The following is a 60,948-nucleotide window of genomic DNA, read 5'->3' as shown; positions in this document are numbered from 1 at the left end:
AAAGACGGAACCTTGAGATTATGCATCGATTATTGTCAGTTAAATAAACTGACCATCAAAAATAAATATCCCTTGCCACGTATTGATGATTTATTTGATTATGTGCAAGGAGCCAAAGTATTCTCAAAAATCGATTTAAGGTCCGGCTACCACCAAATAAGGATAAAGGAGGAGGACATTTACAAGACTGCATTTCGAACTCGTTATGGTCATTATGAGTTCGTGGTGTTGCCATTTGGCCTCACAAACACCCCAACTACTTTTATGAGTTTGATGCACGGTATTTTCTAGCCTTATCTTGATAAATTCGTACTGATTTTTATTGACGACATTTTAATATACTCCAAGAATCAGGAGGAACACAAAGAGCATCTGAAAATAGTGTTACAAACTCTGCGGGAAAATCAGTTATATGGTAAATATAACAAGTGTGACTTTTTCAAAGATCAGATTCAGTACTTGGGTCACGTTATATCAACAGAGGGAATAGCAGTGGACATGAAAAGATCAAAACCATTATGAAATGGACCACTCCAAATAATGTTGCTGATATCAGGCCATTCCTGGGTTTGGTCGGGTAGTAATGTCGGTTCATCGAAGGATTTTTAAAAATCGCTTTCCCAATGAACTCTTTACCAAAAAAGGGACGCACTTTCCAATGGACAGTGGAATGTCAGCGAAGCTTTGACATACTAAAACACCTACTTACCACTGCACCCATGTTAAAGGTAGAAGATCCAAAAAAGTCTTTCGTGGTTTGCTCGGATGCTAGTAAAGAAGGTGTTAGCAGAGTGCTGACACAAGAGGGAAAAGTTATTGCTTACGAATCACATAAATTGAAGGAGTATGAGCAACGATATTCTGCTTACGACCTTAAAACAATGTAAACTTTGAAACGAGAACTCTGCCCAAAAAACCCCGAAAAAACATGAAAAACGGTGCTAAAAACGAAAAGTGTATATACTAGAATGATGGTGTTTTTTTAGGGTCAATTTTGAACATGTTTTAAAAATGGCATTGAGAACGAATTTTTTGTGCAAAAACTAGCCTGAAAATGAAAAGTGCTAATAATGGAACGATGGATTTTTTTTAGGGTTAATTTTCAACATTTTAAAAAAATGCCAGTAAAACTGAATTTTTATGTGCAAAAATTGTGCAAAATACACCCTCAAAACGAAAAGTGTTGATGCTCGAATAACACTTCTTTTTTTTTGGTAATTTTTCAACATTTTGAAATAATGGTGTAAAAGATTTTGTTATGACTCCGAAAAACATTAAAATTTCAAAAAAGTGATGAAACATAAAAAAAAAAAAAAAAAACAACGAATGTAAATAAAAATATATATTAAAAAAAAAAAATCAATCATAAAAATAATAATAACATATTTTCAAAAAAAATAACATTTTTCTTTTAATGTGGTAAACCATAAAAAATTCTGGGAAAATAAATAAAAAATTTAAGTAAAAATAGAAAATTTTAAAAAAGTATTAAAAAAGAAAAAAAAACTACAAAAATTAAGATTAAAACATTTTCAAAAAACCCTAAAAAACAAAAATATGCTGAAATTAAGAATAAAATAAAAACCCGAAAAAAAAATAAAAATAATATATATATATATATATATATATATATATTCAAATTAAACCTCATTTTCAAAAAAACATTAAAATTAAAAAAATTTAAATATATTTTTGATATTTTTTTTTAAAATAACATTTAAAATATATATATATATATATATATATATATATATATATATACACAATAAACATATTTAACAAAATTTATTTTTTATTTAAAAACAACAATTTTATCGGCCACCGCTCCCACGGGCGGCTGGGCGGTGGTTATTCGATTTCAAGAATCAAATAGCCACTTCCCGGCCACCCCCAAGGGCGGTTGAGCAGTGGCTATCCGATTCTCGGAGTCGGATAACCACCACTCAGCCGCCTGTGGGGGTGGATGGGTGATGGTTATCTGATTCTCAGAATCGAATAGCCACTGATCGCCTGCCCGATGGCTATCCGATTCTTAGAATCAGATAACCACCACCCGGCCACCCCCACAGGCGGATAGCCACCGCCCAACTTCCCGTGGGGGTGGCCGGGAAGTGGCTATTTGATTCTCGGAATCGGATAGCCACCACCCGACCGCCCCCACGGGCAGCCGAGCGGTGACTATCCAATTCTGAGAATCAGATATTCACCTCAAGGGCAGTCAGGGGGTGGTTATCCGATTCCGAGAATCGGATAACCACCACATGACCGCCGGTGGGGGTGGTTATCTGATTCTCGGAATCACAGTCATTGCTTGACCACCCTGGGGGTGGCTATCCGATTCTCGGAATCGAATAGCCATCGCATGGTTGCCCATGGGGGTGGCTATCCGATTCTCGGAATCAGATAGCCACTGTCCGGCCACCCCCACGGTTGGTTGGGCGGAATCAAATAGCCACCGCCCAACCACTCGTGGGGGTGGCCGGGTGGTGGCTATCTGATTCTGAGAATCGGATAGCCACCCCCATGGGCAGTCGGGCGATGGTTATTCGATTCCGATTACGGGAACATGCATTCAATATTTGTAATATGTGATTTTCGCATTATTATTTAAGTTAATCATTATTTTTTGAAGAAAAAAAAATAAAATAAAAAAGAAAGAAAGAAGAAGAAGAAGAAGAAGAAGGTGATTATTATTATTATTATGACATAAAATCGATTAAAAAAGCTATTATTTAACCATTTTTAGTTAAAATTTTCGTTTAAGAATTGTGATTTTGACATGTCAATTCCAGCAAAAAATTATCAAAACGTGTAGTTTTTTAATTATATTTATGTTAAAAATGGTTATTTTTATGTCCATTGTTAAAAAATATTGTTTTTTAGAAACAAGTATTTCAAGTTGATTGAAAAATTAATTAAGGATGTATAAATATGTAGAATATCGAAAATTCAAAATATCGACATTCTAATTTAAAAATGCAAAACAATAAAAACCTCACTACAAAAAAATTAAAATTAAAATAAAAACAAGAAAATATGAAGAAAACGATCACTTAAAAAATTATTAAATTTACAAAATAATTATTTACATTTCATATATTAGAAAATTTAAAGTCAAAAAATAGGTCTTTTAAAAAAAGGGTCTGATGCAGAATTACCACTTTTTTAAATCAGCATTAAAATCACTACCATTCTAAAACGCAATGTACATAAAAAAAATTAAAGTGCCAAAAACTATGCTTTAAAAAAACATGTGTGTTCTGCATCACCCCTTGTCAAAATCAGGTCACTTTTTTGTTATCTCTACGAAACGGGTAACAGTATTAGTTCATGTTTCAAATTTTACATTGTTTTGAATTAACAATAGTAGTGCATGTACTTAAAATGTGGCGACACTACCTGTTGGGGAAGAAATTTCTGCTATTAACGGATCGTAGCAGTTTTACAAATTTCTTCAACCAGTCTAACTTAAATGCTCGACAGGCCAGATGGACAACATTTTTAAGTGAGTTCGATTTCGAAATGAAACATATTAAAGGGAAGGAAAATCAAGTGGCTGATGCATTGAGCAGGAAAGTACATTGTATTTATGAGGTCCAAATCAGTCAGGTACACTCAAACATCCCTGAAATCATAAAGGAAGCCTCCCTCAAGAAGCCAGAGTACACTTTTCTTTGGTAGTAGACAAAGGAAGTTCTGTTGAAAGGGGAAATATCATATTTTGAAATAAATTTTGACAACATCCTTACCTTCAAAAACAGAATATATGTTCCTAACCAAAACTCTGTTAAACAATTGATATTGGATGAGTTTCACAAGAAACCATGTGCTGGCCACCCAGGATACCAAAGATGTTTTTAGCCATCAAGAAAGGGTATTTTTGGCCCTGGTTAAGGGAGGATGTCATTGAGTACTTGTCCAAATTTTTGGAATGTCAGTTGGTGAAGGCAGAACGTGAGCATCCTGCTGGTTTGTTGCAACCATTGCCTATCATAGAATGGAAATGGAAGACCATATCTCTAGACTTCATCACCGGCTTACCTTGCACCAGGAAGCAGAACAACTCAATTATGGTGGTGGTGGACAAATTGAGCAAAACCACTCACTTTATACCGGTGAAATCCACTTACGAAACTGTGGAAATCGCAGACATATTTATGAAGGAATTTTTTTGTCTGCACGGAATACCCAAGGTGGTAATTTATAATAGGGATGTAAAATTTACATCCACATTCTGGAAAACCCTCTTTTTAGGATTGGGTACCCAGATCCAATTTAATACAGCTTAGCGTCCTCAAACGGACAGATAAACCGAATGAGTAAATCAAGTGTTGGAAGACATGCTACACATGTTTGTGATGCAACAACCACACATGTGGGAAGAATATCACCACCTAGTGGAATTTGTGTATAATAATAGGCATCATGAATCACTATGCATGAACCCCTTTGAGGTGTTGTATGGGAGAAGGTGCAGGGTGCCCATATATTGGAATAGTCTAGTTAATAAGATAGTGTTGCGTCCTAACATGCTAGCAGAAATGGAGGAGACTGTTAAGAAGGTTTGACAAAATCTAAGCGCTGCCCAAGATAGGTAGAAAATGTACGCAGATAAAAAGAGGACATATAGATAATTTCAGCCAGGAGATCACGTATATCTAAGAGTAAAGCCCCGGAAAAGTTCCTTACAATGGAGGGGTTGTGCTAAGTTAGCACCCCGGTACTGTGGATCCTTTCAAGTCTTAGAATGAATTGGACCGGTAGCCTATACGCTTGTGTTACCAAGCCACATTCAAGTCCACAATGTTTTCCATGTTTATTTGCTAAAAAAATGTGTACAACCCACATAATATAATTAGTTGGGAAAATATTCAGGTAATCAGTTATGGAGAATACATAACTTTTGGATAAATTGTTTTGAGAAAATTATGACTGTGAATTGTGTATGTGTAGATCGAATCGGAAGGAGAGTTTCTAGCAGAACCTCTTCGTATTCTCGATCAGAGAGAAACCACCTTGCGGAAGCGAGCCATCGCCCAGCTTAAAATGTAGTGGAAGCACTTTAGCTCGGATGAGGCCACCTGGGAAGAGGAGGAATTTATGCGGGAAGCTTATCCAACACTATTTTCTTAAATCAGAATAACACCAGGGACGATGTTCCTCATATGGTGGGGGGGAGATGTAACACCCTAGGCTACATAAAAGAATTATTATAGTTACTAAGTTTCATTTTTATGTCTTACTGCATTAATTTCTTACTTTACAATAATGACTGAGGGTGGAAGGCCAAGATACATTTGGTTACCTAATTAATGGGTAATTAGTAGTTCAAATATGTTAATAAAAATAAAAATTGTTTTCAATAGTTAAAAGAAACAATTACCAAGAAATAGTTACCCATCTGCCCTGGAAAGGGAGATATAGATGGAGAAATAGTCCAGTGAGAGATCATGGTGCTGGGTGGAATAAACCAGTGGGAACTTACTCAAAGACAGTCTGAAAAGTACAGGACTTGAGGCTGGACAGTGAGTCCTGAGGCCCAAGGTACCCGACTGTAGCTGGATCTAATCTAACTGTGAAGAAAAGAAAGTGCTCGGGGGAGAGTTTGGACGTGATTGCCACACTCGCAGCTGGGAGGAGAGACTTTCCAGACAGAATTGGAGTTATATGCTTACAAGTATTAAGCAGATAAGTAACATAGATTTCATTTAAGAAATGATATTGGATTATAGAAATTACTCATTTAAAATGATAGAATAAATTAAATATTTCTTGAAAGAATATTAGAACAGAGTTGAATTTGCAATTAAAGGAGCAAACAATAAATGTTATAGTAATGCATAAAAGATAGTAATTATACAAGCAATGCATAAAGAGTATTTCCCTATATTACATAGCTACATCACACACTCTTAAACTGGAGAAGTAATTCTTTTCGATTAACTATAAGAATAATCCTTTTGGTAAACTGTAACAGAGAAAAGAATGAACTTTATGACGTAATTCCTTCCAATTAACTGTAATAGAGAAAAGAATGAACTTTATGACGTAATTCCTTCCGATTAACTGTAAGAATAATCTTTTGGTAAACTGTAGCCGGGAATTTCAAACAGAAAGAAAAAGAAGGAGAAAACTAAGTCTAACCTATAGAAAATCTCTATATGTTAGCAAGTTGTTACATTAAAACATAAATTGAAATACACCTATCGAACATTCAAGAAAAGACAGTAATAAAGCAAACCATATATTCATTCTTTTAATAAAAGATGGATCATGTATATCCAACTGTAAAGATAAGCATAACTTAAGTTATCCACAACAAAACAACTTAGTGGCCTGAATGTGTCCAACCATTAAATAGACCCAAAACCCTCGAGTTCATAACCATATCGAGATTTATGTATTACAAGAAATCCTTGTTAAACATGGTCTTTCAGAGAACAGATAGTCCTGTAAACTCGAAAACCGAAACATATCAACAGTTCAAACCCTTATGCACACCGGGCGCAAAATTTAACATTTATACACAGTCTTCTAAACGAAAAAGGAGCTCGGCAAGTTTCGGCATAAAACCTCTGCCGACAAATAGTTCTTTCGCAAAGCATTTAACTCATAACAATTAAACATTGTGAACCAAAGGTAAGTGTTTCCCAACCTATAAACAACCACGGAGATTATAAGTTTGTAAAACCTCAAGGGACGCTGGTATGACCACGAAAATATCCTAGCGGCTACAACAAATTACTTGCAAACATATGCTATCGATCTCATAATCATTAGGAAGAAAACCTGCTAAGTAAACTAGCAACAACGATGACCCAGAGGGCGACAAATTTACCTGAGCCTGGAGGGTTCCAACAGTTGGCAGTGCACCTTCATTACATCAAGAATTATCAATTAGTCAGGTTTAGATCTAGAAAAATGTGAATAACTGTAAGGAGAAACCATGGAAGTCATGGACCTGAAGAAATTACATGCTTACCTTCTGGAAACCAGTGTCAGAACTAGCTACCTCCTGCAGAAAGGGAGAACCCTCGAACCATCCCTCGACGGTGAAAGCCATCCATTAACCACCAAACTAGATGAAAGATTGAGGCAAAAACTAAACTCAAATGGCATAGAAAACCTTAATGGTGCAAGGGTAAGTGTTTTTGGATACCTTCCTACAAAAGGTGGACAAATATCGCCATAGCACACAATAGAATAGTTTATGGGCCAACCGGGAACCCGAAGGCCAACCTCGTTGTAAAGTGACAAAGACCTCAACCATCCAACAACAATGACCTCCCATCCGACTGGACGTAGTGAGGTGGTTAGTTGGAAAAACCCTAAACCCTCCTCACTGTCGAATCGCCCACCACAAATAAACGGATGAGGGTTAGGCCATCTGTCGCAGACAGACTTAACTCACAGACGAATATATGCAGTAGAACAGACCAAGATTATGCCGCGTGTATCGACGTACCAAGGATATTTACTCAGTGGTCTAGTTACGGGCCTAACACCCCATGTCAAACCATATTACAATTTAATGCAAGGAAGATCCAACACTATGAATTGTGCAACATTTATTCAAACGTTCAAATTAGAGTATGTTGCCATTAAAGTCCACATCTGCCACCTTATATATAATAAATAATAATCTTAGTTTTAAATTTGAAATTTATGCTGCATATTCCGTATAATAGGTGTGTATGGTGTTACAGTTCTAGTCATATAATCATTAAATGTAAAGTGTTCCAAAAAATTTCAAGTTCTGAATTTTAATTTTACTTATTAAAAGACATATTTACATTTAGCTTTATTCATGAAATCTTTTTTTGAGTTTCATTTAATTAAAAACATTATTATTAATTAAAAACGTTCACGACCCCTTGTAAGGAATTAAAAATATTTCGACAATAATCATTTAACATGTAAATTTTCAGATTATTTTTAAAATTAGAGAAAATGGATGAAAAAATGATATCACTACTATATATTACATATGAATAAATCAAAGTGTCATAACTTTTTGGAAATGCCCTGAAACCTAAAGTAAAAAATGCAAAGGTTTTAAATGTTAAAAGTTATTTAAAGTTTTAAATGTTATTTATTTATTCAAAGGCTAGATTTTAAAAAATATTTCGACAATAATCATTTAACATAATTTAAATGTAAAATTAAAATTGGAGAAAATGGTAGAAAAAATGATATCACTTCTATATATTACATATGAATAAATCAAACTCTCATAACTTTTTGGAAATGACCTAAACCTAAAGTAAAAAATGCAAAGGTTTAAATGTTAAAACTTATTTAAAATTTTAATTGTTATTTAATTATTTAAAGGTTGTTAATCCATTCTCTTTTAGTCCTCAATGCCAGGCATAGTTCACTTCATAAAATTGACGCAGTGAAATTCATGGAAAAATGGGATAGGGCGTGAATGTAAAGACCGAACCAAGTCATGAAAGAGAATGGCTTAACAACCTTTGAATAATTAAAAGAAAGTTACAACATGCATGAAAAACTTAAAATGCCATTACAAACTCTAAATATTAGGGTTGATACAATTCACTAACCAAACATTGATACAAGTATTCAATAACATTATCCAAAACACAATACACAGGAAATAATTTTTTCTTTGTAAATGTAATTATCATCTTTAATTAAAATTCCAGATGGAACCCTTTGGGGAAGGGAATTTAAATTTCGTGGCAAGGTCGGTGAAGGGATAAATCCCATTAAGACCGAAAACATGATAAAATCAACGAGTGAACACTGACGTAGTTATAGAAATAAATCGTCTATAGTTGAGGGTGCCAAGTACAAGAGGCACATGTTGTTCACGTGGACAAGGGCCGTGAGGCATGTGCGTGCAATGACAGGTGTATATTGTGGGCCAACAGTTCGAATTACCATTTCAGATATCTCACATGAATGTTATGGAGGAACAATTTATTTACTAGTATGTAACACAATTTATTTGCTAGTACGTAACAAAATTTTGAATGTACAATGTAATCGTTGCACAATAAGAGTGCAACTAATCACATTGAAAATAAATAGATTAAAACATTATTAAAAATTAATAAAATTAAATTTCTAATTTTAAACTTTGGAAAAGGATGCAAATTTTTTTAGTCAAAACAAACTAATAAACGGTCAACTGAAAAATTGAATACAATATATCTTGCCCGTGGCAGGTATAATAAAGATTTGTTATGAGTATTTGCTTTTTGCAAGTAGAGTTTTTGTTTAGTTTTTTTTTTTGTAATGTTTATCAATGACTGTAGTGTATTACAAAGTTTGTTAGATTGCATTGACTTTTAATAAATTTAAAAAATTATAATCATGCCACCTCGCTCTCCACCCACCAATTTTCTAAAGATTCGAGATTATTCCAATTTTAGATCTTAGGCTTTTGTGATCCATAATTTAATAAGCATGTCTTTTGAATTAATCACATCAGTATTATTTTGTCGACGTTGCGAACCAACTAATGTGGTTCATCCCTAGGAAAACGGTGAAAAAATCTATAGATCCTAATGAATAAATAACAAGGAAGCATCAGAGTCTAAAATTAACCATTAGTGATTGATACGAGCGAAAACTGGAATCACTTATGAAACCCTACAACGTTTAAGAAATGTAAGATCAAATTTTTTCTTTGTAATTTGAAGTCGAGTTCGTTCAAATTAACGATATTTATCAGCTCCCTTCCGTGTAGGGTTATAATGTTAGATCTTAGGCTTTTATGATCCATAATTTAGTAACCATGTCTTTCGGATTAATCACATCAATATTATTTGGTCGACGTTTCGAACCAACTAATGTGGTTCATCCAGGACAAAGGTGAAAAAATCTATGGATCCTAATGAATAAATAGGAAGGAAGCATCAGAGTCCAGAGTTAGCCGCTAGTGATTAATACGAGCGAAAACTAGAATCACTGATGCATCCCTGCAATGTTTAAGAAACGTAAGATCGGATTTTTTCTTTGCAATTTGAAGTCTAGCTCGTTCAAATTGACAAGCTTTATCAGCGATTTCCCTTCCGAAAGACATGCTTACTAAATTATGGATCACAAAAGCCTAAGATCTAACATTTTAACCCTACACAAAAGGGATATGGCTGATAAAACTCGTCAATTTGAACGAGCTAGACTTCAAATTGCAAAGAAAAAAATATGATCTTACGTTTCTTAAATGTTGCAAGTATGCATCAGTGATTCCAGTTTTTGCTAGTATTAATCACTAACTGCTAATTCTAGACTCTGATGCTTCCTTGCTATTTATTCATTATAATCTATAGATTTTTTCACCTTTGTCCTGAGGATGAACCACATTAATTGGTTTGAAATGTAGATCAAATAATACTAACGTGATTAATCTGAAAGACATGCTGACTAAATTATTCCAATTCTAATAAGTTCCTCATTATGATTTATAACATTTATTTATATATAAGCAAATTTTATTTAGCCAAAATGGTCCATTACTTTTAATAAATTTAAAAAATTAGATTGGTGCCACATGGCTCCCCACCCAAGGGATTTGAGATTATTTCAATTCTAATAAATTCCTCCATGTTGAGATTATTTCAATTCTAATAAGTTCCTCATTATTATTTATAAAATTCGTTTATACATAAGCAAATGTAATTTAGCAAAATAGTCCATTACTTTTAATAAATTTTAAAAATTAGATTTGTGCCAGGTGGCTCCTCACCCACCAATTTCGTAGGAATTTGATATTATTCCAATTCTAATAAGCTCCACCATGTTGAAATTATTTCAATTCTAATAAGTTCCTCATTATTATTTATAACATTCATTTACCTATAAGCAAATTTTATTTAGCAAAATGGTCCATTACTTTTAATAGATTTAAAAAATTATATTTGTGTGCCACGTGGCTCTCACCCACCAATTTCATAGGGATTTGAGATTATTCCAATTCTAATAAGTTCCTCCTTGTTGAGATGATTTCAATTCTAATAAGTTCATCAATATTATTTATAACATTCATTTATATATAAGTAAATTTTATTCAACGAACTGGTTTAATAAATTTAAAAAATTAGATTTGTGTCATGTGGCGCACCACCCACCAATTTCTTAGGGATTTGAAATTACTCCAATTCTAATAAGTTCCTCCATATTGAGATTATTCAAATTCTAATAATTTCTTCATTATTATTTATAACATTTATTTATATATAAGCAAATTTTATTTAGCAAAATGGTCCATTACCTTTAATAAATTTAAAAAATTAGATTTGAGCCACATTGCTCCCCACCTACCAATTTCTTGGGGATTTGAGATTATTCCAATTCTAATAAGTTCCTCCATGATAAGTTCCTTATTATTATTTATAACATTAATTTATATATAAGCAAATATATAACAATGTATTTAGTGTGGTTTAGATGTTAATGATTTGAAGGAGTGTTCTATAGAATATTGCTTTACTTTTCAAATACAAATATATAAAAGTAGACCAGCTATGAATTTGGTTTGTCCTAGGTTTTCAATGTATGATTAGTGTAGAATTAGGTAAAGTAGCATGAACATTAAAATTAATTAGCAATCACTCAATAACAAATTTTCAAATTGCAAGCTAATCTTATTAGTTTTTTTTTTAAAGATAAGTATTGATCTATTTTAATCACAAACCTAAGAAGTGTTTAGAGCGATATGATTTCTTCTTGTGTAATTTTTTTTAAATGCAAAAATTTGAAAAAAAATGTTTTCCTTTGTTGACGGTGTTGGATCCGCCAACATGTCAGGGGATCTCCCCGGTAAGAAGTCCCAACTAAACCTTAGACCGTTTGGTGTAGGAGTTCTAGTAGTGGGGTAATGTGGTATTGCCTTGAACACAGTTGCACGCAGAGGTGAGTAAGATGTCCTTGTTAGTAGCAAGGGTGTGACATGTGCAACAAGACAAGGAAGGTGCATGAATGGCTCTAACAAATGGAATGGGGGAATGAGTGCGCCCCTTGGAAACCTGTGGTAACACGCAGCTTGAAAGAGAGCACACGAACAACAAAACATCACAAGCTAGAAAACATGTTAGCCAATGATCCAAAGCGATGGTTATACCAACAACACATTTTGATAAGATTCATACAAACATATATAGAAAAGTTCATACATACATGTGTAAACAACAACTACATATATCATTAGAGTAACCAATATAGTTGAATTACAATGACAACATATGCATGAAATGTGTTGGCTTTGTTATATTAAGAAAGTGAAAGTTCCAATCATACATAAAACTATGACCAACCACTAGTCCCGATAGCGGAACGTTACAATCATTGCCGCTTTCTCCTCCAAAGAGATATACTAGCCTTGCACTGTGGAAAAGCCAAGGCTTGTTACAATATACTCCAAGCTTTCTCTAAAATACACCTATAGGAAGCTTGGCTCCCAAAATCCTAGCCATTGAGTTAAGAGGTTCTATAAATAGCAAAGGGTGGGATGACCCTTAACATTCCCCTTTGTGACTCTTCACCTACCCTTATGACTCTTCAACTACTACATGACTGTTACACTTTACTATTGACACTTGGTCTTTCACTTTTAAAAGATGTTACATTACAATCTGCACATGTACCCATGTGAGACAAAATAACATTGAGTAAGCCATGCAAGACATTTCTGAGAATCAGACAGTTGTGGGAAGACCAACTCTTCGACATCCTCGTGGTGATCGACGATGGCGAACTGATGCCAAACTTTGTAGCCCATTATGGTGCCAGCGTGGTCAATGGTGACATCTTATTGAAAACACACTCTTGCCTCCGTTGCATCCAGGTACATTGATTTGGAATCTTTATCCAACTCGTCTGATAACATGCGCATCATAGTCTTGAGTGCAGTCAAACCAACAATATACTGATGCATAGTGCCTACGTTGGTGGCTACACGCATCAAATCATCAAAGTACATGTCTAGCCCAAGTTGGACTTGGTTCTTTGACTTCGCCTCGGTGACTGTGCCAATGGATGGAATCGCATGTGTGTGCACAATGACATCCATGCTTCTAAACACCTGTGCATGTGGAGCCTGCAAACTGGTGATGAGCTGCGGAAGTTCCTCATAGTTCTGGATCTGACTCCGGATGCATGCCTTCAACTCTACCGCCTTTAGCTTCATCATCCTTGGCAAGTTCAATGGGACCCCTTTATACCTCATTGTCCATGTTTGCATGTGATCGACAACAGTGTGCAGATTTGGAAATATGTGTGCTCTCCTAGCACAACGATGTTTCCAACCGTTGAGATGGACAACTGACTTATGCACAATCACGAATATGGAATACAACGTCTACATGACTTTCTCGAGGGACAATACTTCATCCAGTATTGCTCTCTTTAAATTTGCTATGGCGGCTGATGTAACTTGTTCTCCTACATGCTTGGCTGCTTGTAACTCCTTAGCCATATGCTCATTCTCAGCTATCAAGAATCTAACACTCGAGCTGGTGGTTTCAGCATATGCTTTGGTAGCATCGGCCAATGTTGTTGGATGCTTGCACACATCGGATACGATCACTCATTCTTCAAACTGTGCAAGAGATATGTGGACATCTGGAGTAGGAACTTTGCGTGACTACACAACTCTATGTTGTGACTCGTTAAAATATATGTTGTACATCTCTGCCTCCGGATTGTATTCAAGGATTTTTATGTCTCCTTGATCGCTTAGGACTTGCTCTACTTCCGGATCTGGTGAAGTTGGCGGGGTGACCTCTTGGTTCTGAGGCATGAGGTCAATATCCTGATATGACTCTTGCTAAACAGTATCCATGACCATATTCTCTAGCATCTGTTCAATCTCTTGAGCTAAGTCATGCTCCTACGACTGCTCACCATGTCTTCTTTGTGTCAGTTGCTCGGATGAATCTACAACCTGTATGGCTGCAGTTTCATTAGTGTGTGCATGTTGCGCCTCTTGTTGTACCTATGCCTGTTGTGCTTCCTTCTTCTTTGCTAACCACTCTACAACTATGTTGACCGGTTCATTGAGCCTAGATAAGTGATAACAATATCTCCATGGGTCTTCGTCAGGCCAATGACACGCCCGTGGATCCAAGGATGTTGCACCCTCGTACAGTGGTCCTTCACTAAGAAATGCGGGTCATACAGATTGAAAATTCTGGTGTTGAAGGTGAATCTTTTGAATTCCTTCGTCTCGGCCTCAACATGCTTGAGATTCCATATCTCATACAACCCAATCTGCAAAGAAAGAGCGGGCCAAGGTGTCTTCTTCTTCTTGTGTAGTCTCACTAACAACCCTGTCGAGATGTGATATGGCACCTCTCACATGACGAGCTTGTCCATGGAAAACTTCGGTAAAACATGCGGAGCTTTCTCGACGATGTACATCTGTATGAAGGTGCCAAGGGGTGAAGCATACCAATCTACTATGTTGATCAATGCCTCCATCGCTGCCTGCAACATGCAAGGTGGTTCCTGCTCAAATATCATTTTGTACACCGAGGTGAAAATGTGGTCTGACCATTGTATGATAACTCCACGGAATCTGCATTCGAAGAATAATCTGCAATAAGTGTGCACAAAGGTTTCTGAAGGTGTCCATGCCCAACCTAAGCCTGGGAACTGCTGACGGGAAGAGACTGTATCTAGAATGTAAGGGGACATGTATATCTCTGCTTGTTGACCCTTGGGTGGATGTCGAGCTTCTGTTACCTATTTCTTCAACCTGAGAGCCAGCATGTCAGACCAGTTGCAAGGTCTTCCTTCACTGACTAGTTGGTCCAACACAATCACCCAACTCTACGGGAAGGTCTTTGTGCTCTCTTGGCCGTATAAGTGGCATGAAAAGATGACCAAGTATTGATATGCCTTCTGAGGTATTTTCGTCTTGAAAACCTGGCTGGGTGTTCTCCTGCACTTGGCTGGCTCTTTCACTCGGCTCTTTAAGATATCTCTTGATTTTTCACTGCTCCTGGGTCTACTAAAGGGTTTCTCCATTGTGATCATCAACTGTGGCAAGTGATACATCTCCTGAAAGTCCTTTGCCCTGAAGGTATCAAGTTGTGTTCCATTAGCACTGCTCAACACCATTGTCTCGGGATCAGTATGCGAGACAATCTAGTGGATCATGTTTGCGCATGGAAACGCGGGATACCTGCATGCAATCCGGTACAAGCCAGACTTGTGAATGTTGACATAGACCCTGCAGTCTTCCAGATTTTCCTCAAATGTACCTGAGAATGTATCATTGATGCCCTACCATTTCATCTTTATATATTTGTCTATGGACATCTTGGTGTCTTCGTAGATAGGAAAGCTCATAGACACTTGTTCAACTATATCTCCAGTTGCACTTTCAACGGTGTCCTTTGACTCTGCTCTCTTGGAGGCCATTGAACCTATACTGCTGAGAGACGGATGAACACATGTGATACCTGGAGACATAGAAACACTCATGGAAATAAATTTTTCGGTTGAAAGCCAAAAGCAACTTGAGGACTAACATGCAACATACCTCGGTGACCGATTGGGAAGATTGCGCAATTTTCACCAGGAGGCAGGGAGACTGACTGCCAAAACTACGCAAGGCATAGCTCGGGCTGTCAGGAGACTGTCTGATTGCTAGAATTGCATAATGCATAGTCCAGCATGTCCTGATGAGGATTGAAATTGCGCAATACACAGTTTCAGTCAACAATGAATTGCAAACCCAACAACTGCATTGCACAATTTATGGGGCCAGCAAAGCACTGCCTCCCAGAATTGCGCAAAGAAAGCCTAGAGGCTAGTGATAGGCTAGATTTGCGCAGTTTCTGGAGGGAAGGTAGAGCCTTCACTCTCAAAAATGTGCATTGTTAGCCGAGCAAGGTAAGGTCTAGGTCAAGGTAGCCCAGACCTGCCAACGAGCGACTGGAAACATGAAAAGTAATGAATGCATGGCGAAGTTAAGTGCAAACAAGAGTGAATGATCATGCATGCAAACAGTGAGTACAGGACTTAGAAAATGGAAAACAAGCATGTGTGTGAAGCGATTCGCCGCAACAGTGACCGTTAGTGCAGAAACAATGTCATGCATGTGACAGTAGTGAGATGCAATGAAAAACTTGAAACGGTGCTTCTACAAGCTAACATGCATTAAAATGACAACAGGTGTTCAAAAAAACCGAGCAAACAACATTCACACAAAGGGAAATACAAAAAGCGACAAAAAAGTAGCTAAAGACATGAAAAGCAAACTTACTCGGAAAAAGTTGAGTTGAATGTGTCAAATGCTCCTAGATACGATGTGGGATGTCAAAGCTCCAAGATCGATGTGAGGAATTATCTATGAAGCATCGAATAAATAAGTTTGATAAGATCGAGGCTTATAACGCGCATGCCACAAATCTAGGAAAAAGAGACACTTAGCGGGAGGTTTCTAAGACGACTTTTGCATGTAACCTCCAACTGCTAAATGGATCCCTAAAATTTAGGGATGCTTTTTGTTTTTTTGTTTTTTTTCTTTTTAAAAAAAAAACAGCCCATGCATGCAAACCAAGATTGCTTAGTCTTAGAGGGGATCGGTCAACCTCGGAGCACATGCAACAATCTGTAAGATTGGGTGACGCAAGAGGCCAATTAAACAACAACTGAACAACAATTGAACAACAACTGAACAACAATTGAACAAAAACTGAACAACAATTGAATAGCAATTGAACAGCAATTGAATAACAACTGGACAACAATTGAACAACAACTGAACAACAGCCGGTTCTGCGTTGACTTCCCGCATTGAGTTTCCCTTTAGAAGACAACACTTCACTCTACGTCGTTGATCTCTTCTCTCCAGATCTAACGGTCAGCAGTGACATTGCAAATTGAAATTTCGTTAGCCAAGGTTCATTCATTCCTGAATGATGCGATGTGCTATAATCCAATGGTCAACAATCAACAGTCATCCAACGGTTAACAATGATATTGCACAGGGAACTTGCGTGACACTTACCCGCCTCACGGAGCCGATATGGTTCATAAACCTTGGTCTATAAAAATTTGGGTTCGGGTTTAGACTTAAACTCTGATCACTTTAAACCCCGATATCCATTGGATAACGGAATCCATCAGATCCTACGGCTCGCAGGACTTCAACTAACACACAGGTTAAACACAGGCCTAACCCCGCTGTTGACTATGACGTAAGCAGTTGAAACTTAGATCGATGGTTAGGATGGAGTACGAGCCTTCAACCACGATCAACCTTTCTGTGCTCTTCTACCCCCATTATTAATATTAATGACCGCGATTAACACATAAACACTGAGATTATAATTAAAATACGAAAAATAAAGAAAATACCCGGATGCGCTTCAGAATACAGATTCACGAAAGTAAATGAGAGTCTTCACCAGAATTGACATGCAATCACACACTAAATCAATTTCTTCAATATAATGATAATTACAGAGTCTTGGCCCTCTCACTCAATTACAACAATTTTACAGACCTTTGTTCCAACCTCAAAACCTATCTATCACTCAACTCTCGCCTCTCACTCAATCCTCAATCATCTCAACTAATCCTTCTTCATTACATTTTTTTCTTTTTATGAATCAAATCCTATTCTAACTATACGAACAACTCGATCTCTATTTTTAATCAATCTAACAATCAAATCTTTATTTTCAAGCTCTATTACACACCTATGCTAACAACTTTATCCCTTAGTCTAAAATAAGACAATTTCCTAATTATTACAATAATGAAGTACATATCATTTTTGAGAGATTCAACCCTCTCGACTAAAACTGACTTTTGACCACTCAGGTCAGTGAAATTCACTCATTTAGCCACAACATGTGAACAAACCTTCACATTGCTGGCTAAGTCCAGATGCTCCTGCATTAGACTCCCAGGGAAAAAAAGAATCATCCCTCAGACTTTAAAGGTTTACTCCATACTTATGCAACTCTACTGTTGTCAACCAACTAGCATTCTCCACTGGCTGTCCTTTCCATTTGACTAGATATTGATAATAAACTTGTCCTCTGGTTCTTTTGGATATTTTTTTCTCCAAAACAGCTTCCACCTCTCTCATAACTGTCTTTGGCATTTGTTCTTCCTAGTTCAAAGTTTGAACTTCATCTTCTGTAGTTTCCTCCTGTAACTCTGTCTTTGTCTCTTTGTATGGATACAAATCTGTAACATTGAAGATAGGTGATATTCCAATCCTTCTGGCAATTCAATTTCATAAGCATTAGTTGAAAACTTTCTTACAATTCTACATGGTCCTATCTTTTTCATTTTTAGTTTATTGTAAGTCTTAGAAGAAAATCTTTCTTTCTCAAATACACCATCACTAAATCTCCCACTTGAAATTATTTTTCTCTTCTCTTCATATCTATTCTCTATTTGTGTTTGATACTGCTTTCCTGCAATCTACCTTTGACATCTTCTTGTAGTCTCTGCATTTGCTCTGCAAACTCTTCAGCTTTTGCACTTCTTGTCTCTTGTTTACCCAAATTTCTGAGCTCATACACACCTCTTGGATTCATTCCAAAAACAATCTAAAATGGACTCATTCCAGTACTTCGGTTTGGAGTGTCATTATAAGCAAACTCAGCCTGAGCTAGTGCTAAATCCCACTGCTTAGGATTTTGATACACTAAACTTCTCAATATGTTTCCCAAGCTTCTGTTTACTACTTCAGTCTGTCCATCTGTTTGAGGATGGTATGCTGAATTGAAACTGAGGTTAGTTCCTAGTTTCTTCCAAAGAATTCTCCAGAAATTCCCTACAAACTTTGTATCTCTATCAGACACAATACTTACAGGCAATCTATGTAATCTTACAATTTCTGAAAAAAATAGATTAGCAATATGTGTTGCATCACTAGTATTTTTACATGCAATGAAATGTGCCATCTTGGAAAATCTATCGACCACAACATAAACGGAAGCATTCCCCTTTTGTGTTTTAGGTAATCCCAAAAAAAATCCATGCTAACTACATCCCATGGTCGGTCTGGTATTGGCAATGGCTAGTACAATCCTGTATTCTGGCTTCTCCCTTTAGCATGTTGACATATCCTGCACTTCTCAACAAATCTCTTAACATCAATCTGCGTCTTTGGTCAATAATAAAAAGTATTTACCTGAGCAAAGGTTTTGTCTTGTCCAAAGTGACCAGATAATCCTCCACTGTGTTTCTCCTTTATTATGTTTTCCCTCATAGAACATTTGGGAATGCACAACTTGTTGCCTTTAAACAATAAGCCTCTTTGGATAAGATAATCTAACCACTGACTTCTATTATGAACTATTGGATTTTGAAATGCTGTGTAAATATCTTTGAAATCTGCATCATCTTTATACATTTCAACCATTTCTTCAAATCCTACAACACCAACTTTTAATTCTTGCACAATGAAATTTACCCTGCTTAAAGCATCAACGACTTTGTTCAACTTACCACTTGTGTGCTTTATCACAAAAGTAAAGCTCTGAAAAAACTCTACCCACTTGGCATGTTTCTAGTTCAATTTTGACTGGTTGTTTATGAACTGTAATGCATGATTTTCAGAATACAATATAAACTCCTTTGGTAGCAAGTAATGTCTCCATTTTTTTAAGGCTTGTACAATAGCACAAAATTCTTTATTATAAGAAGAATACCTCTTCTTAGCTTCATTTAAATTCTCACTGAAGTACGCTATTGGTCTCTGTTCCTGACTCAAAACTGCTCCAATTGCAACTCCACTAACATCAGTTTCAACTTGGAATACTTTTTCAAAATCGGGTAAAGCTAAAACTGGTTTCATTGTGATTTTTCTCTTCAGCAACTTAAAATTCCCGTCTGTTGCTTCTGTCCACTTAAATGGCTGATTAGTCTCCTTGATTGTTTCAAGAATTGGTGCACAAATTTGACTAAACCCTCTCATAAATTTCCTATAAAAACTTGCAAGACCATGAAAATTTCTTACCTCAAATATATTCCTTAGAATAGGCCAGTTCCAAATTGCTTGGACTTTCTCTGGATCCATTTTCAACCCTTCTTTAGAAACTAAAAATCCCAAGTAAATTAATTCTTCTTTCATGAAAAACAATGTAAACTTTGAAACGGGAACTGATACTGTTACCTGTTTCGCAGAGATAGCAAAAAAGTGACATGATTTTGAAAAGGGGTTATGCAGAACACACATGTTTTTTTAGAGCATAGTTTTTGACACTTTAATTTTTTTTATGTACATTGCGTTTTAGAATGGTAGTGATTTTCATGCTGATTTTAAAAAGTGGTAATTTTGCATTAGACCGTTTTTTTAAAAGACCTATTTTTTGACTTTAAATTTTCTAATGTATGAAATGTAAATAATTATTTTGTAAATTTAATAATTTTTGAAGTGGTCGTTTTCTTCATATTTTCTTGTTTTTATTTTAATTTTAAGTTTTTTATAGTGAAGTTTTTATTGTTTTGCATTTTTAAATTAGAAAGTCGATATTTTGAATTTTCGATATTCTACATATTTATACATCCTTAATTAATTTTTCAATCCACATGAAATAATTGTTTCTAAAAAAACAATATTTTTTAACAATGAACATAAAAATAACCATTTTTAACATAAATATAACTAAAAAACTACACGTTTTGATAATTTTTTGCTAGAATTGACATGTCAAAATCACAATTTTTATACGAAAATTTTAACTAAAAATGGTTAAATAATAGGTTTCTTTTTTCATGTCAAAAAATAATAATAATCAATTTTTTTTATTTATTTTTTATTTATTTTTTTCCCCCAAAAATAATGATTAACTTAAAAATTAATGCGAAAATCACATATTACAAATATTTAATGCATAACAGTATCAGTTCCTGTAATCAGAATCGAATAAGCACAACCCAACTGCCCATGGGGGTGGCTATCCGAGCCCGTCCACCCCCACGGGCGGCCGAGCGGTGGCCATCTGATTCTGAGAATCAGATAGCCACTACCCAACCACTCCCATGGGCAACCGGATGATGGCTATTCGATTCCGAGAATTGGATAGCCACCCCCACAGGCATCCGGGCGATGGCTATTTGATTCTGAGAATTGGATAGCCACCCCCACAAGCGGTCGAGCGATGGCTATTCGATTCCGAGAATCAGATAACCACCCCCATCGGCGGTCAGGCGGTGGCTATCCGATTTTCGGAATCGGATAACCACCCCCTGATCGCCCTTGAGGTGGATATCCGATTCTCAGAATCAGATAGCCACTGCTCGGCCGCCCCCATGGGCGACCGAGCGGTGGCTATCCGATTCTGAGAATCAGATAACCACCACCCAGTCACCCTCACAGGCGGCTAAGTGGTGGCTATTCGATTCCGAGAATCGGATAGCCACCGCCTAATGACCCGTGAGGGTGGCTGGGAAGTGGCTATTCATCGAATAGCCACCGCCCCCACGGGCAGTGGCCGATAAAATTGTTTTTTTTTTTTTTTTTTAAATAAAAAAATAAATTTTGTTAAATATGTTTATTGTATATATATATGTTTTTTTTTAAATATATATATTTTAAAAATTTTAAATGTTATTTTAAAAAATATTTAGTTTTTTTTTTTTTTTTAATTTTAATGTTTTTTTGAAAATAATGTTTAATTTGAAAATATGTATTTTTTTTTTTTTTTTTTTAATTTTAATTGTTTTTCGGGTTTTTATTTTATTTTAATTTCAGCATATTTTTTATTTTTAAGGTTTTTTGAAAATGTTTTTAATCTTAATTTTTGTAGTTTTTTAATTTATTTTTTGGTTATTTTTCTATTTTTTAATCTAGTTTGTTTTTAATTTAATTTAATTTTTTTAGTTTTTCTAAATGCTTCTTAAAAATTTCCTATTTTTACTTAATTTTATAGTTTATTTTATTTTCTTTTATTTTTTTCCAATTTTTTTTATGGTTTACCACATTAGAAAAAATGTTATTTTTTTGAAAATATGTTTTTCTTATTATTTATTTCTTTAATTCTTATATTTTATAGGTTTTTTTTTTTAATCTATATTTTTTATTTACGTTTTGGTATTTTTTTATTTTTTATTTTTTAAATTTTAATGTTTTTTGGAGTCATAACAAAATCTTTTACACCATTATTTCAAAATGTTGAAAATTTACCAAAAAAAAACAAGTGTTATTCGAGCATCAACACTTTTCGTTTTGAGGGTGTTTTTTGCACATAAAAATTTGGTTTTACAGGCATTTTTGTAAAATGTTGAAAATTAACCCTAAAAAAAATCCATCGTTCCATTATTAACGCTTTTCATTTTCAGGCTGGCTTTGGCACAATTTTTGCACAAAAAATTCATTCTCACTGCCATTTTTAAAACATGTTCAAAATTGACTCTAAAAAAAAGTCATCGTTCTAGTATACACACTTTTCGTTTTTAGCATTGTTTTTCATGTTTTTTCAAGGTTTTTTGGGTAGATTTCTCGTTTTGAGTTTATAGTTCCCGTTTCAAAGTTTACATTGTTGAAACTACATTTCTTCAGATTTATCAGTATTTTCTCTTCCTGCAGAGTTCTTAAAACCAATTTAAGATGCTCCATATGTTCATATTTACTTCTACTATAAACGAGAATATCATCAAGATAAACAATAACAAACTTGCTTGCATATTCCTTCAAGACTTCATTCATCAATTTCATGAATGTGCTAGGTGCATTAGTGAGTCCAAAAGGCGTCACTAACCACTCATACAACCCACTGTTTGTTTTAAATGCAGTCTTCCATTCATCTTCTTCTCTAATTCTTATTTGATGATATCCACTCTTCATATCTATTTTAGTAAAATACTTTGACCCACTCAAAAAATCCATCAAATCATCCATGCGTGGTAAAGGAAATCTATACCTGATAGTGATCTTGTTTATGGCTCTGGAATCTGTGCACATACGCCATTCACCTCCTTTCTTTGGACTGAGTATTGTTGGCACAACACATGGACTAAGACTCTCTCTGATTAGTCCCTTATCCATCAGTTCTTGCACTTGTCTTCCAACTTCTGCATTCTCTTGAGGAGTTAATTTGTACGCTGCTTTGTTTGGCAAACTTGCTCCTGGTATTAGATCAATATGATGACTAATACTCCTGATTGGTGGTAATGCATTTGGCAACTCATCCACAATAATATCAGCAAAATCATTTAACAGAGTTTTGATTTCTTCAGGTAAATCATCTAAGTTTGTGGAAGTTAAAATTACCTTAGGTCTCCCTATGACAGCAAAATGCATTTCTTCACCTTTCCCAATCTCTTATAACAGCTCCTTTCCACTCATCAGCATAACATTGTTTCCAGGTGCTCCTTTGTCAACGTCATCCTTCAACGACAGTAGTGTATGTTTATTTCCATTCTTCTCCAGAGTATAAGTATTTTTCCTCCCATCATGAATAACTTTCTGATCAAACTGCCACGGTCTTCCCAACAATACATGGCATACATCCATTGGCATTACATCACACAATATCACATCCTTATACGTACCAATCTGTATCTCTACCTTGCATTGTTCTGTCACAATAATTTGATGTCCTTTCTGCAACCATGACACTTTGTAAGGGGTAGGGTGTACTGTCTTCACTAATCCTAGCTTGTCCACCATCTCTGTCGAAACAAGGTTATCAGTACTTCCACTGACAATTATCACTTTACAACATTTACCTTTGGATTTGCATGTAGTTCTGAATAAACTCTTCCTCTGAGCTAGTTCTTCAGTCTCTTTCTCTACCTTAAGCAATGCCCTTTTCAATAATAGGTCTTCTCTTACTTCAGGGGATTCTTCCTTTTCTATAATTCGAGGTATTTCAGGCTTTGCTTCAGCCACATTCGCATTCCTCTGACTTGTTGTTTTATTATGAGGATATTCCCACGATACATGTCTCCATTCTCCACACGTGTAACACCAAATATCTCTTCCTCAGCCTCTTCCTCTGGGTGCAAAGCTTCCTCTATTAAAATATCCCCTCTGTGGTGGTCTACTACTTGAACTTCCTGCTTCGTGTTGATGTTGCTGAAACCTTGGTTTGGTAGTTCCTCGACCTCTTACCGAACTTTTCCCTCTATTCCTCTGATTTTGTTTTCTCAACATCTTCTCTTCTGCCTTCAAACCTGCTTGATAGGCGTCTTCAATGGTCTTCAGACTCAGCAAGTTGATCTCATCCTGTATGTCGTATCTTAAGCCATTGATATATCTAGCTACCTTCTCCATATCATCCTCTGCATGTCCTGCTCTAATACTCAATCTATAAAACTCTTCTGTGTATTCTTTAACAGACATTCCCTTTTGCCTTAAATTCTGTAACTGTTTGAAAATATTTAACTGATAATATTTTGGCATAAATTTAGCTTTCATTTTACTCACCATTTTGTCTTATTACTTGATCTTGGACTTTCCTTTTCTTGTTCTGGATGTTTGTAGCTCATCCCACCAAATAGCTGCATGACCCTTCAATCTGGTAACTACAAATTTCACCTTCTTTCTGTCATCAACCTCTTCATAGTCGAAATATTTGTCCAGTGAACTGATCCAATCCATTGGCTCTTTTACATTGAGACTCCCTTCATACACACAACTTTCTACCTTTGGTTTTCCACCTACTTTAGCTAACATCTTGATAACTTTAGTAGTTTCATTTTCATTCTCTTCTTCTTCCTCAGAAGATTCTTCTGCAGCACTGTCAACTTCTTCATCAGGTGTTCTCCTCTGCGTAGTCTCCATTGTGTCCATCCTTGTACACAGACTCTGGATCTCTTCCAGCAGAACTGCATTTGCTTCAGGTCTTCCTCGACCTATGCCAGCTCCTCTCCTTGGCGGCATGTTTACTGCAGTCAAACTCAATCTCTTTGCTCTGATACCAAAAATGACGCAGGAGGCCAATTGAATAGCTACTGAACAACAATTGAGCAGCAATTGAACAGAAATTGAACAACAACTGAACAAAAATTGAACAGAAACTGAACAACAATTGAACAACAATTGAACAGTGACCCGTCCAGTGTTGACTTCCCACATTGACTTTTCGTTTAGAAGGCAGCACTTCACTCTACGCCGTTGCTCTCTTCTCTCCAGATCTAATGGTTGGCAGTGACATCGCAAATCACAATTTCACCGACCAAGGTTCATTCACTCCTGAATGATGCGATGCGATATAATCCAACGGTCAGCAATCAATCATCCAACGGTTGACAGCGATATCGCACAAGGAACTTGCGCGACACTTACCCACCTCATGGAGCCGATATGGTTCATAAACCTTGCTCTATAAAAATTCAGGTCTGGGTTTAGACTTAAACTCCGATCACTTTAAACCTCGATATCCATTGGATACGGAATCCATCAGATCTTATGGCTCGTGGGACTTCAAGTAACACACAGGTTAAACACAGTCCTAACCCTGCTGTTGACTATGACGTAAGCAGTTGAAACTTAGATCAATGGTTAGGATGAAGTATGGGCCTTCAACCACGATCAAACTTTTTGTGCTCTTCTAACCCCATTATTAATATTAATGACTGCGATTAACACATACACACTGAGATTATAATTAAAATACGAAAAACATATAAAATACCCAGATGCGCTTCAAAACGTAGATTCATGGAAGTAAATGAGAGTCTTCACCATAATTGACACACAATCACACACTGAATCAATTTCTTCAATATAATGATAATTACATAGTCTTGGCCCTTTCGCTCAATTACAACAATTTTACAGACCCCTGTTCCAACCTCAAAACCTATATATACTCAACTCTTGCCTCTCACTCAATCCTCAATCATCTTAGCTAATCCTTCTTCTTATTTTTATGAGTCAAATCCTATTCTAACTGTACGAACAACTCGATCTCTATTTTTAATCAATCTACCAATCAAATCTTTATTTTCAAGCTCTATTACACACCTATGCTAACAACTTTATCCCTTAGTCTAAAATAAGACAATTTCCTAACTATTACAATAATGAAGTACATATCATTTTCGATCCAACCCTCTCGACTACAATTGACTTTTGACCACTCAGGTCAGTGAAATTCACTCATTTAGCCACAACATGTAAACAAACCTTCACATTGCTGGCTAAGTCTAGATGCTCCTGCATCATTGGGAAGGACAATTGTGCAGTTTCCGGGCTGAGCAAGACTGGCTGCCCCTGGCTGTTAGTCAGAATTGCGCATTTTCTGAGGTGAAGCCCACTATTGGGCTGAATTGCACATTTTCTAGAGGGAAGGCTTCCTAGCTGGATTGTGCATTTCTGGAGCCCAGAAGGTAGCCCAGATGGATTGCGCAATTTCTAGAGGGAAGGCTGGTTCCCCTCCAGAATTGTGCAATTTTCTAGGTGAGCACCTCAGCCAGAAAAATGACTAAGTCTGGAATGTCAGCCTGTGGGCGGGAAGCAAACAAATTGACCAACACGGGCTGGTAAGCCACTAAAGATCAATTGAAGCCTATGTACTTGGACAATGCAAGACACGCTACTAAGGATGGTTGGTAGGGAAGCTCTAAAACAAAGCTAAGGAAAAATTTTGGAGGGTGGTTATAGCCGCTACAACAACATCTCAAAGATAAAATTGACCAAAAAATATAGCCCAAATATAAAATAATAGCATCACTGGAAATGCTTAAAAATGTTTTAACCATGAAAATTTATTTCTTTTCATTGTACATATTAGTGGACATTGAAATATCTAACTTAATATGCCATTAAAATATTTTACTTATGAAGTATATTGATTATAATAATAAGTTCTATGATAAGTTCCTCCATGATTAATAAATTATAAAATTTAGAAATTATGGTTGATGTTTTGAAAGACATTTTTATTTTTAAAATTTGAAATGCATTAGATTGTAAATTAATTATAAGTAAAATAGATGAAGCAAAAATATAAAATTGGGGTTTTAATAGTAATACTATAATATTAATTATTATTAATATGGTTCTTATATTTATACTAAGATTATTGATAATAACATTAATAACATTAATTCTTAATATTATTAAGAATTGATATATGTGCTTGATATGAGCCTATTGGCGTTTATCAACCACATTTATTAATGTAGTTGTGCTGGTTTAAGTTTATTGAGCAAAAAAATTTGTTTCCTAATTTAATTGATAATTATTGTGTACATTGAGCAAAGATTTTGTTTCTTAATTTAATTGGTAATTGTTATGTACTTAGTTACAACTTTTTGATCTTTCAAACATATTGTAGTGTTGTTTTGTTGTCACATTTGTTGATCTATTTATAGTTATTATAGTGACATATATAATATTTAAGGTTATAATGGATGATAATACATACAATAGGATATTTATCTATTTCGCCCACTGCTTGTAAACAGGGGGTTTATGGGTATGTTATAGAGTGGATAATGTGATTCATTGTTCTAGGTGGCCAAGTTATTTGGTAAATAAGTTTTTATTATCCTACAATTATTATGGTGTAGAAATGTCTTTTCACCGTATTGAAGACCATATCTTGATTTTATTATAATAAAGAGCTCTCACATTGCAACTTTGGGTTGCAAATGCCTTGCTAAGCTTTACTAATGTACTTTTTACTAACATATATTGGATTTTTTGACAATCAAAAAATGAAATACACAAAACTTGCTCCCTATAGCATACATAAAACTTGTTCCATCCGAACAAGTGACAGTCAAGATTATGCTATACAAGAGAGGATCATTACAATTTCTCATGTAAAAAACAGAGCTGAGCAAGTATGTGAACATATATTGAGAAACAGATCTTATCAGATTGCTCCATATAATGTGCAAGAGCAAAAAAAACCTGTTGATGAAAGACACCATCTACGAAATGGAAACCACTTCGCAGAGGACACTGTATTTTCCCAGTGGCCAGGCCAAAACAAAACCATCAACAAAAAAAAACCATGCACAGTAAGATAAAACAGTAGTATACAAAATGAACACTAAGTATCAGGAGGAAAGAAATCCTCAAAATTGTAGATGCAATTCTCCCATTGGATGACCATATGCCATTTGCCAAGATCTTGTAATAAGCCCTTCTTTGATAAACAGTCTGCTTGCTTGTTTTGTAACCTGTCTATATGTTGAATTGTGTATCCTTTTTGTGATTGCCAGCAGGTCTCAATCCTTTTCATCCATCCTGAAAGAAGAGGATTCTTTATAGACAGCTTTCGTAGAACATGATCAATTATAACTTTGGAATCTCCATGAATGTGTAAATTCGGAATATCTAGAAAATGACTAAACCATAGAAGATCCCAAAGAGCCATAGCTTTTGCTTTATTATTTGTTCCATTGCCTCCATTCCAGTAAAGACTATATTGAAGATGGTCATCGATACAAATCAAAAAGCCACAAGCACATGTTCCATTTTAAGCCACTCCATAAAAAAAAGCCATTGGAAATTGTAATAAAGCTTGACGATTTCTACTAGGGACCCTATAAGACTATTTAGGCTGAGGCAAGAAACCATTATAGTTTGTAATAATTTTGTCAACAATATAAAGAAACTCCTCTCTCCTATTTTGGAACAAAAAGGTGTTCCTCCATTTCCAAATTTCCCAAAAACATAGGAGAGGAATGGATCTCCAAGAGGCTTTCTGAGCACTCCACCATTCCAGAGAGTCTTTAATGGAAGAATGCAAGGTAAAAGAGAAACCAAAAGATTTAGATAATTGATTCCAAACCTGTGCGGAGAGCTTACATTGTAAGAAAATGTGATCATTGTTTTCATCATCAGATTTGCAAATGGAACATATGCCTGGTCCATGCCAATTCCTCTTCTGTAAGTTCTCCCAAACAAGATTTTTATTGTGGAAAACTAGCCAAGAGAAAATTGTAATTTTACTTGGGATGCCTATCTTCCATAGAACAGTGGGGAAACGTCGGTCTGAGAGAGAAGATATCATGTTGTATTTGCATCATTTTACATTTCAAAACATAACACTTCACAAAAATCTGCACTAAAAGTGAATGCACCATTTACATCTAAGTACATTTTTGTGTCATTAGCATCTTATACCAATAAAAACCATGACACGCATTAATGTGTTGATCACTTTTGTGTCATAATTGGATCACAAATGCATCTACTAAATAAACTAGTGTTGTATTTTGCATTATTGTATATCAAAAAAACCTAACATGCAAAAAATGTATCGGTAAAAATAATCGCATATTTGCATCATCTTGGGTCAAATTTTGCACCGATGTGTGTCACAAATAAATTAGCATTACAATAGTGAATTATAGCATAATAACGACACTACACACATGATGTATATGTGCATAGTTATATTGGTTTAAATATGGTTGTAAAGTGATAAGGAACCTTGTCATACCATAAAAGAAACAAATTTAGATTATAAATAATAACCTAGAAAACCCTTAGATTTGAAATTAGGAATTAGTAATAAGCTTGTGAAGATATTACTTTGTTATTCATCTAGCCAAAAGGCCTTGTTACAAGTTTAGAATAGGATTCTTCTTACTGGAGTCAAACAATAAAACTTAATTGTTGAACTACCTACAAGTAGTTTGATGCAAATCTATTAATACACTAGTAAATAACTCTCATTCATGGAAGGTAAGGAACCATTCTTGGAAGGTATATCTTTATGTTCCTGTTGTGGTCACAAACAACCCCCCTCTTTGGTTGGTATTAGCAATAACACCAAGCAAATGGGGACCCTTAACAAAAAATCCAAAAAAACATTTTATCAAATTTTTTTTTATTTTAACTCCCTAAAGCTGTATCGCATCGCGAAGAGAGAGTGAAGTGTTTTCCTATGCGCAATAATAAGTTGCGAAGAAGCAACGCGAAATTCATCGCATCACATATATTGAGAAGCACTCTTAAAATGAAAAATTAAGGAATCGCCAACGACCGATATGTGACATCGCATATCGCAACATCGCATAAGCAGCACACAGTGATTGGATGATTAAGCGCGATTTGCGATCTGCGATCTTGCGATCTGTGATGAATGCGACCATCAATTCCTGCGATGACACATCTTGACATCGCAATCCTCGATACTGCGATGCGAATCGCAGAAATCTCTCATCGCAAAATTTCCTCGACATAGTGTTCAAGGAAAGCTGTCTGTAGACCAAAATTGGGCGCGCGCCTTAAGAGAAATTAATGATTGTACGCCAAAGTATCCAAGAAGGATTGTGTTGTGTTTTTCGAAGAGTCAAGTCATTATGAGTGTCATGATTATGCATTCATTAGAACTTAAAGCTTTCATGTCAATCTTTTCATCATTACTCTTTTCCTTTGCGTAAACTGTAAGGCAGCAACTAATATAAATCAATATGCAGGAAACATCTAAGGAAAAGGGGAAAGCGTCAATACTCGAAGAACAGAGAAGAGATGCCTTCGCAAATGGATGCCGCATGCAGCAGGACCGCGGATTCCAGAGTATCACTCAATAGATACTGATGGAAATAGACTATCCAAGACTCAGAGTCAAAGGCGCACAAAAGCAGCATGTTTACAAAAGATCTTGAAGCTCAGACTGGGTAAAGCAAAAAGAAAAACGTTAAAGAGGGAAGATGCTCCAGAAAAGCCTGGAACAAAGAACGGAAGCAATTTTCAATAAAGAAAATTGTTCAGAGAGCAAAGTCCCTAACTTATTCAGTCATTCGCACAGCCGGAAACCGAAATAGCAACAGCACAATCAGTTTGAAAGAAATTTGGGTTATACCAAGTATACACACAGCGAATACACCAAGCCAGAGGAAGATTTTCGAAAATATCTTCTAGTTTGTCAGAAAACGGTGCTAGCTCTTGTTATTTCTATTTTCATCGCTCGAACGAAAGGAGAAGACAATTAGCCAACTCTTCCCAGGAAAACGTTGCATTGCTTACAGCACTAAGGAGCAAATACAGAAACGGTTAGAAATTAGATTCAATTTTTAGAAATAAATTTGCTTTAGTAGAAGGGCGGTCATTTGAAGCCGTGTCCTAAATTTATGTAATTAAGATTAATTAGTTAGTAGTATTTAAACCCTTCTCAGGCATTTGGAGAAGGGTCCGGAAATTTGTCAAAAAACTTGTCCTCAGAACATGCACTTTTGCACCCTCGGAGGGGGTTTTTGATGAATGGATGGATCGAGATTTATCAATGTTTGCATTTAATGTCTGCTACTGATGTTGCACTTTTGTACTCTTAGTAGATGTTAGAACAAGTAGAGATAAATCGTTATTTCTTGAAGCTTATGAGTGAAATCAGTCATAAATGGTACTTTTATCTCTTGACCAATTTCTGCTTATATTCTTAGAGTGATATGCAGTTTTAGTTGTTTATATGTTAATGTATGAATGTGTGGGTTACCATTTGGCACTTCTGTACGGTGGAGTCATTTATTTGTGCTTGACATATGAATAACTTATTATGCGATATGCTGTTCACAACTGTTTTGCCTAACTTTTTATGCAGAGTGGTTTATCTTAATTGATTTCTATTCTTATGATAGCTGAATGATCTTTATTACCAGTTATTGTTCGAAATCTTTTTAGATCGCATAATAGAAGAAATACACCCCGGGTTAGCGTAGATTAGATGTGTTGTTTCTTATTAGATTACAATAGCATAGAGTTAGTTTAGAAGTTTGAATTAAATTAGCTTAAAATACCCCTAGATCAGCATCATCCAACTCTACACACACACACACCCCTTAGATTGGGAAACTGGTCCCATTATCCCCAGTCGGACCCGCTATACCAAACGGATAAGGAGCTGCCAACCAAGGTCCGGACCGGGTGGGTATCCCCCTTGTTGTCGACCCGATTTTCGGGGCTTCAACAGTTCCATATCGGTTCTTCCCATTTTAGATCGTTGTTTTAGATATCATCAAATCAGAATGAGGTAAGAAGACATTCCCAACATAGCCTTTCGAACACAGGGAGGTCATTATGCATTTTTAGTTATGTAATTTGTACTTACTAATGCACCTTCAACATTTCAAAGCTTGATGAATTCTATTTTCAAACACTTCTTTTTCAAATTTGTGTTAGTTTTTTCTATGACATATTAGTCTGCAACCAAAATACTTGGAAGAGCATGTAAAACATGTTGATAGGGTCTTAACACTATTAGAAGAGAAACAACTATATGCAAAGCCTTCCAAGTGTGCCTTTAGGGTTCAAGAAGTGGAATATTTGGGTCATATTGTATCCCATGAAGGTGTTAAAGTGGACCCTAACAAAATCAAAGCTATGAGGGAATGGAAAATCTCCAAGACCTTGAAGAAACACAGAGGATTCATAGGATTGATAAAATATTACCAAAATTTTGTTAAGAATTGTGGTCAAATAATAGCACCTCTCACAAAATTATTGAAGAAGAAAGAATTTTATTGGAATAAAGAAGCAACCAAAGTTTTTGAAAAACTTAAAGATGTTATGTCTACAAATCACGTAATAGCTATTGAATTTCCACGATATTGGGTCTAGGATAGAATCTTAGAATCTCTAATGCTACCAAACCAAGAAGCTCAACAAAAGCTACTTTGCACAACGAAAAATATAAAGTAGTAAATCACACGTGCATAAGTATAGACAACCTTTTAAAAATTTCAACCCAAATTCGTTATATTAATCAACATATAATACAACTATCTAAGGATCCCATGCAAGGGATAATGGCCCTCAATTATCCACAAGTACAAGAATACAAGATACACTGACAATCTCAATGCAGTCTCTATGTCGTATCTCATCCTGTCGGTCCTTCGCTTATGTTATACTCTCTAGATGCCCCTTAGTCCATCAAAGGAAAACAAATAGAGTCTCTAAGAGGGATGCCACTTATCATTGCTGCAAGTCACTTCTGCTACAATGAACACGGATTGATCCAATCTTCTCTTCTAGGTTGGCCAATACCTGAGCTCCAATCTTCCAATCTAGCAGTCACATTCGTCCATCAAAGTGATGCACATTAGCCTCCAATCTTCACCCAACCTCTATTTGTCAACATCACTTTATGACTATTTGTCAAGGGCTACTTTGGACCATCAACACGCTGCCCTCCACCAATCCAATGATGCCCAATAATCCATTGTGACATATACTCCTTGTTGAGGTCTCCAATCACCCAATCAAACTCAACACATGGCTCCCATAGGCTGCAATTATCCACACAATCAGATTGGTCCACTAGCACCTAATTCAACATGAATACACCAACATTTCATCACATACCGTGTTCCCAAGGACTAGTGTTATCTCTGCAAGTCTGGTATTCATGTTAGGGCTTGTAGTCAAGCTACTAAAACCCTCTTTCCACCTTCCATCCCTCTATTTTGATTGCAACCTTCTTTCAACTGAGTCTTCCCATGCACCCTTAAACATTGTTTTGGGGTATTTCCATCCCTTCATGCCTCACGACCTTCCCTTCTCCCTGAACAATTTCTGCAGCTAATCTGTGTTGCACACCCCCCTTATTTAGGGTCATCTAGGCCTGCAGCATGCCTTCAAATCATAGTTATGGTTGCAACCTGTTATGAGAAGGAAATCATGCCCAAAATCTTGCCAAAACACCACCTCAAACATTCCTTGAGAAATGCGGTTTCTTGTTGTTGGAACCTCGACCTTATAAGGGACAAACTAACCCAATCACAGTCCTAAAAAAGATTCTTCTTCTCCCTTAGCTAACTCGCCTACCTCAGAAGTGTATTTCCTATGAATTGATGCACATTGGATGAGCTAAAATGATATCCAACACCTTCTATTTTTACACTTTAAAATGGCTACTTGAATAGACATGTATTTTGGCACATGCACTCCAAGCCTACATGACTTATGTGCCAAAAATACATTTGCCAACTTTAAATTTTTATAACTTATCAATGACATCTCAGAATTCAATGTTTCTCGAAGCGTTGGATTCTTCTCGTTGTCCTCTATCATCTCCATCCATCTCATGGTTTTGGCCCAAACAATGATGGGTGTAAAACCCCAATCTTGGGTTCCAAGCCCACAAATTATTTTTGTGGCACTTCACCCTCCAAACCCTAAACCCTAGGGCTTGGAGTACCTCGCAAGATACTCAAAGATAAAAACACCCTCTTAGCAAGGGAGGTACTTCCAAGACTAGGAACTAACTTACCTTCATCATCACTGCTCGTAACACTCGCCCAAATTTTGGCACTCACCACTACAACAATCCTTGTAGCTTGACCTACACCTCACTCAGAAGTGCCAGTCACTGGAAGCAGCCTGCTTCTTCTTCTGTTCCTATATCTCTTTCTAATCCCACCATGATTCCTTCTTTGTAGATGTGGAAGCACCCTTTCTCCCCACTGACCACGCATTCTTCTTAGGTTGCAAAGTCTACCTCTAAACCTGCAAACTCCAGCTAGAACTCGACTCCCTTTAAGCCTCTAGAACCTAGACCTTCTTCTCTGGAACCTATACCTGTACCTATGAATCCTGCACCTGCAACTACTTATCTAGAACCTGCACAAGGTCCTTCTTCTTCTTCCCATGATCCATAAGATTTCCCATCAGCCTGTATAAGCCATGCTCTCTAACTCCAAGTATAATACCTATGGAGCTAGAGCCTCTAGGTCTGAGTCTTTCCTTCCCATCCTGGAGCAAGACCCCAAACCCCTTCTTCTTGATCATCGAGACATATATCACGCTATATCTGATTCTTGGTACAAATAGTACATCCTAGACCTGCATCACACATCCTGTCTCCATCTTGAATGACACAACTCTTGATCCATGTATCTCCTTTTGACTCTTGTCACCCAACACCATGTGCAACTTCGAGTCCCATTTAGGTAGTCTCAAAAACCTCCTGTGACCCTATCATATGTTTCGATGCACCATTGTCCACGTACCATCCTGTTACAAATCCATTTGGGCACATCAAATCCCAACATTCAGATCAGTGTTTTAGGGCTCATCAAACCCTAATTTCAGTTGCTACATGCCCTAAACAAGTCACCCCTTTGAATGCCTCCTTCCCAGAAAGTTTCATGACCTAAGACATCCAGAAATGGTCTCTAAAGGGACCAGCGCAGGTAGATACACTATCAGGGTGCTCTGAAACGCAGGTAGATACATTGTTAGGGTGCTTTGCAAAGCACCTAAGCCCTCTTTAGGCTGCGTTAGGCAAATTTGAGCGAAATTCAATTGGGGTTTGGGGAATATTCTTAACTTTTGGAGTCATCTAGAAGTTTCCATGTCTTATCAACTCCTATGAGTTTGAAAATGGATGAGGAATAACTTAAGGAGCATCCTATCTTCTCATCCCTTCCTCCATGGAACTAATTCTAAGTATGGAAGGCCATTCAATGTCACTATTAATGACAAAACCTACTTCATCTACCTATAAATTGACCACTCATCTAAGTGATCAGGGGCTGGATGGATTATGTTGAATTGTAAGGAGATAATGGTGCTATGAGTCTTGACTTTGGAGAAAATGATGTGATTCCACAAGCTTGTCTTGCTTTTGATATCATGTGGATGGGATCCAAGCTAAAGGAATGATTTTGAATCAGACACTCATGGTTGTAATTCCTTTTTCTATCTAATAAAGTGTTTGAACCTTTTTCCATATGTTGTGTTCTTTCACAATGCTTATATGTATGAATTTCTTTTGATTCCTTTCATTTATATTCAATGGATCGTATGCTTTGATCGGTTTCTATCTTATGTTGTGTTTACAGGGTACTTCTCAAGCAGATTAAGTACAGGAAGGAGTGACGGAATCGATGCAAGGGAGACGAGAGGAAAGCAGAACTACAGGTAGGCCTTCTATCCCCTCTTCTTATCTATTGTTTATAGGAAAATCTTAAAACACTTTAAACTGTTGTTCTAGGCACAACTACTTGTCTAGTGAAGTAGTGTTTATCCATAGATGCTAAATTCTCCAAAACAAATTGGCGACTCCATTGGGGAGATAATCCTCTTTCCTAGTAGCTTATCCACCTCCTAAGACATCCTTGTAGACTTTATTTGTGTTCATCGATTGTAATTTAGCTGTTGACATTGAAAAATTGGTCAAAAATTGAGGTTAGATGACTCTTGAGTGGCCTCTCGGAAATCAACGCAGGTTTGGTCAGGGGACAGTGCTTTGTAGAGCACCCTTGAGTGAGAGACAGTGCTCTACAATGCAGTTAGGCCCTCTTTGACTTGCGCTGATCAACCTTAGGTCAAATTCCCACCTTTGGATAGTGTTTTTGCCAATTTTTCTCTGTTTGTTTGCTTGTTGATTGATCAATGAATGTCATGTCTCAGAGAACAAATTTTTATCTCCTTTTCCAGCCCTACTATGATTTGATTGATTAATGTTTCTTTAATGTTTTCTTTATCATTATCAGTCTATAGTAAAAGTTAGAATATAGTTGATTAATCTTCATTCGAACGAAAGTGTCGTAAAGTCTTCTCTTCCTTCGAATAAGAATTGTTGTAAAAGTCTTCGTTCTTATTAAAGATTGATTGATTGTATGTGCATAGTTTCCTTTTTTTTTCATCATAACATTAAGGGAATCAAAAAGAAAAACTTGCATCGTTCATATTGTAGTTTGTGAATGCTTGAAAGGAATAGCTAGGGAAATTGCATTAGTTGTGCTCTTTGCTCTTTGTCAAAGATCTGATTGCTCTATCCCTACTAGCTAAGGCTTTCATTGTTAAATTGAATGAAAATAATGCTTATCATATTTGTTGCATTTTAGAAATTTCAAACATACATCACGTGGTGAACCTTGAAAGGAAAATTCTAAAGAAGATCAACTTAAAATTTATCTGAATTTACCTAATGGAGCATTTTCACCTAACGAAAAAAATTTAGAGGTCTAGGCTAGAGACGTGTTCCGGCGTCGTAAAACAAAGAAGCTGCCACTAACTTGTCTGCAATACATCCCAAGTGTGATACCTCATTCCACGTACGTGAGTATATCGTAGCTCGTCCACGTACCTTTAGGTATATAGGGCGGTGTTACAGTATGTAAAGTATACGGGAATTCTCTCACTGTGTAGTTTTTCATTAGACAGAGCTTATATGGATTGCGCCTCCACATACTTTCAGGTATATATGGGAGGATGAAACTAGGTTGCTATCCATCCTTAGGTAACCGAGTCAGCCGCCTTGTACACTATGATACACCGAACACAGCATTCGGGGAGATTGCCTGCCTGTACTTCTTGGTTCGCCAGGAGGTATTCTGCAGTTCACAGTTGCTTGGTAAACCTTTTTCCTAGATTATCCCTCTTTTATTTTGTTATGTTACTTTGATTAAAATAAAATTAATTGACTCGGATAACATCCTCCACGCTCACTCCTTAGTTGATCTTAGGTTGAAACATATGGCGACAAATCTGGAGTCCACCGATCAAGGAATTCCTTTTGATGGGAATCCTAGTCCTTTTCCTCCTTTTGGAAATATTGGTGCTCCATATATGGCTACATTGTCCCTTCCGATATTTACCATTGGCTTGCCAGTATGGTTGTTTTCAACCTCCTTGGTTCAAAATATCGTGATTTCTCCACAATTGAGTACTCCTCCAACTAGATAAAATCAACATCCAGTTGATCCTAAAGTTGACCCTTTGCCTTCTTCCTCGGTTGTTTCTTCCTCCCCTTCTTCCTCTTCACCTGGTGAAAGTATTAGTGCTAGTAACTAGGTGGCTAAGAAGAAGAAGAAAGGGAAGAAGAAGAAGAAGAAGCAAATTCAGCAGAGGGGAAACCAAGCAACCATTGCTTTGAATGCAACATCTGATGAGAAACCGTCCATCAAGCCTCACAAAGTTTGATATCCATGCAAACTTTGTGTGGGAGACCATATTCTTCAAAATTGTCCTGATATTCCTCAGATCTTAGAAGAATGGTCTTCTCGTTCACATCATCCTGTGTCATCAACTTTTGGAGATCATGTTGGTGACACACCATCAACTAGTGGTAGTAAAGTTCATGGAAGAAAGGGTGAAGTTAAGTTTCCTTGTAGGTTATGTGAAGCGAATCACCCCATTCACCTTTGCCCCTATCTGGATGAAGCCAAAAAAGTGTTGGATAACCGTCCTGCTTCACCGCAGCAACTTCCATCTGGTTACAGGAAACTCTCCCTAAATCCTTCACTAGTTGATGAATTGATTGACCAAAATCAACCGTCGGTCAAACCCACTCTCTCTGAAAGTGAATCCTATGAGTCTATACCTGACCTAAATCAATAGGTCAAGGAAATAGTTGACTCGATTTCACCTTCAGTTAATCGTACCTTTCCCGAAGAGAGTGAATATGATACCACTCAAGTTCTTTTTGTTTCTTCAGATTCCAATGAGCTTGGGGGCAATCCTCCTATTCCATCAAGATAGGAGGAAAATCCTCCCGCTCTCGTAACTCAAGGGGTTAATTCTCCCATTTCTACGGTACCCCCTCCAAGTAGTCTAGTCACTTCCTTTGATTGGAATCGACTGGCAAGATTCCGTCTTCCTTCTTATGTGCCTTTCTAGATCATAGTACAAGTTTGTAATATGATTGTATTTGGCACTATTATAGATGAAGGTGCATTTATGAGTATCCTTTCCTCAACTGCTTGGCAAGCGCTTGGTTCGCCGCTGCTTGTGCCTATTACCCAGAATCTATTGGGTTTTAACAGAGGAACCAGTCAACCATTTGGGATCCTCCCTCAATTACCTATTACTTTGGGAGGAAAATCATTTATCTAAATGTGATGGTATTCCCAGGCCCTTTAGATTATTATTTACTTCTTGGGTGCGACTATGTTTATGACATGGGAGCTATTGTTTCCACACTCTTTCGAGTGATGTGTTTCCCGCATGAAGGCAAAATTGTCACCGTTGACCAGCTTTCATTTCCCGATCCAATATGGCTTCCAGTCAACCATATTCCCTAAATGGTCCTTTTGTACCAATGGTATCATCCTCGCCACGGGTTAATTATGTGGCAACCCATTCCGTGCCTACATCAACTGACGATCAATTCAATGATGTTGTACCTTATGTATTGGGGGCATTAGAACTAGATCTCTCCTTCATAACCTCTTTTGAGTTGTGATCCAAGGATACGAGGACAGTTCCTTATCTTGTGTCAACCTCGTTAAAAAATGAAACCAAGGATATGAGGATAGTTCTTTTACTGTATTAAAAAATGAAACAGCTCCTATGAGGATAGTTCTTTGCCTTGTGTCAACCTTGTTAAAAACAGAAACCAAGGACACGAGGACATTTCCTTGTCTTGTGTCAACCTCATTAAAAAATGAAACCAAGGATATGAGGATAGCTCTTTTACTGTGTCAACCTCATTAAAAAATGAAACAACTCCTATGAGGATAGTTCTTTGTCTTGTGTCAACCTCATTAAAAAATGAAACCAAGGACACGAGGATAGTTCCTTGTCTTGTGTCAACCTCGTTAGAAAATGAAACCAAGGATATGAGGATAGTTCTTTTACTGTGTCAACCTCATTAAAAAATGAAACAACTCTTATGAGGATAGTTCTTTGTCTTGTGTCAACCTCGTTAAAAAATGAAACCAAGGACACGAGGATAGTTCCTTGTCTTGTGTCAACCTCGTTAAAAAATGAAACCAAGGATATGAGGATAGTTCCTTGTCTTGTGTTAACCTCATTAAAAATGAAACAAGGAATATGAGGATAGTTCTTTTATTGTGTCAACCTCATTAAAAAATGAAACAGATTTGTGTCAACCTCGTTAAAAAAATGAAACCAAGGGTATAAGCATAGTTCCTTGTCTTGTGTCAAGCTTGTTAAAAATGAAACAAGGAATCAAAGCAGAGTTCCTTGTCTTGTGTCAAGCTCTTTAAAAAATGAAACAAGTTCCCCTAGATAAAAGTTCCAAGTCGAGTCTTTGAGTAGATCTTGTAAAATCTCGGTCGAGTCTTTCACTTGATATCGTAAATAAACCTTCATTCCATCCACCTGATAGCCACGAGTAGTCTACTTAGGTGAATGTAATGAAGCTTGGGGGGCATGAACCTAGTGGTAAAGTGAAGTTTCCCCATAGGTTATGTGAGGGGAATCACCCCATTCACCTTTGTCCCTCTCTGGACCAAGCCAAAAAGGTGTTGGATAACCGTCCTACTTCATTGCAGCGACTTCCATCTGGTTATAGGAGACTCTCCCTTTCATCATACTGGGGGGGATGTAAACTAATCTCAAGCATAGTTCTTCGTTTCAAGCTTGTGTAAAAATGAAATTGAATCCAAGCATATTTTTTTTGTTTCAATCTTGTGTAAACATGAAACTAAATCCAAGCATAGTTCCATATGGTTCAAGCTTGTGTAAAAATGAACTCATTTCCATTTTTAACCCTCGTGATTGTCATTCTATTAGCCTCTTTCATCAGATGAGCCTTGGTTGTTTTCATGCCATCACCACCATCCCCTTGGCCGATCATACACTTTCACTTGGTTGTTTTACCCTTTTTGAGGAACATTTGCAATGAGTGGTCTTATTAGCCAAACTCTTCACATAAATCAACATGTTTTGAGAAGTTCCAACATCACCAGAACTAGTTGCTACCCTAGACACCACTCATTCCTAAAAATGGAGTCCTCTTTAAGCTCTTTTCAGACTCTAAATATGAAAAGATTGCCGAGCGCTTGTCCTTTCCAACTCGTTAACGGATTGGAAATGATATCTCTCTTGTATTATTTTACGTTTTTTCGGGCTTGAGAGATTTAATTTACGAAAAAGAACTTGTGGAGTTTTATTTTTGTCCCTTTTCAAACTCTCTAAACATGAAAAGGATCGAGTTATTTTTATCGTTATACTCGTTAAAACATCAAATAGCGACAAACTTGTCCATATAGACAAGACCGAGTTTCACCTTCCCTTGACTCGTTAAAACATCAAATAGCGATGGATTCGTCCGAAGGGTGAAATTATACAACAAGCATATGTTATCCTCCTCAAGATTGATAAAAATAAAGAGGTATTGTTCAGCAATGGCTAGGGAAAATGGAAAAAGGGGAAAACCACTTTATGGTAGCAAGTCGCTCTTGAACATGACACTTTCACTCCATCACCGTGACTATCTGGGTTGGCTTATTAGCTTGATGGTTATCACACCGTTGGTCTATCATACCATCCATCACTTTGTTTTAGGTCAATGTTACCAATTCATTTCAGTTTCGCCGACATGTTCAAAAGAAGTCATTCAATCAAAATTCATCTTTTGCAATACCATAAACCTTCATTTTCATGACCGCCATTCCTGAACCTTGTGTTGTCAGTCAACTTCCATCTCTAAAATCACTGCAGTCGTTTCCTGTCGTTGATGTGGGATACATCAAGGCCCTCTTGTGACGAGTCGCTTCTTGTCGACATCAACTCATTATCCAAGAAGTTGACTTAGAAACACCCATTCAGTACCTTGAGGCTTGCATTCATAAATGGCAGGTTTCTTGCTTTCGGCGATAGGCATACATCAATGGCCTTCGACCAAAAGACTTTGTATGGTGTTCGACATCAAACCATCCATTCACACCATGCAAAATGTATTGTAGTACCTTGAGGATCATTGTCATTATCGGTGATTTCTCTTGCATCTGTTAACAACTTACATCATTGGCTGGTAATCAGATGGTGTCTTCCCATGTTCGACTTCAAATCACATATTCACATGGTTAGACTCGTACTTGAGCGAACAGTTGAATGAGATTGAAGACCCTAGATCTAGTTTCATCCATCTGAGCTGCGATATCAGGAGTACTAAATCATATGTACAATGGTTTTACATTGATAGTCATTCTAATCATGGGTCTATATATGTATACGTCTATTTATGTACATGTAATGCAAGTTTATAAGTTGAGCATGGGTATGCCTTCCCTCAACAATTCATGTAAAATCAAATATCATGATATATGTATTTTAATTGATGCAGGTCACCTTCCACTTTGATACCTCCTCATCACATCGTAAAGCATTTCATTCGACATTGGCATTTTTCCGACTTCATGCTTTAGGGGGTAGCTGTTACAGATCCATTTGGGCACATCAAATGCCAAAATTTAGATCAGTGTTTTAGGGCTCATCAAACCCTAATTTCAGTTGCTACATGCCCTAAACAAGTCACCCCTTTGAATGCCTCATTCCTAGAAAGTTTCATGACCTAAGACATCCATAAATGGTCTCTAAAGGTACCAACACAGGTAGATACATTGCCAAGGTGCTCTGCAGCGCAGGTAGATACACTGTCAGGGTGCTCTGCAAAGCACCTAAGCCTCTTTAGGTTGCGTTGGGCAAATTTGAGCGAAATTTAATTGGGGTTTCGGGAATATTGTTATCTTTTGGAGTCATATCGAAGTTTCCCTGTCTTATCGACTCCTATGAGCTCGAAAATGGATGAGGAATGAGTTAAGGAGCATCCTATCCTCTCATCCCTTCCTCCATGGAACTAATTCTAGGTATGGAAGGCCATTCAATGTCACTATTAATGAAAAAACCTCCTTCATCTTCCTATAAATTGACCACTCATCTAAGTGATCAGGGTTTGGCTGGATTATGTTGAATTGTAAGGAGATAATGCTGCTATGAGTCTTGACTTTGGAGCAAATGATGTGATGCCACAAGCTTCTATTGCTTTTGATGTGATGTGGATGGGATCCAAGCTGAAGGAATGACTTTGAATCAGACACTGATGGTTGTAATTCCTTCTTCTATCTAATAAAGTGTTTGAACATTTTTCCATATGTTGTGTTCTTTCATAATGCTTATATGTATGAATTGCTTCTGATTCCTTTCATTTATATTCAATGGAGCATATGCTTTGATTGGTTTCTGTCTTCTGTTGTTTTTATAGGGTACTTCCCAAGTGGATTAAGTACAGGAAGTAGCGACGGAATCGATACAAGGGAGACGAGAGGAAAGCGGAACTACAGGTAGGCCTTCCATCCCCTTTTCTTATCTATTGTTTATAGGAAAAGCTTAAAACACTTTAAATTGTTGTTCTAGGCACAACTACTTGTCTAGTGAATTAGTGTTTATCCATAGATGCTAAATTCTCCAAAACACATCCATCCTCATCGATAGTACCCTTCGATAAATGAGAGATCATAGCAAATTCCTCCTCCTCCAATCTCTTGGTGAGAGCATCTATCTCAGCAGAAGTGACAACACCAATGACTTGCTTCCCTTTCTTCTTCTCGTCATCTCCCTTCTTTTTCATTGAAAATCTCGAAGAAAAATGACCCATCTCACCACAATTGAAATACTTGACTTTACTCAAGTCCTTTTACTTACCCTTCATTTGTGCTGCAAGTGCCATGCCATCATCTAAAGTCCTTTTCTTTGTATGAAGGTACTCGTCTCACAACTCCTCCTGAATGAAGTCATTCCAGAACCTATTCCAGTCTGGAAACTTCTCTCTTGCAATGATCCCTTTGATGAAGGGCTTTCATTCCTCGGTGAACCATTCCAAGGCGATCCTCACCATATCATTCTCTGAAATAGTCACACCAACGACAGCAAGCTCACCTTTGACCTGAGACAATCTCGTCAGATACAAAGTCACTCCTTCACCCTGTACCATCTTGGTGGACTTCAAATTATCCTCCAATACTAGTACCTAGTTCTCGTTCTTATTATGGAACAAATCCTGAAGAGCCATCCACATCTCATGTGCAATGTTCTTCTCGGACAAATGAGGTATCAAGGGATCCTTCACACCATCAAGAATTATCAATCTCGCCTTCGTATCCAAATCCTCGTATATTTCTAACTCCTTAGGGTTGGTTGGCTTCTTGATCTCTTTATGAGAGAACTCCCAGATCATGTTGACCTGTAATACCAACTTGATCATTTACTTCCAAGAACTATATTTGGAAAACCCTTCCAACCTGTCCTCATACCGAAGACCTACGTTAAACTTTGACATTGTAGTGATCCCTTCACCTACAATGTGACCAACTCCCTCTTAAGTTGTACTTCGTTATACACTATGATGATTCACTATCTTCCAAAGTATCTCAGACACTCTTTGATACCATGTTGAATTTCCACGATCTTAGGTCTAGGATAGAATCTTAGAATCTCTAACACTACCAAACCAAGAATCTCAACAAAAGTTGTTTTTCACAGCGGAAAATATAAAGCAATAAATCACACATGCATAAGTATAGACATTTTTTTACAAATTTCAATCTAACTTCATTATATTAATCAACATATAATACAATTGTCTAGGGCTCCCATGCAAGGGATAATGGCCCTCAATTATCCACAAGTACAAGAATAGAAGATACACTAACAATCTTGTTGGAGTCTCTATGTCATATCTCATCCTTCCAGTCCTTTGCTTCCATTCTTCTCTCTAGCTACCCCTTAGTCCATCAAAGGACAACACATAGAGTCTCCAGGAGGGCTTCCACCTATCACTCCAGCAAGTTGCTTCAGCTACAATGAACACGGGCTGATCCAGTCTGCTCTTCTAGGCTAGCTAATACCTAAGATCCAATTTTCCAATCTAGTAGTCACTTTCGTGCATCAAAGTGATGCACATTAGGCTCCAATATTCACCCAACCTCCAGCTGTCAACGTCACTTTATGATTTCTTGTCAAGGGCTACTTTAGGCCATCAACACGCTGCCCTCCACTAGTCCAATGGTGCCTAATACTCCACTATAAAATTTTCTCCTTTTTGAGGTCTCTAATCACCCAAGTCAACCTCAACACATGGCTCCCATAGGCTGCAATTGTCCACACAAGAGCTAATCCACTAGCACCCAATTCAACGCGAATACACCAACAATTGATCACATACTACGTTCCCAAGGACTCGTATTATCTCTGCAAGTCTGGTATTATGGTTAGGGTTTGTAGTCAAGCTACTACAACCCTATTTCTACCCTATAGCCCTTTGTTTTGGCTGTGGAATCCTTTCAACTAAGTCTAGCCACCCTTAACCACTGTTTTGGGTTATTTCTAGCCCTACACCATGCCTCATGGCTTTCCCTTCTCCTTGAACAATTTATGTGGCCAATATGTGATGCACATAGCCCTTGTTTAGGGTCATCTAGGCCTGCAACATGCCTTCAAATCAGAGTTAGGGATGTTTCCTGTTATGCTAAGGAAATCGTGCCCAAAATCTTGCTAAAACACCACCTCAAACAGTCCTTAAGAAATGTGGCTTCCTGCTATTGGAACCTCAGCCTTGTAAGGGATAAACTAACACTAGTAGAAAATGAGAAATTAGTGACTAGGTGGCCAAAAAAGTTAGTCACCACAACTTTTCCAAGTGAAATATTACCAAAACTGAAGAATCTTAAGTAACCGAACTAAAAATGACTAACATAAATCACTAGTTTAGTCGGGTGTTAAAATATGTGACTAGATAATAAGTAACACAACTAAAAATGACTAACATGAATGACTAATTTAGTTTAAGAACAAAATTACAACTACCTAACAAGTACTACAATAATATGAATCAGTTTTTTATGTTAGTCATCTTAATTGTGTCAAGAAATCTAAACTTACAAGTGATAGGGGGATTGAAAGGCTATTAAAGATTGGTTGAAAGGTTATCCTTCCTTAAACACTTCTTCATCCTCACATGGTTAATAGTTCATCCAACTTTGCATTATTTATCTCTAATAATTTGTAAATTTAAAAATATGTATTTTTATTAAAAAGATTATTTTATGTATTTTTTAAAAATCTATTCATTGAATCTAATTGGATCTAGTTCCAATTTGAAATTAATTTAAAGAACAATTTTAATTTTTAAGACTATAATATAAAATAAAAACTACTTTAATTTCATATTAATCGACCAAGATCTATCTTAACCCCAGATCTATCAAGCGTCGAGAGGGATCCAATCTCTCGAGGTGCAAAACTTTTTTTCTAGTGCAAAACGTGAGGAAAGGTTTGCACCTCGAGAGATTGGATCCCTCTCAGCACTTGACAGTTATAGGGTTAATATGGATCTAGGTTGATTATATAATACTATATAATATCTATATTTGCCTTTGTGTCTCTTTGTTATTCCCTCTCTCTATCTCACCCCCCAAACATACTCACACACTCTCTCCCTCTCTTCCCCTTCTATGTCTATCTCTCTCTTCCCCTTCTCTGTCTATCTCTCTCTTCCCCTTCTCTCCCTTTCTATCTTTATCCTTCTCTCTATTCCCTCCCACTCTCCTCTCTCCCTCACTCTCTCTCCATGTCTCCCTTGTCACCCCCTCTCTCTCTCCACCTTTATCCCTCTATGTTTTTCTTGTTCCCTCCCTCTCCTTCCCCCTCCAATTTCATCTCTCTCTCCTCATCTCTATCTTTCTTACTCTCTATATATTATCTCCCACCTCCCTTTATCTCTCCCCCACAAATCACTCTCCCTCTCTCTCTCTCTCTTCCGTCCAACTCTATTACTATCTCCCCCCCCCGCTGTCCTTCTCCATCTCTCTCCCTTCCCCTTCTCTCCCTATCTCTATCCTCTCCTCTTCTTTCTTTTCCCTCCTCTCCTCTCTCCCTCACTCTCTCTCCATCTCTCCCTTCTCACCCCTCTCTCTCTCCACCTCTATCTCTCTATGTTTTTGTTCTTTCCTCCATTTCCCTCCCACTCCAACTCCATCTCTCTCTCTCTCACTCTCCCCCCATCACTCTCTCTTTCTCTCTCTTTATGCCCTCCAACTTTTTCACTATCTCCCTCCCTCTCTCTGCCCCCTCCCCAACTCTCTCTTAAATTTGATCACATTGTATTGTGTTTAAGAAATTATCTAAATTAAAAAAACATAACTGGTTGTAAAATATTAAACCTATATTTTAGATCAATCATGTCAAATAAAATAAAATAATGAAAAAATTTAAAAAAATCATGCGCTATATTTAATCTATTATAATTAGTCAATTTGCTTGCTCTCATCCCTTGGATCCTTAGCTAAGATGGATCTATGTCGGTTCTTTATATATATATATAAAGAACCGACATAGATCCATCTTAGCTTAATTTTATTAAAACCTTAATTTAATTTCTATGGGAATATTTTTAGTAGTCGTGAGGATAGAGGGTTTAGATATATCTCAAATTGTAACATTTTCCCTTTTAGATTCAATTAAAAAAATGTTGTAAAATTAAATTAAAATAAAATATTTTTACTATGAAATAAGTTATGGTTTTTTGGCATGTGGTATTGATAAGCCATGGTATTGGCCCATGGTATTGTAACAAAGCCGATTTACAAGTTAATATCCATGGTAAAGTGAGGGTGAATATCCATGGTTAACAATCTTGTCATATTGTTATAAAATATTTTGATTGTGAAATAATTTATGTTTTTTTGGGCATGTGGTATTGATAATCCATGGTATTGACCCATGGTATTGTAACAAAGACTATTTTTTACAAGTTAATAATATCTACCTTAATGCCATGGTTAAGAATCTTGTCATATTGTTATAAAATATTTTGGTTGTGAGTTAATAACAAAATCAAAATATAACAAATTTAATTTTATTATTTTTATTAATTTAACTTTTTATTAGTAATTTAGGCCATATTTAAATGTTTACACTCATCCCAATATCATTCTTAACTTCCTCTTCTTCTTTTTAATTTAGGGTCTTACACAAAAATAACAAATTCTTATTAAAAATAAATCATTTAACCCAATTGCAATTTATATATTTTATTTTACATTATAAATATTTCTTCTCTTTTTCATTTCCAATTTAGCATTGGGTTCAAATAAAATATTCAAAAATTACAACATCACATTGTAGCACTGCATTTTTCTCTGTCTTGTTGATATCTGTGTTGAAATTCCAGAAGAAGGAAGACCATCAACACGATCTATGGATTTCATGGGATTCGAACCCCAGATGGAGTTTGCATGGGAAACACCTTAGGAGAGCATCAACGATTAGTTGGAGGAAGGGAAAGGTCATTGGGCGTGGAGATTTTGGCCATTTGTACATGGGTATGAATTTGGACTCTTCAGAGTTTTTCCTTTTTACTAAAGATGATTTTTGTTCTTATGGGTAAACAATTCCGAGGGTTTATATGATCAAAGCATAAATTTTATTTAGAGTTGAGGTTTTAATGATTATGATAATCTAGCTCTTGATTGCCGTCAACAATTCATCAAAAGCCAATGCTCAAGTAAGAATTTTGCATGTCCTTATTGTACAAAGGGTTTAATGATTATGATAATGCAGATCTTGATTGCGGCCAACAATTCATCGAAAGACAATGGACAAGTAAGCATTTTGCATGTCCTTATTGTACAAATCAGTTCGCTCCTCCCTAACTTTTCTCAGGTCAGAATGCATGAAATTTTATTTTTTCTTTTCCCCCCTTTTTTTAGTGGTTGATTGTTTTTGTAATGTAATCTACCATGTCCAAATTCAAAAGGCTCAAGTGATGCAAGCAAATTTTCTGGTAGGATTCAAATACTAGACATTCCTCAAACTTTGTTACATGAAATTAAAATTTCTTGTAATCATCAACATAAACTCTTTTCTGTGTCATCCTTAGATTCTGATCTCAATGCCTATAGTTTTAAACCATGTTACTATATTTTAAGTAGAATATACTTAGATCCATTAAACCTTACAACTCTCCAAACTTAGGTTAATTTCAGCTAAAAAGAAGGAATTTGAATGGATTTAGCAATTTAGACTCAATGCTTACAGACAATGATTAAAAATGGCAGAAACCAAATGTTCTGATAAATTTTACCCACCCATAGATTTCCAAAACCTTTGCTGTTATTCTGAACCTAAGTAGAGAGAGTAGTAGAAGAAGAGGAGCCTAGATGAGGTGGACCCTGACCTGCTTGATACTTTTCAAAAGTTGTGCATGTCCTTGACTAGAAGAAGAGATTGACCAACGTTGTTGTAGATGTTGTTTTTTAATAGTGTTTTCATTGCTACCATGCATAGGTAGACTCTATAGGCAGTTGAGGTTATCTTTTGTTCGTTATAAGAGGTAATTTAGGAGTATCTTGATCTAGTTAGGAAGTAGTTTGGCAAGGTTGTTCCTCCTGTTGATAAATATTATGCTGCATTGTATTTTTTTTTTAGTGATAGCTCTCTCTATTAAATCCCCAAGCACACTTTGTCACCCATGGAAATATCCACTTATTTCAGGATGAATGAGATGGAGATTAGGCAGTTTGAGAGGACTCTTATTATTGTAGATGAGAGGCGTTATATGAGGTGAGAGGAGTTCTATGACATATATTGAAGAATGCACTGCACCATTTTATGACACCAATCATCTCCATGCCATAGTAGTGGATCTTTATTGCACTGAGGGAGAAACAATAAAGTATTCCACTGTAAATAATTGGTATGTTGGGGACGAGGAATGAAAACGTGGGATTTATAATTTTATTACAAAAAGAGGTTTGTGCGATGGAGACAAATCAAGGATTTTGTGGATTTGAGTAGAGACTGGTTCGACAATCACCTAGAAATACTTAAGCATTGTTTTGAAAGGCGATGATGCAATCGGAGAGTTCTATTTTGTTGCCTTGAAAAATAAATATCAATAGGGGGTGACATAGATGATCCACATAGGGAATAATTGCATGAGTAGGATTGTTTCTAAAATTATATCTATAGGCAAGTCAAGGAACTACTATAGAGGATTAGTGTAGGTGAAACCAAATTCTCATAATGCAAGGAATTTTTCACAGTGTGATTCGATGCTCATCGGTGACCAGGAAGCTGCAAATACTTATCGTTACATTCAGGTACAATTTGAGTTGCATTCTAAAGTCTCTAATTTCATTTATTGATAGTCCTTCTTGTGTCCTTGTCTCTCTTAATTTCATTGTGGTAGGATTGGAATGGGTTAAAAAATCAAGCATATCATTGAGTAAAATAGACACCCACATGTCACTACATGTCATTATGCATACTCTCTATTTTTTATACAATTAGAAGTGAGAAATATGATGTGTGCACAACTAAAAATCCTAGCAGGCATGATGAATCCAGTCTTATCATGGAAATCGAAACTATGGATCATAAAATATCAATAAATTTGTGACATGGAGTAAAAACCACAATAAAAGATTATATGCCAACATTGTCTATTTAGTGCAAGCACATGCAAGATACTACTAATATTTCATAATTTTCAGAGATGGTGGATGTCATGAAGATGACCTCAAGCAATGTTACTGACTTGAAGATAAGATGGTCAGTGCGACTATTTACTTTAAATAAGCTAAATTTAGGTAATGAAAAAAAGTTTGAAAATCACTAGAAACACCACCCTCACATCATTTTATTTCGAGTTGTACAAGATAATATTGAATAAAATTATGAGCACTTCCATTTAAATTGACCGTACATAAAATAACAAACAAGGCTTATGCTTTTAAAAGATATATCCATCATTAAATATAAGATATGACAAGGATGGCTCATAATTTTAAATGTTATATCCATCACCAACTATAAGATAAGAGTTAATGAGGTGAGAAAAAGTTTGTGTTGATATAACATGTCAACGTCATATTACTTATAACTCATGCATATTGTATCTTATTGTGCATATGTTAATTGTATAACTTCAATCTAGGTAATTTTTTACATTTAAATTGTCAAATATGTAGAAGTTACATTACACTAGCTTAAATCCGCACACAAATAAAATATCAAAAATATGGCAGGGGAATGAGTAAGCATTTTCACACTAGTTTAAAATTTCCCCTTGGTTGGTGAAGAACCAATTCAATGCTATTTTTGGCGGAGTATTAAGTTATTAACCAAAGATAAAATAAAAATAAAAATGTTAGTCTCTTAAATGACTGAAAATTAATATTTAGAATGTTATATAGAAGTTGCATTTCATGTAGCTATATCTACCCTGAAGTAACTATAATATTCCAACTCCACTTTTTTATATGGAACTTACATTTCATGTAGCTATAGAAATTACATTTACGTGTTTTAGATAGAAGATACATTTTACATAGCTATATCTACCCTGACATAACTATAATATTCCAACTCCATTTTTTTCACACTTCAACATTTTAAAGATTTGTCTATTTTAGTGTGATTATGAAATTAAATTATTGATATTGTTTAAGACATCTCTTATTTGCAACATTTTGAATTCTTAAGTGGGATCTTGGGTAGGTTTTTGTTACTACCATATATCATGTTTTAAGTAGATTGTGTTTTATAATTCACCCAAGAGACTTTAAGAGCAACCTTGAATTGCATGATTGTTTCCATTATACATCTAATATTTGCAACCTTTTCCACGTGAAGAACCCAATAGCCCATGTTGAACATGAAGAAAGCACCTCAAAAATTGGGAATATCAGTTATTCTATTTCCAGAGGGGGATACATCCAGAGAAGGCAATGACAACTATCATGAATGGCTTTTGTTGGGTTGTATTTAATGAAATTCCACTAGAATTTGCTACTAAAGTAAATCAATTGATGAATTTGAAGCTTGAAGGTAGTGTTGAATAGATGTTGCAAGGTATCTCTATAACATTGTCTATCTACATGATTCTAATGCCACGAGATGGTGTCTCAATAACACTATTGTCCAGTGATGGGTGCTAGATGTACATATCTTTCTCATGTCCTACATGGAAATCATATCATTATATTTCTATGAAATCTTGGAATGTGTTCAAATTTTATCTCAGATAGGGAAATATGTATGTACTCTTGAGTTTATCTATGTTGTAATGAGATCAAGAATAAAGTTGTAAGTTTACTTTACTACATGAAATTCTTGATTTGTTAGATCCCAACTAGTTAGGGTTGAATTTATTTTTGTTGTAGTGTTATTAAGAATAAAGTTGTCATTTTAATCACAGAAATCTACCATGTAAGATTTATTCATTACATGAAATTGTTTATTTGTTAGAGCCCAACTTATTAGGATTATGAAGAGTCCTCTTTCATGACAATATTTATGAATTCTCTATTCTTGCTCAAAGAATTTCATATTACATAAAGGTGGAAAATAAATGAGATGCAATTGAATGGTTTCTGTTTTAAAATGTGTGGAGGGAGTATAAAATAATTTTTAGTTGCGTTCAAATATTTTGGAGCACCCACTAAAGTGCTTCATTTTCCTCCTAGTTAATTCTATTTCTACTATCCCAATGCTTCTAGAAGTCCTTCTCCAAAGGGATCTCTTAGCTATCTTGGAGGGGAATTGATTACTTGATTAGAACCAGAAGATTACAATTTGATTAAGAAAAAGGGATGAGAAAGCTTCATATTCTTCAATATATTCTGCAAGTTAAAATCATATCGAACGATTGCCTTTCTGTTTAATTGATACGACAATCACTCGAGCATTTGCTAGGATTTTGAGACCTTTTTCAATGATTTTTGTTTCTTATGAAAGTTATGTTCTGAATTAAATAAATTAAAGAAAATGTGAAAATGATGCAATGGAAGGATTTTCTGTTTTAATGCCTAAGAATACCTTGCTAATGTGAAGAGCATGGTATTTTCTTGACTCAAGACTAGTCGCATCTGACTTCCTAGCATTTCTTTTAATTTCATTTTTGTTGTGTTTATATTGCTATCCTTGAAGTTGGTGATCTACTGTGTGTGTAATAGGAAGTATTAACTACTAAGCACTCTCAAAGGTGATATTGATGGATGACCAACTTTAAATGTCACTACTTGACACTTTAGTATTACATGATCATGCAAAGAAATTATTAATCAATATTAAAGGAAGATTATTAACGTGCAATGTTTCTTGGATTTTCATATAATTATTGCATTTTGGCCCCCAATAATATATTTGAGGCTACTTTTTGGTTGTTACTTGTGGAGCTTATCTTTGGCTTAGAAAAAAAAAATCAAGGATAAATTTCCATTGCATTGGCATTGGAAATCATCAAAGAGTAATTCACCAAAATCAGTAGAGGACTTCCGAGAAAAACAAGAATATTGGAAATCTCTTATGGACTTAAGAACTATCGAGTTTGGCCAAAAATGTATCATCGGTGGGGACTCTGATACAACCATGAGTCAGAAATAGAAAAGAGGGGGTTTTGTGGTCTGGGACCCCTTCCAAGAAGCTATGGAAGACCTCATTCAATCCCTTAGTTATTTGGATGTTAGTTCTCCCATATTTCACTACACTTGGAATAAAAAGTGCTTTGACCCTAGACACATAGTAGCTCGTTTGGACCACTTCCTAGCTTTGGATAATTTTATTTCTTTAAACCTTAATCTACAATCCTTCAGTCTCCCTTGGAATGGGTCTGGTCATCATCCTATCTGTCTCCTCCTCTTGCCTCCTCAAATATATGGAAAATTCCCCTTTTGTTTCTCTCCTATCTGGCTCTCTTCCCTGGGGTTTAATGAAATGGTCGAAGACTCTTGGTCCCAATGGGCTAAGGGAAGCTCTATTTCTATTTGGGAAACAAAAATTAAGTGATTGAAGTTTAACATCAAAAAATGGCTCAAAGAGGAAAAATCAGAAAGACAATACTCAATTAGGAATATGGAACAAATATTATCTTCTATTTAGGAGAATTTAGAATCAACTCCTGTCTCACAGGAATACATTCTAAGTGAAGCAAAAACTTTTAAGTCTTACCACACACTTCTAAGGAAGGAAGAAGAATATTGGGGGCTCAATTCTTGCAGTACCTGGCTTCAGGCTGGCAACCGAAACACAAAAACAGAGAATGCAAAAATAATATATCACAGATTCAGTTCTAGGGGCATACCATCTCAGAGTTTTAAGACATAAAATATGTTGCAGTAAGGCACTTCAAATCTATGTATCAAGATATTCCCTCGAGGGATCATAAGAGTGAAGCATACATTCTTGAGCATGTGCCCACATCAATTATGAAGGAAATTGATGCTCAACTCACCGCTCCCCCAACCCTTGAAGAAATAAATAATCTAATGTTCTCATTCCTTCCACATAAAGCTCCTAGGCCGAATGTTTTTTCAAACTGCTTTTATCAGCACTTCTAGGATTGGGTATGTAAATACCTCTACAGGACAATTGGATACTCTCTCAAGTGCTTATGTATGGGTGGTGGTATAAACTCCTCCTTTTTGGCCTTGGTTCTGAAAGAATCAAACCCCTCCTCCTTCTCCAGATTTTTCCCAAACTCTCTTTGTAGTGTATCATATAAGATCATCTCGAAATTGTTGGCTTCCAGGCTCAAGAAAATTCTCCCCCTTTTGGTCTCATGTAACCAAGATGGTTTTGTCCAGGGGCGTCAATTTTTTGACAACATTATCTTGATTTAGGAGGCATTGGAATTGAGTTGGAAAAGAGGTGATCAAGGCATGATCATCAAGCTAGATATGGAAAATGATTTTTATTTGGTGAGGCATGAATTCCTTTTCAAAGTAATGCAAAAAATGGGCTTCGATGCAAATTTTATTCAATGGATAGTGTTATGCATATCTTCTCCTTGGATAACTCCCTTAGTCAATTGCAGGGCAACAAGTTTCTTTAAGGACTCCCATGTCTTGAGACAAGGTTTCCCTCTTTCCCCTTTTCTTTACATCATAATAGTTGACTCCCTGAGTAACCGACTTGAATTTGAAAAAGAGTCTTCTAATCTTCCAGGCATCAGGTTCAAAGCAGGGATGAGAAGTATAAATCATAGTCAATTTGAGGATGGAACCATCTATCTAGGAGGAGCTTCAGTGATAATAGCAAAGAGATTCAAATCCAATTTGGAGAAATTTTTGCTAACATCTGGTGGATCGACAAATGATAACAAAAGCCAAATATTAACCTAGAACACAACGATCCATAAATACAAGAAGATCGAATATGTTTTGGAGTTCAAGGTAGTGAGGGACTAGAAGGAATTCAAATATATGGGCATTCCAATTTATCTATGGAAAATCTCTCCCAAATCATGGCAGAACATTCTAGAGAAGATAAAAACTAAACGAAATAAGTGGGGAGTGAATTGGCTCAATGTAGCGGGCTAAACAATTTTAGTAAAAGTCATCCTATCAGTTATCCCACTATATGAGTTTTCAACCCTATTGGCTCCAAAATATGGCATGGATCAGATAGGAGACTACATAAGGAAATTCTTGTGGGAAGGTGGGAAGACGAAAATAAAAAAAATGCCACTTGGTGAATTGGAATATTGTCAAAGCACCAATGAAGCATGGAGGACTCGGGATCTGGGATCCCTCACTTGTAAACACAACTATGGGTGCCAATATATATTGGAAGGTCAAGTCCCAACCAGACTAGTGGTGGGTGCAAGTTCTAAGAGCCAAATACATGCAAGAAAATAATAGTGGCCCAGGAGATCTCGTGTCCAACCAATGCTCCCCAATTTGGAGACTCATTTCATCCTCAACTCCCCTCATCACTAATAATTAATTTCGAATCCTAGGGAATTTCCACATTTTTAATCTGTGGAAAAATTCGATTTTGGGCCGCCAGCCTCTGGGATTAGATCCCTACATTCTCCCCTTGAAGGAAAATTTATCTCAGGCAGGCATTATTTCCTTGGAACAAATATCAAACTGGGACGAATAGGGAAACTGTACTGGATGGAAGTTTGAAGGTATTCCTGATCACTTAAAATTTTCCTTATACTCTTTGAAGAGTAAGCTGATTGGATGTGCCCCTCTTAGACAATCCACAACAAGTAGATGGGGTTGGAAGAACTCTTCCTATACAGTTAAAGAAGGATATAAACTCCTTCTTTTTTAATCCCAAGTTCTGATGAAATCCTATGTTTGGAGAAAACTATGGAAACCTAATGCCATACCCAAGGTAAACCTCTTCTGTTGGCTATTGTTGCACAAACAAAATTGTAACTATTGAAAAAACGGGGTATAGCTGGCCCTTCAAGGTATCCTCTATGTGATAAGTCTGAAGAAACGATATCCCACCTCTTTCTTTCTTGTCCATTCTCTTGTACAGTCTGGTCCACTTCCCTGGGTCCCCTCCTATGCAAAACTCATTTACCTTATGATATTCAATCCTTCTTTTTTCTTGGCAAAAGCATTATTCGGGCTCCCTTCAGGCTGAATCCTCCCTCAAGGAATCTTGGATTTCCCTCCATAAATATGTATGCTGGAAAATATGGCTATCCATGAACAACACTATCTTCAAATCCATCTTGATTCCTGCCATGAGTGCTACCCTTAAATCCCTTTAATTTTTCGTTGAGTATAATCCCCCTTATTTGGACCCCTCTCTAGATCCCTATGAATTCCAATGGCTCAAACCCTAGATCTTACTTCAGGCAAGTTCGTCTCCCTCAAGTTAGTCCAAGCCTTGTACTGATTAGCTACTTCGTCTACTTCTTAACAATTTTGCATATTGGAAATAGAAAGATCGGACCTGGATTCTTCAATTTGATGGAGCCTCTAAAAGAAACCTAGAGCTGGAAGGAGGGGGAGGGATTCTTTGCAATCTCAAAGGAATAATTGTCGATAAGTATGCTTGGGGACTAAGAAGGAAATCCAATAATCAGGCTGAGGTATATGGTCTTTAATTGACACTTCTATTAGCCCAACAATGAGGAGAAAAATACACTTCATCTTGGGAGACTCCTTCCTTGTTTTCCAGAACTTAAGAACAAACGCATCTCCTAAGGACAATTTGCTAAGTTTGATGCTTCATCAAGTCAAAGGTATTCTACATTCCTTCTCTAGTTCCCATTCCTTTCATATCCTTAAGAACCTCAACCTTGATGTTGATCTAATGGCCAATAAGGCTTTCTAGTTGGGCGAAGGAAAATATGACATAAAGGGGAACGTAGGATATGCCATTATCCCTTGATGATAAGCATGACTAGTACCAATTCCTCTCCTCCTTATAATTGTACCAATCTTAAATTGGAGCCCAAGTATAATCTCTCCTTACCTATGCTAATACACTTGTACCCCATCCTCTATATGTATCACTCCTTCTTGCGTATCAAGCCCCGTACTACCATTATACATTCCTCTATTATGGATTATCTCATCATGATGGCATGATGGAAAACCATCGGCTCAATGTGGCATCATGTTGGCTTAGAATGCATGCAAGCATGTTGAATTTGTTACCTTCCTCTCAGATCAAGGCTCACCTTTGGCGAAACCAAATGTGTCTTTTGAAAGTTACCTTACACAGTGTGCCACATTTACCAGCTCTAGTAAGGATTCGACTGTTAATCCATATGAAGATTAGACCAAATGAGGAAGGAGTCCTTTTAGATTGTAGGTCGATGATTGTGTCGCCTCGGGACCCTAGTGGCTCTGATACAAAATTTTTGCCTCACATGTGTCATTTGAGGGGTGAAGTAAATAAATGGGTGAGGGTCTGCTTAATTCTCTTCATTATTGTGACTAAGGAAGAGACTGGTCTCAGGGATAAGGGGTTGTGGTGTCATGTATTCAGGCCACTAATTGTGGAGCACATTTGGTGGCATAAGTTTGATTCTAGGGAGACCCATCATTTTGTTCTTAGAAGCGCTTCTTCTTGTAGTATGTTTGGCTTAGGGGTAGGCCTGAAGGTAATTCTTTATTCTGCAAGGCAAATTAAGGATAGTGCCAACTTGCTTGGTGTGCCAAAACATAATTCTGGAAAGGATAAAGCAATATGTCTATCCTTTCGAGTTTTTTGTTCTTCTTCCTAGAGTGATCCCTTCATGATGGCAATAGGCCTCTGGTGTCTTCATAAACAACATTTGGGTTGGGTGGTGAGACAACACTTTAAAAATTTCACCATGGAGGGGAGCTCTCCAAATTCTATTTCTTCAACCTCTTATTTCTTTGAGTGATGCAGTAAGGAATATACATAAATGAAGGCAGAGATTTATGATCTGCAGGTGATGCATCACCATCAGTGCACCTCAGAAAGAAACACTTTGTACACTATTGAAAATCAAAGACAACAGATTTCATGTTTAGAGGATGAAGTGAAGGCTCTTTGAAATATGGTCACAAATCTCCAATTGCTAACTGTCAAGTTGGACAACCCCCCACAAGATATAAGTCGGGATATAGATATGACTTTCCCATCTAATCCTACTGCCTAAACTAATTTTTTCATGATTGGTTTCCATTGCGTACTCCTCTTGTCTCAATTTTTCCGCATCTATACTACTAGAAAAATAAGAATATTGTCGTCTTTTGTAGTTTTTGTTGTCATCTAAGCATGGATAGTTAGTCTTCATATGTCAGTCATGTTGTCCAAAGCTTCACTTGCAATGTGAATCTCTCGGGTTTTTTTCCGCGACTAGGCAAGATTTAATGAAAAAAGAACTCATTATTGTTGAAAATAAAAACAAAGTAATAATTTAGGCTTAGTCTAAGTTATAGATGAAATGGACTTTTTCAAAACATTTTCCTTTTTAATTTTAATCAAAATTCGAAAGAGATTTTTAAAAACTTGAATTTAAGTTGTTTAATTTGTAGAATTCAAGTGCCACAAGGGTTTTTCATGGTGTTGAATCCATTTATGTATTCAAAAATGTATTTTAAACAACAAAAATTCACAATCTTGCTTGAGATTATATTACCCGATTCCAATAAAAAAATCATTTCGTCTATAAATTAAACTACGTCAATAATTTATATTACTTTATAATATATTCCATATAAATTACATTTAACTTTATAAAATACTTTCAAACCATTAAGTAATCCAAATAAAATGTGTTTTACTTTGTATAACATATTTTCATTTAATTATTAAAAAAATGCACGCAACGCTGTTATTAATGTTTATCAAAAAATATATATTTAAAATTTAAAAGATGCAGAAATAACGATTGGAGTTTAAAAAATAAATATACGAGCAAAGCTTCTTTTTAGTTTTTTAGGCGAAAATATATATTTAAAAAAAAAATTGAAAACACTAAGGATTTGTACCTTATCCAGAAATAAAGTTGGTATAATTATATATATATATATATATATATATATATATGATTTGATTTATGGAAATTTCAACTTTGAATTTTATTATTTATATAATATTTTGTAACACATTGTTAATCAAGTTGCTCTTGTAAACTTTAAATATTTAAAATTTAAAATAAAAATTTTAGAAAAAAAAAAAAAAAAATCTTTAAAATTTTGAATTTTTTTATAAAGTTGTATATATATATATATATATATATATATATATATGATGATGATGATGATGATGATGATGTTTAACGTCCACATTAATATGGTGTATTAAGAAAGTAAGTGATTAATTGAGGCTTTTTAATAGTTTATTTCTATTAACAAAGAGAAGGTCGAGAAATATTCTGAGATCATTGTAGTTATGCTCACTTAACAAGTCAAGAAGGTTGGTTGTGTGACAAATGTTTTGAAAAAGAGAACAGATGTGAGTAAGGGTCAGGCAATCCAAGAGAAAGTTTTTTTCATCTTTGACTCTCTTAATATCACAAAGGGGGCAACTTCTTTCATCCCAAGGTGTTTCTTAGGACTGGTCGAGGTAGAAAGATAATTCTGGTTAGCAAAAGTGATCTTGATCACCTCCTTATAATATCTTAGCTTAGTTTTTCCCTCCAACTCCTTATCATTCCACAACTTATCCTTAAATTTGGATGTAATAATGTTTTTAATATTCGAATTCAAGCTTTTGTGATCCATATTTGGAATATTTGAAACTAATTTCGGAAGAAATAACATTTGTAAATTTAGGTCGATGCGGATGATCTCCTTTTTTATCCCTCAATGGTCAAGCTAGGATTGGACATCCTTATGCCAGCCTCACTTGAGCTGGAGGTGTGGGTTTAATTAGAGTTATAAACAATTTTGGGGATCCTCTTGGCTTCAATGTTGTACAACTTCTTCTTGTACATCAGATACCTAAATATAATCATGTTTTTAATGGGGTAGAGGGTAGTTTCAATCAAGAGAATAAGGCATGGAGTGTTTCCTTTAATCTTGAGGTTGTAGGTTATAAATTTCTTTTGGATCTTCTCAATATTTCTCCATGATTCTCTAGATATATTGCAGCCCCAAACCTCACAGCCATATAAAATAATAGGGGTGACGAGAGTCTCAAAGAGGAACTTATTTTTACTCCAAACCCAAAGAACAATTGACTTACAATCGTTTTCAAGCTCATAGTAAGATTTCCAACGTCCTATAAACCTTTTTGCAATGTTATAGTTCTAGTTGAGCTGACGATGAATGTCAATACCTAAATATTTGTTTGAGGAAACCTTCTCCAAGTAATTGTTGTCATAAATGAAATGATCGTAGTTGATCCTTTTGGATTTAATTATCATGAATTTAGTCTTGTCGGTATTAACAGTCATACCCATCTTGGAGCAGTAATCATGGAGGATTCTAAGCTGCTTGTCAATATCAACATGGATTCTTGCAAAAAGAACAACATTGTTACAGTAAAGGAGAAGATTAATGACTATATTAGTGAACTTGGGTCTATCGAATCTTGCAGCTTCTAGACACTCTTTTATCTTATCAATGTAAATGCCAAAAAGGGTCGGGGATAGGGAACATCCTTGCTTAACCCCGATATTGCATTTAATCTCCTCAGACCAACCCTCGATGGTCTTAATCTTGGAAATAACATTCGCGTATAACCTAGTTACAATAACCCTTAGCTCGAGAGGAACCATTATCTCATTGAGCCTTTTCCATAACATCTCTCGAGGAACGATGTTGAAATATTTTCTAAAGTCAATAAAACAACAGAAGAGATCAATTTTACTATTGCAACACTCCTCGACAATGGTCCTAAGAGTGATAAGGTGGTCAATAGTTGAGTGATGCCTCCTAAAACCAACTTTCGCTTTAGCTCTTTTACCTTTAGAGGAAATTTCAACCTAAAAGTGCTCATGAAATTTACATGAAATTTACATGTAATTTCCATGTCATAATATGTAATCCAATCAAAGTCATTTAAATTTGAAAAGAAGTACATGTAAATATTTTGGAGGGAAAAGAAGAAAAACTATTTTTTAATTGTATTTTTGGCTCATCTCCTTATAGGTTTACTCAAATTTCAAGTGT

At 36.2% G+C, this 60,948-nt stretch overlaps 1 pseudogene; it reads left to right on the top strand.

Annotated features, from left to right (window-relative positions):
* The first annotated feature begins 4,541 nt into the window (after nucleotides 1-4,541).
* Nucleotides 4,542-49,749, top strand: LOC149184419 (iron-sulfur cluster assembly SufBD family protein ABCI8, chloroplastic pseudogene; annotated as a pseudogene).
* Nucleotides 49,750-60,948: the final 11,199 nt, after the last annotated feature.

This window comes from Pinus tabuliformis, chromosome 3_2, assembly GCF_031772625.1.
Source record: "Pinus tabuliformis cultivar Carrire ecotype Pingquan chromosome 3_2, CPIR1, whole genome shotgun sequence".
Lineage (NCBI taxonomy): Eukaryota > Viridiplantae > Streptophyta > Pinopsida > Pinales > Pinaceae > Pinus > Pinus tabuliformis.
This window is presented reverse-complemented; position numbering and strand designations above follow the sequence as displayed.